The sequence below is a fragment of the Natrix helvetica genome, assembly GCF_964273705.1.
Source record: "Natrix helvetica genome assembly, chromosome: 2".
Taxonomy (NCBI): Eukaryota; Metazoa; Chordata; class Lepidosauria; order Squamata; family Natricidae; genus Natrix; species Natrix helvetica.
In genome coordinates this window covers 271113070-271182833 of record NC_138552.1, presented here as the reverse complement: position 1 = coordinate 271182833, position 69764 = coordinate 271113070, and the positions used below count along the sequence as shown (strand labels likewise).

Below are 69764 nucleotides of genomic sequence, written 5' to 3'. Positions count from 1 at the left end.
GCGATCCCTCTGGGCATACCCAAACTGTAGAGAAAGTGGGTGGAGGGGAAAGAGTGAGGATATCCTCTCACTTTTTAGATCTTATTCCATAAACAGCACAACTCACAGCTTCCTCTCTTCAGTTTTCTTTCAGTCTCTTACACCCCATTAACACTGTTCCTTCCATTTGTAGAGCTGACCTTATCCTGCCCACCTTAATCCTTTCTGCCAAAACCACCTATTTTTAGCTTCCTAAGATTCGCTGCCCTCACTTCAGGTCTTTTGCCGCCTTCTACTACCACTGATGATATCTTTTTGTACAAGGTGTGTTTCCTGTAGCAAATATTTTGCTCAATCTACTCAGGACTAGGACTAGCACATAAAATGCTAATGCTAAAATCAGAAGTAGATTCCACTGGAGAGATGTGTAGAAAACCCATCTCCTTCCCCAGCTGCAGTTCATTTCTGAAAAATATTCATATATAAATTTCAAAAATAATAGCTAAGCAAGAACACTGATATCATGCAAAAGAACTTCCTGCTGGATAGTTCTTTACTGCCCTTAACAGAACTGTCCAAGGCAATTGTGTTGCTTTGATAGTATTAATTATTAAGAGTTACATGTTATCAATGAAGAAATAGATTAAGATGAAAAAAAATCAAAACCTCAACAGCCAAATTCAGAACTCAGATTAATATCATATAGTATTTAGCTACCTCATTGACATCAACAGAGAAGAGACTACAGAGTGGGAGCATGAAATTTGAGAGTTCCTTGTTTATTTCTGTTTGCCTCCCTGTAGCTGTTTCACTAAATTGTAGATTTAATTCTATGTTTGCAGACTGCAGCAAAACATACAGTGCTAAGAGTGACTCACCCCTCACTCATACCCTTTACTAACTGGTAGTTAGGCAACTGCAATGTAGTACTCTATGGGGCTATCTTTGAACATCACCCAAGCTGCAGTAGGTTTTTAGCAGATAAGAACCATTCCTGTAGAATTAACTCCTATTCTTCAGTTACAGCACTTGCTGCTAAGAGGCTTCCAAATTTATCTTCTGGTTTTGACCTTTTAATATCGCCTCCTCCAATATCGTCCCTCTCTCTCATGCTGTTCCAGGAAGTGGATATTAATGGCCCCATTCCTGGTAAGAGTTTTAGTTAATCTAGCCCAGGAGACAACCATTCTCTGAGAGGACTCAATCCTGTGAAACACCTTGGCCCCAGAGGTCCAACAGGGAGCCACTCTTCTTTACCGTTTTTTCATAAGACTAAAAATAGTTTTGTTGAGAGTTTGGAAGTAAACAATTTACTTTTAAAGTCCTCATCATCAATCCCCACCTTTTTCCACCTCCTTACAGCCCAAGCATACAAGGTCTTGCCTACTATATCCATACCAAGTCCCAATGAGCCATTGCAGGAGCTCCTTTGATCTTGACAGATACGATTGTGCCCTTGGATGGTGATAATTTTCCATACTTCATTGCCTCCAGGACAATCCAGCTCCTGGGGCAAAGCACTGGGGATCAACATAAGTTATATCAGCAACAAGTGAAAGGCAGATTCAATAGGGTTCCCCCCCAGTGGTGCAATTCAGCTGGTTCTATCCGGTTTGGGCAAACTGGTAGCAGTGGCGGCGGGAGGCCCCACCCACCTGCCCAGACATCATCATGTCCCATTTTTGACGCTCTGTGCATACGCGGAAGGTCTTGCGCATGTGCGGAGGTGGCGCGTGCGCTCACGTTTGCAAACTGGTAACGAAGGTAAGTTGATTTCACCCCTGGTTCCCCTCCTCTAAATAAAACCTCATAAACCACATCCCAAATGCGTAATGTTGCGAAAATAGGCATAGCCAAGAAAAGCTTTGGATTTCGACTGAAGCCTTATGGAACATTCTCCCCCTAAAGCAGGGGTGTCCAAACTTAAGACTTGTGGACTTCAACTCCCAGAATTCCCCAGCCAGCATGGCTGGCTGGGGAATTCTGGGAGTTGAAGTCCACAAGTCTTTAAAGTTCCCAAGTTTGGACACCCCTGCCCTAAAGAGTCAGTTTTGTTCCTCCTTATTGTCCCTCGAGAGCACTAGTGAGATCTTGAGGGGGCTCTGTTGCTGATCAAATCTCATGTTGCATGTGTGTTTTTATATCTTTTTTTAACAGGTTTTTATACCTTTTCGCTGTATGCTAGCCAGGATTCACTTCTTGTGAGGTGGATGTAAATTTGGTAAATCAACTCAAGTCAGCAGCCTCCACTCATTTTGCATCTGTCATCATGTACAATACTCACAGGGTCTGCAGCTGAGTGAATCCTCGGAAGCGGTCTTCAGGCACACTTTCTAATGGATTATCAGTCAGATCACTACATTAAGAACAAAATAATGAAGAGAATACATTCAAGGCCAATGCTCTGCTTCCTCTGTGAATGATGTTTAGGGTAGTACAGGGGTGTCAAACTCAAGGCCCACAGGCTGGGTCTGGCCTGCGGGGTGCTTAAATCTGGCTTGTGTGGCCCATTTTTGGCCAGCAGAGTGCTGCTGGAGGCCACAAACGAGCTATGGGGGGGCCTCATGGAGCCTTGTGCACGGCCCGCTTTTGGCCGACAGAGTGCTGCAAAAGGCCATGGAGGCCGAAAAAGAGGCGTGGGGGGGATATCCCCCCCCCCCACGGCCCTGTTTTGGCTGACAAAGTGCTGCAGGAAGCCATGGAGGCCAAAAACGGGCCAGAGGGGGCCACATGCAGAGCTCTACTATAAAAAAAGCCTTTCAGTTCTGTGTCTTGTATGGGGAATTATGAACATGATGGTACCAGTAATTCCGTCAGCTGTCACGTTACGCTTGTTTGTGCTTCACTGTGATGACAGACTGTCATGAACTGAAGGGAGGGGAGATGGGGGGAATCAGAGGTGGGTTGCTCCTGTTTCAGCCCAGATTGAGCGAACCGGTAGTCACGGTAGTGGGCATGCACAGAAGGGTCACACGCGCACATGAGCGAACCGATAGTAAAAAAAAATAGAAACCCACCACTGAGGGGAATGCTTTGGGAAATATAAGTACGGTATCTTCACAAGACGATGCCTCAAGGTCACCCAGCTGGAGGAAGGAGGGGGCTGCAAACCAAATCTGTACTTGAAATGACTGTACTTGAAAACATCTTGCCTGAACCAGATTGGTTACACGGGAGGGTGGGGGGAGCAGTGAGACATTTAAGGGAGGGAAGAATAGAACTTAGGGATTTTGGCCTGTGATTTTCAGTTCTGGTTTTGCTTTACTGCAATACACTTGACCTCTAATAAACTATACTTTTCTCAACAAATGGAGCCAAGGGTCATTTCTAATTAGAGGTTTAAACTGCAGCAGGTCCAACAAATTCAACTTACATGACAAAAGCTGTATTCACTTCCTGGAAGCTAGAGCGCAACTGATGCAATGAGCAGTTTCCATAATCCAACCTAAAGATGAAGTGAGAAAGCAGCACTCTTACTTCTAGTGTAAAGGACTGGGTAATGTTATTTTTATATTGGGGAGTAATAAAAAACATATTTCACAATAGCTAATAAGTAAGACTTATCATAAACCTCAGTTATGGAATGTTATACTTCTGCTGGTATAACATTTTTTGAACTGAGGCAGTAATCAATTACACTTCTTGACTGAATTCCCACAACATTTTTGATTCCTTTGGTACATTAATTAAAATGGAACAAAGAAAAATAAAATGCTGAATTCAACAATCCTTACATGCTGCACAAATCCAGATATTGGGTGACATATCAAATTGGTTGCAAAGGTTGGCTGTTGAGCAGGATACGGGGGAAATATATCAATGTTCTTTATACTCCTAGCATAAAGGAGGAAATATTACAATGTTCTGTATGTCTAATGGCAGCTATCCCCCCAGTTTTATCCTTCACCAAACATCTGATCCTATATCCTAAATTTTATCCTATAAATGATGAACAGAACAAAATAACAGTTGGAAAGGACCGTGGAGATCTTCTAGCCCAACACCCTCCCTAGGCAGGAAACCCTACACCAGACAAATGGTTATCTTCTTAAAAACTTCCAGTGTTGGAGCATTCACAACTTCTAGAGGCAAGTTGTTCCACTGATTAATTGTTCTAACTATCAGGAAATTTCTCCTTAGTTCTAGATTGCTTCTCTCCTTGATTAGTTTCCACCCATTGCTTCTTATTCTAACATCAGGTGCTTTGGAGAATAGCTTGACTCCCTCCTCTTTGTGGCAACCTCTGAGATATTGGAATACCGCTATCATGTCTCCCCTAGTCCTTCTTTTCATTAAACTAGACATACCCAGTTCCTGCAACCATTCTTCATATGTTTTAGCCTCCAGTCCCATAATCAATCATCTTAGTTGCTCTTCTCTGCACTCTTTGTAGAGTGATGTTGCAGAAAAAAATATTCCAGGGTGATACTGTACCATAAAATTCATTCATACATTATGTATTGAATAAATCAACTTGGAAAAATGAAGTGATAAATAAAAGGTACACTACTTAACATTTAACTTCAACTCACATTACCCTGTCAGCATAACTAATACTGAGAGAAGGTGCAAATTATCATTCAGGTTATAACAGTACACCAATTTTGTTCTAGTTAATATTTTTCAGATTACTATCCTAGGAATCATGCATAATGAAGTGCCCAGCAATTCAGGAAAAATAAATTTATCATACAAGTTCAATAACCATATATTTAGAACACTCAGTAACCAAAGTATATTTATTTTACAGAAGTATAACATTCACAAGACTCAACTCTCAGTAAACCTTCACATAAAACAATAAAATCCCATCAACCTCACTCCACTATAATCATTTTAAAGTTAAATTAAAACTAGATGCCCATATAAATGTAATGCCAGAACTGTAAAAGGCAAATATATTTAAGGCAGGGTTTTTCTTTTTGCAATGATGTCATATTTTCTCACATTTAAATAATATCTAGCTATGTCACTGTTCTCACTACTGAGAAAGAAAGGAAGGAAGGAAAGATTTTAACAGCAACAATGTTTTTGGAAAGCTCATTTTATACGTTCTCATAAAAAATATCTCTTATTAAAAAATAATAATAATCCTACTTAATCAGATCATGATCTCTTGAGGGCAGTGGAGCATTTAAAATATATGTCTTGACAATGCATCTTGGAATCCAAAACCAGATACAATTATCAGATGCCAAGGCCTGCATTTGGGTTGCCTTATTGGATTGCTTTGTTGCCACAGTTAAGCAAAAGACTTGGCCTCAAGTACTGTATTACAGAACATATTTTGTTAGGCTGCCAGCTTGCGTCAGGCGCTGAATCATTTTCCCCATAAGTGAAAGTGGGAGAAAGCCTGAGCCGTCCGCGCGTTGCAATTCCAGGGTGTAACCTGGAGAACCCCAGGCGGGGAGGAGCCCGGATAAAGGTTAGAAACTGATCACGCCAGCTCGAATCGACTCACCCCAAAACAATCTTCTTGTCCCTCTCTAAGCAGCAGCGGCCCCGCCGAACCGAACCCACCCGGGAACCGCAGAAAACCGCTACTGCGGACTCATTTCTTATGGGCCCAGCACAGCTACCGCAGACCTGCAAGGAGAAGGTAGACGGAAACTATGAAAGGCCCCTCATATCTCTCTCCCCCTCCCAGACAAACCTCCTCCCCCTTTACCTGCTCTAACGTGTCGACCAGGAACCCGGCCGACGAGGGGACTACCAAATAGAGGAACAGCTGGGGAACCCAGAGCCAGCTGGGCGCAGCCATGATGCGTCACATGATCGCAGACTTGCAGTCACGTGAATCTGAATAAAAACAAGTCCGAAAAAACATGTTATTCTCTCCCTTGACTTGGAGAGAATAAAAAAAGAGGCATTGTGCTGCAGCAGTATAGAGAATTAAGAGCTGTCTCCTTTAAGAAACCACCTCCTGGAAAATGTAGGCAGAGACTGCCTTATGGGAAATGTAGTTCCATGACATGTGATCATATATGTAGTTTAACACTGAACTGTAAATTTTGTTATCTTTTTATATTTACACCACGTGATGGGACAGCTTATGGAAAGTCAGAAGTATCTTAACACTGAACTGTAAGTTTTGTTATTAAGAATGCCTGATAATAAACTTGATCTGAATGAGATTCCTAAGCGTGCAGTTGACTGCATGCCCCAAGCAAACCTACAGAACAGGCATAGTAATGATACTGTCTCCATGATCTTTGTTTAAAATCCAAAATCCATAGGTGGAATATTCGTCTTAGGTTATTAGGTTATTTTATTGGAATGTATAAACTTCTGAGTTCTACAATATTTTTAATTGGCTATTTTATTTATGTTTACATTTTTATTTATACATTTGTATTCCCATGGAGAAAATCTACCTGGTGGCTAGGAATCGAAAAGAATTTGATGGCACAAAATAAACTAATGCTGTATATAAAAGCACGTGAGGAAAACGTGCAGAACAGGGCTTCAGGGTTCTTTCCAACCCCTTTTACCAGCAGTAGTCAAGGAAAGCACTGTAGTTTTATTTTCTTCTCTATTGACAAACTTACCTGTTTATGTGTGTGTACAAGAATGAGAGGGGATCATGCATGCACTTTCCTCCATAGAATTAAGAGCCTATGTGGCTCTGAAGATCTAATTGGGGTGACTGCATGTTAGCTGGGAGGTGTTTGGGCTCTCCCTTTGTATAGTATCCATTTGTTGTGTGGGCTGTATATGTGCACCAGGAAGCCAGAATAGGTTGCAATATGCTTTGATCTCAAGAGAAGGGAATGTTGGCTTAGAACTGAGCAATTAGCACCATAGGAAGCCACTATCACAGTGGTTCTCAACCTGTGGGTCGGGACCCCTTTGGAGGTCAAATGACTCTTTCACAGGGGTCGCCTAAGACCATTAGAAAGCACATATTTTTGAAAAAATATGGAAAACCTAAAATAATTTTATGGTTGGGGGTCACCACAACATGAGGAACTGTATTAAAGGGGCGCGGCATTAGGAAGGGTGAGACCCACTGCACTATCAGCTGCCTCTCCTTGATGCCTTAAGCACCACAATGGTGTCTTTTGAGTTTTGACCCTTCCATTGGTTAACTCGAGACCTTGAGATTCGCTCAGTACGTGCTAAAAGTGAAATAAGATTAAAAATTCAGTTTTATTCCAGGCCATGGGGAAACAAACAACTCTGTAATACTCATCTTCCCTTGGTGCCCCAAGCATTTGCTTATTGTGCTTAATGGTCAATAGTCTGCATTGTGTCTACAACCTTATCTTCATTATTGTCTTTGAACTGCAGAACCTAGGTCTTGAACATGTAGGAAGTTAGCACCCACCCCTCTCCTAGAAAAATGGAATATCCTGGGAAATATTGAAGAGGCAGAATATTATATTTCCCTGGATAAGAATTGGAGAAACATGTTTTTAGGCAGGAAACAGACTCACTCTTAATAGCCCCCACCTTTCTCAATGGGATATTAGGGGCCCTGAGCCCCTAATAACAAACATAACAAAGATAGGATTAGCCTTCTACAAAAACACACCACATGGTATCTGGGAACTCAACCAAGCTTGGGACTCAAAAAGACACACAACCTACAAAGTTAGCTAAGACAACACCCCCCATCCCGCCGCTCCTGGGAGTATGTCGACCAATCAGAATACATTTCTTACACAGGAACAGGGAGGTGGGACCAAACAGAGTATTAAAAACCTAGCAAGCCCCTTCTTTTCTCTCTTCTTCACCCAACATCTGGAAGCATGTGGTCCCCTTTTTCTGTTCAGGAGTTCAAGCCACGTGATCCTTTCCACCATTAAACCATCTTTCCAAGCAGCCTCCATGTTTCCAGTGTCTTTTTCCCCACTTGGAGCTGAACCCAGAAGGACATTTCTTCCAACAAACATCAGGCTCATAATTTTTGCTTTCTTGTTTCTTCGCATACCTATTAATTGTAACATATTTTCTGATGACTTGCTTTGAAGAACTTTCATATCCTTTTGAAAAAAATGGGTTGGTTTTAATATTACATAGCCATGGATTTTAGGATTCCCCTTCCTCCACACAGCTGGTTGCTATTTATGAGTCTGAAGGACATTCATGTAATCCCTCTTTAAAACCTTCTGAACATAGACTTCAAGCTCTTGTGTATGTAGAGTTGAGTGTTATACAAAAATTGTTTAGGAAACTTGCATGTCATATTTGAGGCAGGTTAAATGCATGAAGCAAGCCATATATTATTTCCAAGAAAATTGTAACTACGGTATCTCCTTGGAAAATATGTGAATAAAGCATGAATTATAAAATACTAATTAGCCCCAGCACTCACTCATACAATTTGTTAAATCATAATAGATTTTCTTTGGTTTAGACGCAGTAAATTATATAAACTCAGCTTTTCTTACTTGTAAATCAGAGTTAATAGCTTAGCATTTTATGTGAACTTAGCTTTAGATTTATTCAACACATCATGGTTAAATTGAACTTATTCATTGAAGTCAGAATTACATTTTAATGTACAAGGTTAACCAAGCTGTTTTCAGAAATAGATTAGCCGCCTGATCATTTTCCCAAGAATGACCCCCTCTCTTAAAAGCCACTGCATTTTATCACCTTGACCTTGAATGCCTGTATAATAAACTGTTAAAGACACATAATTGCACCAATATACTTTCCAAATTCTCCAGAATCATTCCTTGAAAAAGAGCACACCATGTCCAGACCAAAGGGCATCTGATATCAATTCACCATTTCATCTCAGTGATCACAGCAGATTTATGAATAAAAATGTTAATTGGTGTCTCCTGCTTTTGTTTACTGTGTTAAGCCATCCAGTTGTTCTTGTAACATCTGAGGTCTAAGAAATTGCCACCACTTCTACTTGCAAACTAGATTGAAATTCAGCAGCAAATTTGCCGCAATCAAGCCATTAAGAAAATCTAGAAGTTGACACTGAAAATGAATGAAAACCTCAGTTTTAAAAGATTCAGCAAAGTTGGATTGTAGTTCAAGTTGATGATTTTTACATTCATCTTCAGGATCATGGAGGAAAGAGTGGTTAAATCAGCCACCACTGGATCTGAAAAACACAAAAACAGTTTGACATTTCACAAAGCAATTCAGAGATAGAAATATGTTAAATATATGGAAATATGTTAAAGATAGCTACTTGTCTGAAATGCTTTATTTTTCAATTAATATATTTTATTAACTAATTTAGAGAAAATTATAAATGAAAAAATCTGAAATGATAAAAAATACTTAATCCTATTATGGCTCACTGTGATAGCCTAGTAGTTGATAAGTCTAAGACAATGGCTAGGTTCCCACAACACAGTGAACTATGACCTACCCGACCTCATGCTAGTCTATTATAGACTAAAAATGTCTAACCTCATCACAGTATGTTTCTAAGAACATTCCAACATTGTTCTTAATCAATGTATTTGCACAATCCATCCACTTTGGAATGGCAAATGAAACAAAATGTCAAAATGTTATGACATTTAGGTAGTTACTTACCAAGCACATCTAAATTATATTAAAGTAACCAAAAAATCTTTACAGTCCCCAACACAGGTCACAACTTTTGAGCACCCCTAATGTTTGGAAATTGAAAGTTGAAAAATGTGACACACCCTACATGACATTTAATCAGTTCTGGCAGTACCCATGATCTAAATTCAGTATATTTCCAGTTTAATAGAAATAGCTGGGATAACTAAGAGACCAACCATTTTTGCAAAAGCCAACTCTATGTTACCATTTGAATTTTATGTTGTCCTTCAAAAAATGGATTCAGAACCACCACAGCTGGGGATGAGAAAACAACATCAAGCCCTCTTAGATGAAACTAGCTTTCAATCAGCTTTTGAATTTTTTGTTAACTCCACTTGCTGTTGTCTTCTGTTTCTACTTGGAATTAAGGAAACTACCTTCCTCCATATTTTCCTGGTTGTGACTTCTTATAGACACAATAAGAGTACAGTCCAAGTCCAGATTTTATTTCCAATTTTCTAAGGATGTAAAAGGCCTTAATAAGATTGTGATTCCTTATTAATAGTGAAGTTATACAGTGCTAATGAACTCCTACAAACCATTCTGTTTTTAGGGTCAACAATGTATTGTTGAAATATCTGTATGGACAATTCTGGGGGAGGGGTGGTTTTTTTGGTACTACTTGGAATGAAACAGACTGTATTTTGGGTTAGGAGCTAAATATCTTGTCTTTATAAACGAGTAGGAAAAAAATATCAGTTTCCACAAGCCACTCAGCAGTTAGTTGTAATATCAGCTAAATAGTGTCTATTTAGCTTATATTAGCAAGCTACCCATTCTTTTGTGTATATATGCAGAAAGAAAGTAAAAGTCAAACCTTGAGTTTCACAAGGACCTCTGTTAGAATGTCATGAGCGTGGATACTCTGTATGAAGACCCAAAGCCAACATCATGCCCAGAATAAGAGGCAGGGAATTCATTTTAGAGAATGAAGTTATTAAAAAACTGTCTCCCCAAGGGCAGTCCTTTTCCTCGCAGAATTGAAAAGCAATTATCAATTTTATGTTCCTAGTAACTCCATAGCCTCGCTAAAGAAAGTCCACACATCTTAAAATTGTTAAGTTTGATAAACACTGGTCTAGATAATGAGTGAACCAATTGTATTTAAGTTTCCAGCTGTTTTTGGAAATCTGACATGGTTCAGTAATGTGAATTAGCAAATCTAGATATCTCACTGAGCAATATCTGATTGCTCACTGCTGTAAATGGTCATTAACCTGAACGTTTTATAACTTGAAAGGTGTGGTATAAATATGTCAGCTGAGGTATTTCACTGTACTTGGCTGAGACCGACCCTGCCTCACCCTGAGAACCTGTTGGGCTGAAAGACTTCGTTAAGGTTTGCACAATGTGCTGAATCAGGTTTCTTAAATGGTTACTGTTAAATTTGGTTATGGCTTGGTGTGTTTCGCAAACTCCTCTCATTTGCTTCGTTGGCGTTTCAGCGTATTTTGCTTATGTAAAAATTGTGCTCATTTAGCAAACAGGTTAAGCAATCTGTGTTTGTTTGCGTTTCAGGATACGTTTGTCCATGGTTAACTTAACAGTTTAGGAATTAACACATTCATTGAGTGTACACGGTTCATGCAACTATAAAGCAACAGCGCTGGTTGGGTTTTCGTAACACGCCGGCCTGAACCCTATGAGGCTAATGATCTTCTAATTGGCGTGCCTGCAATAGGAACGCAGCCGATGCCAGATATTAACATGGCGGTAGGCGGCACGAGCGACTTGATGTCATCCTGATGCGCGAAGTGGGCGGTGCTTGTCCTTGGGAATGTCAACCCAGCGGTGAGACCCGGGCAGCAGAGCTGCACGTGGGTACACCGCCGAACTGCGGAGAGATTAGCTGCAGTTAACTCTCATCCATCTGCTGGCCTCGTGGTAAGTAGGAGGAACACCTCCCCGGGCAGAAGCTGCTTTTCTAGTGTTAGAGCAAAAAGCTTTCCGCGCCACTTCCCTGATTAGAGGCAAAGATGCTACACGTGGTTAGGGCTGTTTTTCTTTGATCGTTTCTCACGAGCAGGGAATCTAGGTAACTCCCTCCCCTACCTTTTGCTTCCTGGCGCAGGTAGAGCCGTGGGAAGACACATATAAAATACATTTACTATTAGGCATATTCTGATTAGCTCCGATTGTCTCTGCTACATCTGTAACCTATTTGTCCCTGTAATTGTGTCAACAGGTGTAATTTATTTTGAGATGAGGACAGAAGGAGAATGCTACATTTGCTAAGGTCACAGCCTGCTCCTGAAGTTATTAGAGAGTTTTTGACCAAAGTGCTCTGAACCTCATTCAAGACTTTCTCCTGAAAGTCTTGACATACATTTCTTGCAATATCTCTAAAGTAATTTAATTTTAGAGAAGGATATACAGTAAACCAAGATCATCTAGTGGACTTGTAGGGGAAACGTTAATTGAGATTCAGGTTTCACTAGCCAAGTTTCTTTCAAACTCTAAAGAGGAGAAGCTCTACGATGTTTGTTTTCAATTGTGTGTGACTCTTTGTAACTGGATCAACTTCAGTTTGTTAGAATTGCCTGTTAGTAATTGCTTCTTTTAGTTCTTGTAAGCTCATGTTTGTGCTATCAATAAGATCTAGCTACTTATCTCTGACAATTTATGTTATTTTTCTGAAATGATCATCTCCCCTGATCCCAAACTTCACATTGTGTGTCCAAAATATTTAACCTTTAGTTTCGTTGTTAATGCTTCCAGCAATCAGCCTGGAATTATTGCATCTGATATGAAATCTTGCAAATCTTGAGATATAGCTGAGCCAGATTTTGATTTGGTGACTAGACTTGTAGCCTAATTTTGACAAACAAGAGGGAGCTTTGGTATCCTCCCCAATGAGTTACTATCCCCTTTATATGTGATTTGGAGCTTACAAGATGAGGCTTCCTGGTCAAAGGTCAATTGTGAGAGTGAATCTCTGAGACAGGAGACTCTTATCTAAGTCAGCAAATGAGAGAGTTTTCTCAAGAGGAAGAAAGCCAACATATCTCATGCCCTAATTTGTTGACATGTTCAGTGTAGACGGAAAGTTTTATGCAGAGTGCCCTTGACTGAGAATTTGCAGCTTGACTCCAGTCAAAGTTCTATTTTTGCCCTGTGTTAACTTTAGACTTGGTGAAACTAAACTATGACCTTAATTTGATTAAGTACTTGATGTGTGTCAAGGCAATTAATATAATATTGAAGACTATGTGACATTAAAAAAGGATGTGGTTATTGCTAGCGTAGTGGACTTATAGCGGTGTGACTGGACAGAGGTTTGGCATTATCAACCTAAAATAGTATGTATGGCTGTGAGATTAAAAGTTGGGTTTTCTTGGTTGAAGAGTCTACTGAGAGGGCCGGTCTGGCGCATCTGCCTTGAAATTCTTCCTCAACTGCAGGTAAACAATTTGGCTATGTATCTGGCCACCTGCTGTCTTTGGAAGAAGGCCAGTTCTCCATCTAATAATCTGTAATTTAGTAGAGAGCAAAATGATCTAGGAATTTCTTGAAGGAACTTATTTAGAGTAGCGAGATTGAACTTGTACTTGAGGGGTTGCCACTAGGAAAAGGGGATTGACTTATTCTCCATAGTACCAGAAGGCAGGACAAGAAGTAATGGCTGGAAACTTGTTAAAGAGAGATCCAGCCTAGAAGTAAGGAGAAATTTTATGACAGAACAATTAATCAATGGAATAGCTTGCCTTCCAGAGTAGTGATAGCAATAGCACTTAGACTTATATATCACTTCACCATTTTTTACAGCCCTCTCTAAGGGGTTTACAGAGTCAGCATATTGCCCCCAACAATCTGGGTCCTCATTTTACTTATCTCAGAAGGATGGAAGGCTGGGTCAACTTTGAGCCGGTGAGAATTAAACTGCTGAACTCCTGACAGTCAGCAGAATTAGCCTGCAATACTGCATTCTAACCACTGCACCACTAGGCTCCATCATTGAAGCTTTTCAAAAATATTGGACAACCATTTGACCAGGATGGTATTAAGTCTCATCCTTTGAGCAGGGTTTTGGACTAGAAGATTTCTGATGTCCCTTCCACTCTATGACTGTATTCTTTGTAGGATCCTTCCTTGGTGCTTTCTCCTTGATCCTCAAACCTTCAGTTTTTGGTTGGCAAGCCTTAACAAGCCACTGCCCATTTTGCAATTGCCTTAATCCCACTAACTATGCGTTCAATATCCCTTGCCAGAATTAGCTACTGATCCTGCTTATTTTTCAGACTTGTTCTTCTCTGTTTAGAATACTTTCCTTCATGATATTTTCCCTCCCCAATTTTGTTTGCCGCATCTGATACTTTCATATAAAGAGAAGATAAATCAGTTGTGTAAATTCTTTTTGTCTTCTTAAAAGGTCTTGCTCATTTAAGAGCTTTTGATGATTGCACAAAGTAAAGCCCTTTACAGAATAAATATATTTTTCTGCAGTCTTTCTGACTCTTCATTAATTTCCAAGGGAGCCTATATTTGGCTAAACTTGAATTGCTAGATCACTTGAGGCAATTTGGATTTTTCAAGCTACTAAGCCGTTTCCATTTACTTGGATTTTTCTCTATTACTAGCATATTATGCTTCTATTTTCTTTTTACCACCATTTGTCATTATACATTGTATGCCTGTTGGGTCAGGCCTATCTCAGTTTACTTAACAATTATTAATCATCCCTAGATGAGAATGTACCCAAAGGCCAACATAACAAGATTCCGTAAGCTGTTAACACTTGGTTGATATTCTAAAATGCCAGAAGAACAGGCTACATAAATATTAACTATATTGGTTATGTTTTCCTTCATTTTGTCATTGCTTATGGGGAGGCTTCAGGGTTAGGCAGAGGAGCCACTGTTCGTGGTTTTCCACAAAGGATAGGATGGTATCAGTGGTGGGTTGCAGGCGGTACGCCCTGGTATGGGCATACCAGAGCCTGCCCGGAGCACTGGGTACCTTTCCGGTATGATGCTTCGGAGGGCCCACCCACGCTCCTTACCTGTCTTTAAACCCTTCGGCGATTATGCGTACGCACATGGTGCGTACAGTGCCTGTGCGATGCTCTGCCGAGCAGCTGGAGCATCGCGAAGGCTGACGGAGGCATCGCTGGATGGTAAGATGCATGTGTGCACTGAGCATGTGCGCGCGTGCCATGCGTGTTCATGTGGAGGACGCCGGGCCTTGTTGCAACCATACCGGTTGCAATGGGATCTGGAACCCACCACTGAATGGTATCTATTAGTTCTGCAATCAATTCACTTTAACTCTTAACATTCACACTTGGCAAGATTGTTTTCTAGAGATCAGTGACATGCAGTCAGGGGAGGCAGGGGAGGCGGAGCCTCACCGCTCTCATCATGAAAAAAAAAAAAAAAAACTCCGGGAAGCCCCGAAAGTGGCTGGGAGAGGCGCGCGGCTTGGTTTAGCCTCCCTGGACATCTCAGCAGCAGCCCCAAGGGTGCCAATCTCACCATTTTTTGCATCGGGCGAGCCCGGGATCCTTGCAAGGGGAATGGGACCACGTCTGCAGGCGGCTCCTCAATGCCAGCCTCAGATCAGCGCAGCCGTGGTCCCCTTCATGTTGGCTTAGGAAGGAGGGGAATGGGACCACGTGTGCAGGGGAAGGGGATCACAGCTGTGCTAATCTGAGGCTGTGCGCTGAGGAGCCACCTGCACACGTTGTCCCATTCCCCTTGCAAGGATCCCGGGCTCGCTCGATGCAAAAAATGCCTAGGTAACATCAACAGTGCTAGAAGGGGGGTGGGGGGAAGGAGGAGAAAGGAGAAGTTTCTCTTCTCAGAAATGTCTTCTCAGTGGAGCTGCTGCAGCCTGCCTGCCCCTTTCTGACATTTCTGAGAAGAGAAACTTCTCCGTTTGGGCTGCACCTGTGCAATCAGAGCAACCATGCGGTTTGATGACGTCACCAGCCTCACCAGTCATAAACCTCACCGCACGTCACTGCCAGAGATAGAGATACTGGTAGAACAATAAATGGGCTGGAAAATTCTGTGTGGTGTCCTTACATATACTGCAGTCAGACCACAGCAGCCATTACAGGTAGTCCGTGACTTACAACTGTTGGTTTAGTGACTATTCAAAGTTACAACGGCACTGAAAAAAGTGACTTACGAAGGGTTTTCACCCTGTTGCAGCATTCCCCGTGATCAAAATTTCGATATTTGGCAGCTGGTTCGTATTTATGACGGTTGCTGTGTCCAGGAGTCATGTGATCACCTTCGGACAAGCGAAGTCAGTAGGGAAGTCAGATTCACTTAACAACTGTGTCACTAACTTAACAACTGCAGGGATTCAGTTAACAATTGTGGCAAGAAAGGTCGTAAAATGGTGCAAAGCTCATTTAACAACATATATTTGGGGCTCCATTGTGGTTGTAAGTCAAGGACTACCTGTATTCCGTTCACACCGAGCTCTTGTTTCTCCTGGCCTTTCTCACATTATCTGAGAAGGAAATTTGGGTTGTAGGTGAAGCCCTATATTTCAGGCTCTCCTATCTTTGCTTTACACTTTTACTGCCTCAAAGTCATTTTTTCCTGTCTCTTTTATCAATCTAGTTTCCTTCAGCAGCTGTTGTCGAAGCCTAGAACAGGCCATGCTTCTGTCTCAATAATGTTGCATGTCATTCCTCAGCATCTCAAGGGTTTCTTGCATGGGTTCTACTTGACTGTGTATTTCTTCACTGATGCTGAGGGGATTGCTAATGGCTGAGAGAAAGTTGCCTGTTTTTTTTTTCCTTGGGCCCCAAGAGCAAAAATGACATGTGGAGTTACTTCAGAATAGTTTCTTTTATTGTTCTTCACCTATAGACAGAATTTTGCCAGATTAAAGCAATTCTGCATGACTACAGATATACTTTGGGAAGAGCTAGAGCAGTGATGGCTAACCTTTTTGCCATCGCGTGCCAAAAGCGGGGGGAGAGTGGGGGGGTCATGCATGTGCATGCCCACACCCATACTTTTATGCGCTTTCCCCACTTTTGGCATGCAATGGCATGGTGGAAAGGGTCTGGAGCCTGGGGAGGGCGAAAACGGCCTTCCATCACCCACCCATCCCGAGGCCCATTGGAGGCCAGAAACGGCCTGTTTTCTGATTTCTGGTCAGACCAGAAGGTCCATTTTTCGCTCTCCCCAGGCTACAGAGCCTTCCTAGGAGCCTGGGGAGGGTGAAAAGTCCCTCTCTCCACCACCCCCGAAGGCCAAAAACAGCTTGTTTCCCGACTTCTGATGGGCCCAGAAGGTCTGAAAATCAGCTGAGCTCGCGTGCCCACCGATATGGCTCTGCGTGTCATTTATGGCACGTGTGCCATAGATTCATCATCACCGAGCTAGAGGGAAACTGTTTTAACTCTCTTTCTGCCAACGCTGCCTCTTTGCCCTCTGGAAAGCAGCCCCTCCCTCCTGGGAATCCAGACTATATTCCCTCACAGTTTTTCTGTTGTGATTCTGCTGGAGGCTTTTAAAAAAAAATTCCAGACATTCCTTTTCTTTCATGAGACGGAAATCTCTTCCATATTTAAAAGTTTAATGAACTATCAGGTGAAAGTTGACTGAAGAATAGGCTTTGGAGAATGGCTTCAGAAAATCATCTTCAACTATCTGGATTCACAGAATAATTCAAAAAATGGTTTTTGTGATGGGATTCATAGAAGAAGCCGTATGGAAGAATGTTCATTTTTTCCTGCTTGTTGTAAACACTGAGCCATCTGAAGGCCTTTTCATCTTTCTCCATCAGAGTAATTTCACAGCATTAATTGCCATATCTTCTCTTTTCCAAGGAAAGTATTTTGTGGGCTCCAAATTACAGCACTCTGCTTATCAGTTTTGAAATTGGAATGATGGGTGATGAAATGTTTTGCACGCCTCTGAGGTCAATCCCTCAGTGATAAAAGCTAGAGACAAATTGTCAGAAGGCTTTTCAAACAGGGCAATTACATTTTTGTAATTTTTTACCCATAAGATACATTTTCTTGTGGTTATAAAAAGAGTCCATATTCTTTTGTCATACAGTATGCATATAAAAGGTTTTTGACATCTCTTTCTCTGGAACTTAAACAGATGAAGTGGTAATTGTATGTCACGTCTATACAGACAGAAGATGGAGGCTCCCATAATTTAATACTAATTCATAATGATTGATAGGGACACAGTACCTCAGTAGCTAAGACACTGAGCTTGTCGATCAGAAGGTTCCTTATGTTTTGCCCATACATATATATACGTTGTTATCATTATCCCTCCTTTATTTGACTATATCCTGTATTATATCATTTTTCCCTCTAATAATCAAGACTTAACTGAATCTAACTTAATTCTTTTTTATTAACTTTTATATATAATCCAAAAGGATTTCTAATCTTCCTTTCATGGGTACCATTCAATATTCATATCCAATTATTACTTATCATAACACTACACATTGTATACATTATTATCATTATCAATTATTTATTTAACTATATATTGTTAACACATTTCACTAAGTTTAATTAGTTTTAAATTATACTCTTCCATCTATCAACCTGTATCTTTCCAGTAGCAAAACAGTCTCATATCTTCTGCCATTTGTGGTGTCAGTCCTCTAATCATCTCCTTAATCAACTTTGTATGGACTCCTCTTAGCAACTCTTTGCTTATAAAATCTCTCATGTAATTTTGATGCCCTTCTTCTGTTTCCTTAAACAGCTTATCTTTGATTGTCGGTAGTGTTATCAATGATATTGCTAATAAAATTTCTCTCTTTAAATCCATAAATTCTTTTGTTTTCTCTTCTTCTGTATCTTGCCATCTGGGGTAGATTTCCCCTCCATTTAATTCCTCTTTCAGTATTCCACTCTTTCCCTTTTCAGAGACAAACCAATCACCATAAATATCAGCAATTTTAATTTCTTTATATTCATTTTCCTCTTCGATTTTTAGGATTTTAACTGCCACTTTTTCCATTTGATAAACATCTTCAACTTCTTCATCATATTTTGCTGTTAGATGCACTGTCTTCCAACTTCTTCTCTATCATCTCACGTGTCTCTGATAATTTCTATATTTCTGAGAATATCTTTTGTAGACTTAAAACTTCTTTCTGCTGTTGAAATTGTGCCATTATCTCCAGCTAACAAACATTGCTGCTCTAGCTTAGAAGGTTTTAACAGGATTAAGCATAGATTCACAATAACATTTCATTTTCACCTTTCTCTGGTTAAACATATACTTCAAAGGAACATCTGTGTGCTTTTCTTCTTATCACTCTCTATAAACAAGCAGTGAGACCTTGAAGTGCCAAGCCAGGATAATCAGTGAAAAAAAAAGTGTTTCGTTTCCAATACACAAACCTCCAGCCTCTGAGTAGCAGTGTTATTGTTGCAATGTTGCAATTTTCTTTGTTTCTTTTTGTATCTTTTTTGTATTTCAAGTTTAAAAAAATCCGATTCTTAAATGAGTTAGAAAAACACCCACAGTAATGAAAGAGGAGAGTTTTAGTCCATAGGTTACAAAGAATAGTAAAAGAAAAAAAAAGAAGAAAACTTAATCCATTCGTTTTCAAAGGCTTGCATAAATTCCATCCGTGAAGGTAGCGTTTAAAAAGTAAGATAACCCACTGTCCAAAACCATTCCAAATTTAATTCCGCTGGTTATTTCTTCTGTTCTCCAATTTAAATTAATTTTAAGTTTTTTATAGGCAGTCACTTTTAAAACAGTAAAAATTCCTCACCAGCTGGAAACACTTTCTCTTTCCATATCCTTCTGTTTTGGAGCCGCCCCGACTTCATCAGCCAAATGGCTGGATTTTTTGTCACCGGCTTGAAGAACTTCTCTTGGATCAATCAGGGGCTTTGTGATGTCCCTGAGATCAGCAAGACGTATTCTTCCTGTTCACCGTCTCTGCGGGACCCAGCGGCAAAAGTATCGACTGCGATCTCAGAGCATTGAGATCGCACGTCGTCTCGTCGTGACTTCGGCTCCTCCCCCCCTGCGGAACCTGTTTTAATTGTTTATAATTATTTGGTCTTCTGAATAAAGGATATATAATATAACTTCCTCCATTTCTAGATGACCACAGCCAAGCTCTGCATAAAGGAAGTTAATCTGTCAGTAGTAGAAGTCCTAGTTTATCCTTCATACCAGTAGCTCCTTTTTCTAATGGAGGGGGGAACTCATTGTAAGAAAGAATATTCTGTAATGCAAACTCAAATATGCCTTTCAAAGTGCTATAGTTCAGGGGGAGACTTTCTGTTTCCTTTGTGTGAATGAGGCTTGAGAATTGTGAGTGTGTGTGAGAGAGAGGGAGAAAAAGAAAAAAAGAAAGGAAAAGAAAAGAAGGAAAGAAAAAAAGGAAGGAAGGAAAGAAAAAAGAGAAGGAAGGAAAAGAAAGAAGGAAAGAAAGAAAGGAAAAAAGAGAAAGAAAGAGAGAGAAAGAGAGAAAAACATTATAAGGCAGGGATCCTCAATTTGATAGGTTTATAATCTCAAGATAGTTACCTCACATGTGCAACTGCATGGTACACCAAATATACCAGTTGTCTATTAATTGCTCTGCTGGATCTTTATTTCAGAATCTGGGTTGCTAGTGTCATAGTTGGCTGCCTTTTGAGTGTGTACTGGCATATTTTATTAGGAAAAATGTGTTGAATGTATCTCCTGCTGACTCCCATGACTGCTGTTTTTGGCTTGCCCAGATTGCGTACTTTGCTCTGACGCCTTCACTCCTGGTGTGCAAGTTGTCAACCCCACCCTGCCTCTGCTGTTGGGAGATGGATGGACCTTTGTGCAAAAGGCCAAAAACGTTTTTTTTCCCCTTTAAAGGGTTACGGCTGATTGCCAGCATTTACCCTGCTTGGAAGCCTGCCAACTCTTGCTGGGTCAAGAAAACCTTTCCTTGCTCAGTCCTGGGCCTTGAGACTCTGAGGTGACTGAATGAAGGTCAGAATAAGTGCGTAAGCTGATCTTTTGTTGGAATTTGAAGTGAATGTCTCCTTGGACATTGTATGCTCTGGCATTCTGTTCACTTGCATTTTCTTCTCTTTCCTCCAGATTGGCTATTCTTGATCATGCCAGCCTCAACAGGATCCTGGATGTAAAGTACTTGCTTGGCACTTTGGGGATGGGCTGCTGTCTGCATTTCCAGCGGTGGACAAAACAGAGCCTGGTGCTCTAGCAGAATTCAGCTTAGCCATTCTACCCATGATGGGTGCTTCTACGTTATGAACAAGAGTTCTTAACAAGCTGGACTCTCCAACAGCTAGACTCTCACACGATTTCCACCAGCCGCTACTTTTTCAAAGGTGTCAGCAATTGTACCACACCAACAATGAGGTTTACCGTGGCAGATTACGCTATTTTTGTGCTGCTGCTAGTCTTCTCTGCAGGGATAGGACTCTTCTATGCACTGAGCGGTGGGAAGCAGCGCACTGTCCAAGAATTTCTACTGGCCAATCGTAGCATGACCTTCTTACCTCTGGCTTTTTCATTACTTGCCACTTTCCAGTCAGCTGTGGCCATTCTTGGCGTCCCCGCTGAAATCTATCGCTTTGGGACTCAATACTGGTTCCTTGGTTGCTCCTATTTTCTGGGGCTTCTTATCCCAGCTCATATCTTCATCCCAATCTTCTATCGTCTGCGACTTACCAGTACATACGAGGTAAGTGTTGGGCGTGGATTCTATGGACATAGAATATGATAATTGGCACCAGCATGTTTAATATATTGTATTTTTTAGCTTTACAGAAATAAATAGTATTTTCAGAGTATTGTAAGCTGCCTCAGGGAGAAAAATGTTTGAAAAGGTAACATATCAGTTAAATGCATAAAAATAATACTGTGTTTCCCTGAAAATAAGACAGGACCTTATTTTCTTTTGACCCCTGAAATAAGCGCTTGGCCTTATTTTCAGGGAGGTCTTATTATTTTTGAGGTGCAGGAGGAGGCGAGTGTGGTCACTTCATGGCTGCTGCTGTGTTGCGTGTTGCTGGGCCTGCCACTCTTTTTGTGGTGGCCATTAGCATGACAGAAGGGGCGAGGTGGCTAGGGTCGCGGGAGCAGCCATTAGGTAAGGGCGTGTGGGTTGCATGGGCCGTGTTCCCCCCCTTCCCCCCCCCTCTGGCCTTGTCTCCTCACCTCGTGTTACTTACGCAGCAAACAACCAGAGGATGGTGGGTGCCAGCTGCGCATGTGTTTAAATATTTTTGGGGAGGGCTTATTTTCTGGGGAGGACCTATTTTAGTGCATGCGCTCAAAAGCCCAATTCGGTTTATTATCCAGGGAGGTCTTATTTTCAGGGAAACAGTACCAGCATAGTGGATTAGGGTCATCCATAGCTTTTTTCTGTGTTTTCTCCTAGAGTGAAAGTGTTTAAAGGACAGCCAATGCTTGTGGCTTAGTTGCCAACATTTACTGTTATGAACTCATTAAAACAGAGTAAGGATACATCTGTGGAGGTTTGGACTATAAAATGGAATATGGGGTGCAATTCTGTTGATAGGTACTGTGTACTGCTCACAGTTGCTCATCTTTGCTCTAACTCAAATCCTTTTGCTGGGATAGCATTTAGAAATCCCCTGAAGGACCTGGTAGTGCCATCAGACCTGGGGATCCAATGGATGTGGACAGCCTGCAAGATGGTGGCATTGTCCATACATTGTAGGGTGGCATTTTCTGCAATTTTAGTTTTTTGGTTGATTGTTTTTATTTATATGAGCCTGTTATTTTAACTTGTGAGTTGCCCAACGTCATCTACGTAAGATGGATGGCTATAAAAATTGAAGGAAATGCATAAATAGTAAGCATAACCATGTTTTAGAGGTGGACAAAATATTCTAACACAAAATGTTCTACCCTTACCTTGGCAGAAGAGATTGGATGTCCAAAATGGACTATACTAACCTTTATTTCATAAGGAACATGGTGGCTCAGTGACTAAGACTCTGAGCTTGTTGATCAGAAAGGTCGGCAGTTCAAATCCCTAGTGCCGCGTAACAGAGTGAGCTCCCATTACTTGTCCTAGTTTCTGCCAACATAGCAGTTCGAAAGCATGTAAAAATGCAAGTAGCAAAATAGGGGCCATAATTTATTCTGTTTTATAGCCAAATTACATGTGAAAGCTGCCACGCTATAAAATGGGACTTGATTCTTAAAAATCGTGACAATTTGTTTCTTCCTAGAATTATACCTATAATATATTTGCCATAATTATCAATGAGAATAAGAATATACAAGTTGGTTGCTTTTAAAATGGTTACAATCATTTTGGGACTTTTGTATTAGAATTAGACCATTAGACTTGTGCTTGAGAATCCTGCTCATCTTTATACATGACTCCTGAAATTCATTAAGTGTGAGGCTCTGTTCCCTGAGCCATTATCTTGTATCCAGCTGTGGTTTTTGGCAGGCGGAACTCAGTATTCTTCTTTTTTTTTAAAAAAGTAGATCCTACAAGTTTGAAGATTGCTACCTGGGATGTTACGTTGCCTGATATTACAGAAACACAACTGGGTTCTTTAACCAAGAAAAGCAGCAGTTTTCCTAGGGAATAGCAGGTTCCAGGCTAAATACTGCAGATTCCCTATTTGCAATGGAGTTTTCTTTATCCCTATTGTCAAAGTAGCTCAAAAGGAAAAAGAAAACAAATATGGACAGGTTTGGGGTTTAGTTTATTATTTAAGAACTTCTCTTTGGACCCAATGTTTGCACATTTTTCTGTTTGACCTCTTGATCTGAACAGGCTTGTAGGAAGTTATTTGATTAATTATTTGAAGGTCTATCTGTATGGTTAATAAGAATCAACAATGGCTTGATGACAGATACCGGTAATCAAAAATGTACCTGATAAAATGATGTATTAAACTGCCTCGCACAGTGGGTGACTCTGGACAATGTACAAAAGGGAAAAATGGAAAATTATAGATAGTGTAAAAGCAGCAGTGTAAAAAGCTTTCAGTTCTAGTCTTTTCCTTGCAAACTGTTCTAAGTTGAACACCACTAATTTAATTTTCCCCAAACAGGATATAAATTAATTTGCACATAGCTTTTAAATTGCACAGCTTTTGCACTTTTCCATGTGCTTTGGAGACCATAATAGCAGAAAATGCTTAAAATAATTGAAAACCTGGTTGAAAGCATTGTTTTTAGACTGAAAATAAAATTCAGCCTGGGGAAGGATGGGTTGTATGTCTAAAGATAAACTTACTCCCCTTCCCATCCTCACAAACCAATCCAAATATAGATACCCTTGCAGCTCATCCTATTATTCTATCCCATCTCTCTTTCCCTCTAAGGTAGGGAAAAATCACAAGAAGCAACTGTAATTTGGGTTGGAAGGCAAATGTGGGGCAATAGCAGTTGCACCAAATGGCAACATTTTAGCATGGGCTAGGACACCGATGGCGAACCTTTTTTGGCTCACGTGCCACCAGTGGGAGGAGCGCAGGGGGGTCGTGTGCTGGCGTGCCGCACCCATAATGCAAGGCGCGACCCCCCAGTGCACATGCGCGCACAATGAGTGATCCCCCATTTTTACATGGTTTTTTCGCCCTCCCCAGGCTCCAGAGGCTTTATAGGAGCCTGGGGAGGGCGAAAAGAGCCTACCCCCCCCGGAGGCCCTCCGGAGGCTTCAGGGACCGTCCGGAGGCTTCCCTGAAGCCTTCGGAACGCTTAAAACGACCCTCCGAGCAAACCGGAAGTCCAGAAGTCACTCAGAGGGTCATTTTAAGCGCTCCGAAGGCTTCAGGGAAGCCTCCGGATGGTCCCTGAGGCCTCCGGAGGCCCTCTGGGAGGGCGGGGGAGGCTCTTTTCGCCCTCCCCAGGCTCCTATAAAGCTTCTGGAGCCTGGGGAGGGCGAAAAATGGCTTTTAAAAAGGTGAACTCAGCTGGCCAGCATGCGCATGCGCGCTGGCCAGCTGACAGGGCAGCGCCTTGCGTGCCCTGACAAATGGCTCCGCGTGCCACCTGTGGCATGCGTGCCATAGGTTCGCCATCACTGGGCTAGGAGAAATGTCAGGAGATATAGGTCCCTCTCCCCTGTGAAGTTTAGGCGTTTGACCACTGATGAGCACCTGTGTTTTGGTCCTTGTTTTCCACGGAGCCAAAGTCTTGACCTAGAAAAGTTTATTAGGGTTGCATCTACTTGTCTTTCCACAACCCCACCATTTTCCATGTTCTGTTTGCCCTCCCAGTATCTGGAGCTGCGTTTCAACAAGGTGGTGAGACTATGTGGCACTGCTACCTTCATCTTCCAGATGGTAAGTACAGAAATCATCTACATTGTTTTTCTGGTAATGAGAACAATATTTTCCTCCTTTTTTGATCTAGGTGCTAGATTTCCTGCCTAAGTCTGTGTTTTGGCTCTTTTGCCTTCATCCCCTCATTTCTTATTTCTCTCTTCACTTTGTAAATTCATTTTACAAAGTCATTCAATTCATTACCCTATTCAAATGACACCCCTGCACATTTTGTGAGTCCAGGTATCAAGCTTTATTTCCTAGTGACATTTTTGGCTTCATCAAACTCTTTTTGGAGTACCAAGGCCTCATCCTCTACCAATTGTCCACCATATAGAGGATATGTGGATTCAATTCTGCTTTGCTGTGAAGGTCACTTGGTTTATTTAATTTGTAACCCACCTTCATTATTTTTACAAATAAACAGAGGTGAGTAGCAAATAAAAAGAGCTGTGATGATTAGAATATGGTGTTGCAGGTTAACTCTGCCCACAGCCAGGAGTTTGATCCTGATCGGCTCAAGGTTGAGTCATCCTTCCATCCTTCTGAGGTTGGTAAAATGAAGACCCAGATTGTTGGAGACAGTAGGCTGACTCTGCAGACCGCTCAGAGAGTGCTGTAAAACACTATGAGCTGGTATATAAGTCTAATATTGCTAATATTGCTATTCCTAACTTGTAACCGTAGTGCAGCATATGGTTTTTTAAAATCTCTTTTATGGCATTTGAAGAATGCTCAAAGTATAATTGTTAAGAAATGACAACCATTATCTGACATTTTGAGTAGGTAAACATTGCATCGTAAATCCTACATAGCATAATTTAGCAACTCTTGAAATCTCACTAAAATTCTAGGGCAAGTCACTTTCTCAGTCATGGGAATATAATGCATGGTTCAATAATTGCATGGCTCTTGTGAAAGCAAAAAGTAGGACTTTTTGATGGGAAAGTTGCATTAATGTGCATTACATAATAATATATTTTAATGGTCCCTGAGGTCTGTTTTTCCCTCTCCTGTCTCTAAATCTCAGGGGAAGATACACCTTGACTATTATTTGAATAAAGAACGTATGTAGGTATTGGAAGGAGAAGGCAATAGACATGGGTCTCCTTGTTTGTCTTTCCTTCTACCTTCCTCTGACCTGAGTGTCATAGAGCCAGCTATGGTCCAGTGACATTGGTACTGATTTTGTCCCCGTAGGTGATATACATGGGAGTGGTCCTCTATGCCCCAGCCTTGGCTCTCAATGCAGGTGAGTAAAGTGCCACATTCTTGAGGGTCCAATGAGGAGCATTATGATCCATTTTCACAATGGGAATTTAGAGTAGGAAGTTCCTCTGAGCTATGAATAGGGACAAAGATCTGCTCAAAGAAAGCTAGCACTGGTTGACTCAAAAGCCTGGTTTGGCCTCAATGTGAACAGATGAGGAACATTTCTAGCTTGCTGGGAAGAGGCTTTCAGCAATTAGGCCCTTCTCTGACAGTTCTTTCTTGGTTGCAGTGACCAATTTTGACATCTGGGCTTCAGTGCTGACCATAGGCATAGTCTGTACCATCTATACTGCACTGGTGAGTAATTTCTTGAAGAAAAGGATGGGACAGTTTTCCCCCTTATATCACCCCAACTCCTTGCTATTTGTCCTTGATCCAACTTCTGTGCTGTGAGGATCCAACTTCTGTGCTGTGAGGATTCCAGATTCTCACTATTTTCATCTTGCTCCCCTTATCTTTGTAGGGTGGACTCAAAGCTGTGATCTGGACAGACGTGTTCCAGACATTTGTCATGTTTGCAGGACAGGTGGCTGTGATTGTAGTGGGTACTATTAAGGTTGGCGGCATAGGTCGTGTTTGGAAGCTGGCTTCTGACAAAGGCATGATATCAGGCATTGAGTAAGTGAGGGACGGGTTTTCTTTCCTATCTGCAGATTTGTAACTGAAGATCTCCCTCCCAGCACTCATATGTATGCTTCCCTAGTTGAAAGCAATTGAGTTCATGTGCATACATATGCCTGATGTTCCTATGACCCTTGACTTTTTTTTCTTCAATAGTCTGAATCCTGACCCTTTTGAACGACACACCTTTTGGACTCTGGCTTTTGGGGGCGTATTCATGATGTTGGCTCTCTACGGGGTAAACCAGGCTCAGGTCCAGCGGTATCTAAGCTCCCGTTCAGAGCGCCAGGCTGTGTTGTGAGTGTGACACTTGTGGGCTACTGGGAGGGTTGGGGAATTGCAGTGCTGGGTATCTCAAGAAGCTCTGTAGATGCTTCACTTGGCTGAATATGGAAGCAGGACTTGGAGTGGGAGATGATATATTTAGCTAAGAGAAAGCCGACAGTTGAAAAGTGTAACACTGTCCCTCCTTTTCTTGTTCCCTTTAGGTCCTGCTATGCAGTGTTCCCCTGCCAGCAAATTGTGCTCTGCCTCAGCTGCCTCACTGGCTTAGTCATGTTTGCCTACTACCAAGACCATCAATTGACACAGGAGCAGCTCAACGCTTCATCTGATCAGGTTGACCAAATTCTTACATGTGCACAATTTGGAGCTAGCATGTGGGACAAGGCTTACATTATTCTCTTACTCAAGCCTCCTTTTCTGCACTTGCTGAAGGGTGTCTTCCTTCCATTCCCATATCCACACCTGTGCATGCGGACCTCCAGCCTAATAGGTAAGAGAAAATGTCTTGTTTCACAGAGACTGGCAGAAATCCATGCATGATGAAAAGGGAATGTGTTCACCCTGAAATCTGATGATGGGTAACGGTGATCTCTTCAGGTACTTTGCGATGCCCTCTCTCTTGTGTGCGCTCCTGGAAACATTTTGCTTGCTTGCTTGCTTTGCATCACACAATGCCTGTGGCAGTCCTTTGCACCCATCTGATCCTCTGTCCTTTCATCCTTTTTCTCACCCCACATCCTCCTTTTTGCAGATGGTCCTCTACTTTGTGATGGATGTGCTTCAAGACGTGCCTGGCTTGCCTGGTCTCTTTGTAGCTTGTCTCTTCAGTGGCTCCCTAAGGTAAACCCTCCTTTCCCTTTTGGACCTAGGATCTGGGCTTGATGTAAGAGAGCCTGGCTTACCTAGTCCTCCTATCTTTCTCAATCCTCTCATCTCAACAGCACCATCTCTTCAGCCTTCAATTCACTGGCAACAGTGACCATGGAAGACCTGATTCGCCCATATGTGGCCAACATTCCTGAGAGACGTGCCACACTCTACTCCAAATTGTTAGGTGAGTGATGCCTGTCAAAGTTTGTGGTCAAGTGCAGTCTTAGGGCATCCTCTACCTGCCAGCATTCAATTTGGCTCAACTGTCTCGACATTTTCTCTTCCCAGCTCTGGGCTACGGTCTTCTCTGCCTGGGCATGGCTTATATCTCCTCCATGATGGGTCCAGTGTTACAGGTAAGGAGTGATCATTAGACAGGAAAGCATGTGGAGAAGATATGTGGCATGATGAATTGTCAGCTTTACAAGGTAGACCCAATCAGGAAGACTAGAACTATGCTTTCCTGAGATTAGACTATAGTAACAGATTCGTGCAAGTCTGCCTGTGTTTTCTTCTCTCTCCTTGTTATAATCCAGGAAGTCAGGAGGGACCCGGTCTTTTTTTTAATACTTCCCCCACCCCCCCAACACCTGCTGCTTCTGCTCTTGTTGTTCTAATGGTTTCTGGATGCCTTCTCCAAAGTCATCTCAATGGCTTCAAATCAGTTCATTGCTCTGAAGGTGTTACAGAAATGTGGTTCTTTTCCCATGGGATATGAGATTTTCTGTAGTTTTCTTTTTTTGTGAGTGAAGGAAGCCTTTTGTAAATATTGCTCACAGACTGATAAAGGTCACACAATCGGCCATCTGCAAAATTCTCCATTATCAATATATATATATACTTTATTGTAGTCCGTGACCAATCACACATGACAAAAAGATTAAAAAAACAATATGAAATATAATTTTTTCATAGATACAATGAAAATTGTAAAATTGACAGTGTTTTTCTTTGTGGTAGCTCTAAGGAATTGTAGCTCTTAAAAGGTGTTTAGAAAGTTAAAAGTTCCAACCTAATAATATGAAGCAAATTAAATCCTCAAAACAGGGTGGAATGTCTGTTAACAAATGATAAAATTAACTGACTCAAGAGTAGACAATGCCCCTTTGGAGAGCCAACCTGCTCTTGTAATTTTAAAGGACGTGTTCCTTCTACAGCAACTTGCACTCTATCCCCATAATCTATCTTTTTTAACATAACTCCCATTATAATTGAAAAGACCTGTGTCCTCATTAAATCATAAGGTGTAGAAATACAATTAAAACATCATCTTAATGTACAGTACATATGGATAAATTTGTCCTCCAAATAATAGGATTATTGTAATCCTAATCTCTTCTTCTTCTTAAGAAATCTTGCTAAAGAGAACTGTGGAAACTGTGTTTGGAAAGAATCGCTTTCAGTTTTAGGCATCTGTCAAAGAGTATGATGCCTTTTCTCTGTTGGCTTCCTTCTGTTGTTGGTGATATCCTCTGCAGTGCAGAATCAAACTAAACTCTGGCTTCTTCACCAGGAGGATTTTATTGTAATGCCGTCCCAATCATGATCCCAGAAAGGAGAGAAGCATTTTAGCCCTATCATCTGCTTTTTTTTTAATGTAATATATTCTTCACTGATTTTCCTCTTGGGTGCTGATAGGCAATATCTTGTCAAAGGAACAAGTCACTCTTCCTGGCCCACTTTTTCTTCACAGAACATAATCCTTGCTCCTGCCTCCCATGTTTCTTCTTTTCTATTACCTTCCTTTGCTACTTGTTTTTTTTTTAAATTTCATTCTCTTTTACTTTTAGTCTTGCTCTTCTTTGCCTTCCGCCCCCCTTGGCCCTTTCTGAGTTGACACAAAGGACCTAGGGGCTGAACAACCGGCCATCTACTTGACGCTCTCCATCTTTTTCTCCCTCCTCCTCTGTTACTATTCCCTGAATTGCCCAACCACATCTTTACAATCTACTTTCTTGCAACTTTGGGAAAGAACTACAGCAGCATGAGCTTATTGCCACATAGCAAGTGCTTGCAAAATCTGTGGCAATTAAAGGTATGGAGGACTCTATCCCAAAGATATAGTGCAAGTGTAGCAAATTACATTAACATGTTTTACCAATTACATTACATACCTTTTTTCAGGGCAGTCACCACAAATTCACTACATTTGTGCCCAGTGTGCCAAATTGATATTTTACCTGAAAAATTATAATTCTGCCTTCTCTGTCTATGTGGCTGCCACTGTATAAAGATGATTTCCCAAAATTTGTTAGGTGTTAGCCCTTAACCAGCAGGGCAATGCTTGAGAGTTCTGAAAACTGAAGTTCTACATACCGTGTTTCCCCAAAAATAAGACCCCCGAAATAAGCACTTGGCCTTATTTTGGGGGAGGTCTTATTTTTGAGGTGCAGGAGGCGGCGAGCGTGGTCACCTCATGGCTGCTGCTGTGTTGCAATATTTTCTGGGAGGGCTTATTTTTGCGCATGCACTCAAAAGCCCGATTGGGCTTATTATCCGGGGAGGTCTTATTTTCGGGAAAACAGGGTATTTGGAGGGCATCTAACCTGGGGAAGGTTGCTGTATGGACCATAAATGACATCAAATGCACCAAATGCATCTTAATCAAATAGAGCTCTCCAGGGATATTAGTTGCCAGAATTTTCAGGAGGTAATGAGGGAATTTATCCTTCCTCATGCCCTATCAAAACATGTGCATTGAACAATTTTTCTGGCTCAGCCATTAGAACTGGAGCCTGTGGGCCAGCCTGGATTTGCTTATTTTAACAAAAGTATAGCATTTTTGTACTTCAGATCATATTTACTGAGGATAAACAATAAAGGGAAATGATAGCTGAGTTATCTGTTTTTCATGCAAGTCCCAGATTCAATAAGGAGCATCTGCAGGCAGCACTAGGTAGACCAATTATCTGCAGGCAGTTTTTCCATGAGAAAATCCCTAAATCAGACCCCTCATTTTTCTCCTCTTCTAAGGCTGCCATCAGCATCTTTGGCATGGTGGGAGGACCACTGCTGGGACTATTCTGCCTGGGCATGTTCTTTCCTTGTGCTAACTCTGTGGTAAGTGTTGCTACCCCAGTGGCTGGGCAGATCCTCCTATATCTATGCCCAATGTCAAATTTGGCATTCACACGCACATACATGCACCCTTCACCTGGCAATACATCTGATGGAGGATGGTGGCAAGACAGTCTTCTAATAGTATTGCCAAAGAAAGAGGCTTACAGAAGGGCTGACTTTGATGTGTATTACGCACAACTAGTATACTCAGAGAACCTGCTTGCTACTCAGGAATGAAGTTAGCGTATGATGCAAAGAAAAAAAAGCTGAGTCAGCAATGGGGCAAAAGAAGACCAGTATTCATCTAGCTGGAGTTGGCTTGGACAAAACTGCCCTCTCTTGGTGATCTGTGTCGTCTTTACAGAGGATGTTCTCACCTTCTGTCCCAGCTGCTGGTCACAGAGGCAAGAGCCTAGACCAGCCCTATAAAATAGAGCTTGTCTGGGAACATTCTATTATATTTTGTTTGTTTTCAGCTCCTGAAGGGAGAAAAGAGGATAGAAGGCTAATGTCTCCTGCTATCTGATTTGGTTATCATTGGTGTTTATTTTTAGTTTTTTTTTAAACTGTAAAAAATAAATCAGGACTTGGCCAACCTCCTCAAAGAAACTGGTGAAGATGGCTGCCCCCTATTTAATCAGGGCAATTTTTAGTTCTTTTGATCAGGGGTCTCCAACCTTGGCAACTTTAAGACTTGTGGACTTCAACTCCCAGAGTTCCTCAGCTCAGAGCTGAACTGAGGAACTCTGGGAGTTGAAGTCCACAAGTCTTAAAGTTGCCAAGGTTGGAGACCCCTGCTTTTGATCATCTGCCACAATTTCGTTGGACTTATCTAGGGATTGCAGTAGATTCAACTTGCCATGTTGGGTGAACCCAGCCAGTGTATGTTCAGATCTTTGGGGGAATAAGCCCCTCATACTTTACTCCTTGTTTCTCCACAGGGTGCTGTAGTTGGATTAATTGCTGGGCTGGCCATGGCATTTTGGGTGGGCATTGGGAGCATGGTTATCAACTACCAGTCTGTGTCTCCTGATCCTACTGTTTTAGCAACTGATGGGAATCTGACTACTGCGGTCATGACAACATTGTTGAACTCAACAACAGCTCCAGAAAGGTAAAACAAGAAAGATGTGGTCCAACATCTTCTGGGCTGAAGTAACAGATTGGGAACATGCTGCAAAGTCCATCTTTCATACTCAGAATTCCTGTCAAGCGGGGTTTTCCTGACTCTTAGGTGGTTCACTGCCAAATACCTAGAAGCAAACAAAGTAATAGCCAAAAGCCAACATGGGTTTGTCAAAAACAGATCATGCCAGACTAATCTTATTGCATTATTTGACAAAGTGACAAAATTAGTGGACCAGAGGAATGCCGTCGATATAGTTTACTTGGACTTCAGTAAGGCATTTGATAAGGTAGACCATAACCTACTACTAGATAAAGTAGAAGAATGTGGGTTAGACAGCATCACAGCCAGATGGATTCGTAACTGGCTGACCAACCGCACTCAACGTGTAGTCCTCAATGGAACTGCATCTACATGGAGGGAGGTATGCAGTGGAGTACCCCAAGGCTCTGTTTTGGGCCCAATACTCTTCAACATCTTCATCAATGATTTGGATGAGGGAATAAATGGGGAACTCATCAAATTTGCAGATGACACAAAGCTGGCAGGAATAGCCAACACTCCAGAAGATAGGCTAAAGATACAGAAGGATCTTGACAAACTTGAACATTGGGCACTATCTAATAAAATGAAATTCAATGGTGAAAAGAGTAAGGTTCTACATTTAGGCAACAAAAATGAAATGCACAGGTACAGTATAGGTGGTACCTTGCTCAACAGTAGTAACTGTGAAAGGAATCTTGATGTCCTAGTGGACAAACCATTTAAATATGAGCCAGCAGTGTGCAGCAGCTGCCAAAAAAGCCAACACAGTTCTACGCTGCATCAACAGAGGTATAGAATCACGTGAAATGTTAATACCACTTTATAATGCCTTGGTAAGACCACACTTGGAATACTGCATCCAGGTTTGGTCACTATGATACAAAAAAGATGTTGAGCCTCTAGAAAGAGTGCAGAGAAGAGCAACAAAGATGATTTGGGGACTGGAGACTAAAACATATGAAGAACGGTTGCAGGAACTGGGTATGTCCAGTTTAATAGAAAGAAGGACTAGGGGAGACATGATAGCAGTGTTCCAATATCTCAGGGGTTGCCACAAAGAAAAGGGAGTCAAACTATTTTCCAAGGCACCTGAGGGTAGAACAAGAAGCAATGGGTGGAAACTAATCAAGGAGAGAAGCAACTTAGAACTGAGGAGAAACTTCCTGACAGAACAATTAATCAGTGGAACAGCTTGCCTCCAGAAGTTGTGAATGCCCCAACACTGGAAGTCTTTAAGAAGATGTTGGATAGCTATTTGTCTGAAACAGTATAGGGTTTCCTGCCTAGGCAGGGGGTTGGACTAGAAGACCTCCAAGGTCCCTTCCAATTCTGCTATTGTATTGTAAAATTCTTTATTGTTTTAGTTAAAGTCTATAGAGATTCTCAGTCATCCAGGTCAAGAAGCTTCTTGGATGAGAAGCAAAACATCTTCAAAAGAAAAAGCAAAAAAGTCCAGTTGCCCCCTGAAAAAGCACCTTTGGGATGTCTATATTGTTTTGTGAAGATGGTTGTAATAGAAGAAACCTTGCTGGAGAAGCAAATGTTTAGGGCATGTAGGGAGGAGATTCCTCTCTAAAATGTTACTCAATGTCTTAAGTTTCATCAAAGGTCACAGCCTGAACCTACTTGCCTTTTGATTCTTCTCCAAGAGAAAGTTCTCGCCTTGTCCTGCTTCTTTTCTAGCAAGTACTTCAATTGTTGACTTATTCACAGTTCAGAACATTGTCCAATATTTGTTTAACCGAAATATTGCCTCTTCAAGATATTTAGCTGTCCTGTGCCTATGCAGTATCCATTGCAAGACATGCTCCTCTTGGACTTTCAACAATGCTCTTATTACTCCCCCAAAACGTTTCCATAAGTGAATGCTTGAATTGTTGATAGGTTCAGAATAGCCCTGAACCTAAACATATTTGCACTTTACAAAAAGTAACATATATATTTTTAACTTCTCCAAGCAATGTTTCAATTCTTGGTGGTCTTTTCAAATATTGGGTATTTCTTAATCCATTCTCTAGCTAATTCTTTCTAGTTCTTGCCATCATCTCTTTCTCTTCCTATATTTCTTCCTTTCAAGTCCATTTTTTATCTTTTCAGTGGGTTGTTGTTATTATTATTATTATTATTATTATTTTATAACTGTTAGACTGTCCACTTATGAGCAATAATTAAACACTGATATAAGTAGCTTAGAGGGAACGCCTTGTGAGCAACGTAGTTCCTGGTTTCAAACCCTTCTTAGCTATTTATTTATAAAGCTTTATAGGTAGCATAGAACCAAGATAATAAATTATCAACATGGAATTGCACTTAACAGAATAGCAGAACAGAACAATGTAAAGTTCTTTAGGGGGGATTTGTACAAGTGAAAGTATCATGAATTACAAACATCTTTTATAATTACTATCCACTTATCCTCAGGCTCTAGAGGCCAGGATCAAATGTGGACATCTGGAAGACAATTGCATCGATCAAACTTTATGGAGTAAAGGAAGCTTTTGACTGCTTTTCTTGTAATATATAAATGTTAGCAATGGCAATTTTATAAGCTCATTGTAAGAATTGGAACATGTTATTAAAAGTTGCAGTTGGACCAGATTAAAGAGTCATCTAAACCAACATCTTGTTTTTCACAATAGCCAACTGAGGAAAGTTCAAGGATAAGATGGACCACTGCACTCTCGTTTATTTTCTCTGCAATATCTGGTTTCAAAACATTTCTCAACTTAGAGACTGCATCTATCACTTTAGCTAACAGCCACTGATAGATGTGTTCTTTTTGAGCTTCTTTCTCATTTTTTGTTAAATCTGCGTGACTTTCATTGAGCATGTTGTTTCTGCTCCCCTGCTGCATTTCGAAATCAACCTGCCTTCTTTGAGCTAATTGCTGCTCAAATGTTTTGTTTTGGGACATTAATTCTTGAGGGATAGAAAACCGGGGGCTGCAATGGAACAGAGGGGATGCAGTGATTGCTGTATAACCTAAAAGAAGCTTGTGGAACTGCCTCTTTGGGCTTCTGGCTTTGTTCCACCACTTAGCCTGAGAAGATGTTCGAATGGAATAGCTCTTGACATGTATCTCTTTGAATTCTTTCTAGGCTGACAGGATTGCGGAAGTTTTACAATTTATCATACATGTGGTACAGCGCACACAACTCTACCACAGTTATTGTGGTAGGACTGCTAGTCAGTCTTCTCACTGGTACGTAACATGTTTAAATACATAGGATCTAGAACTATCATCCAGAACATAAACAAGCCCCAAGTATATATGAGTATACGGCTATGTATATACGGTGTACATACATGCATTTTGCATGGAGAGGCCATCAATAATAGGTCTTGCTGGGAAATTGATCTTGGATATTCAAACGTAGCTTGCCATCGTTTTACACAGTATCATTACATCTGCAGAGTGGAGAACTTGAAAAGAGTGAGGAAGTATCTCCTTTTAGTTCCATGTGTAAACTGCCACAGCTGCTTATCAAAATAAAGGATGCAAATGTCAGGAATAAATAAAATGAATAAAATCAGGTTTTGATAGTGGTAAAGATTAGAGTTGAATGTTTGCAGTGCAGTAAGAGATGGCTTAAAAAGCAAGGAAGAAGGGTTTGGTCTTCCAGTCAGTACACCTTGTTATAGGGAAGCTAGTGTCTTCCACCTGGCTGGTCTTCAACTCCCACAAATTCTTATCATTGGTCATGTCACTGAACCTGACAGGAATAGAAATCCAAAACATCAAGGGAAACTAGGCTGCCTAGATCTTGTCTTACAATGTTAGATTGCCTTGGGATAGCATTCTGTTTAGTCCTTACCTAGGAATGTTAGGGTTCTTTGTTTTCCTTGGTAGGAGATGTAAATCTAAGTTCTGCAAAGAGTTGCTCTCCATTCCTGATAACCTTGCTAATGCCACTCCTGGACTCAGCAGGCACAGGAGGAATCTGCCCTACAAAGTTTCTGCTTCCCTTCGCTTCCCTTGCTCACGCCATCTTCTTTCTCTCACAGGCCCAACACGTGGGAAGGATGTAAATCCCAAAACGATTTTTCCAGTGCTGCCACGATTACTTTGCTGTTTGCCTGCAAAGTACCATGAAATGCTCCGTTGTGGAGTACGTAACCCTGCAGAGGTGAGATTTAAGTTTGTTAACCCAGAAGACAAGGAACAGTGGCCATTATGGAGGAGCAAATCTTAGTTCCACATTAAGAGAAACATCCTATCATTTAAGTTGGGGGTCACCAACCTTTCGGACCTCAGGGACCACTGAGTTTATAATTTTCAATCCTGCGGACTACTAATATGATCTGCCTAATGACCGGCTGGGTGGGTGTGGCTAGGTGATCATGTGACTATGTGGGTGTGACCAACTTGATGTCATTCACATCAAGGGGCACCTCACCAGCCTCTACTCACCCCTCGCCTCCCAGGCACTCCTCGCCTGCCCGTCTGGACTCCTTAGGGCCCTATCAGGAAGCAGTTGTTGGAGCTAAGCAGCCACCATGTGAAGTTGGTAAAACAGCTGGCCTCCAGCCTTTGCCCAAATTTCTCCCCCCCCCCTCTGACCCACACAAAAAGACTCCAAAGGGAGAGACTATCTGCAGCAACACAAATGTTCATTGCACGTATCCATCCCAGGGGCCATAGTTTGAGGACCCCTGATTTAGTGCCATATAAAAAATGCAAATAATTTTTCTGCGGACCACCAAAATTTTCTCACTGACTACCAGTGGTCCACGGACCATCAGTTGGTGACCGCTGATTTAAGCACAATTTAGCAGTCAATGCAAGGGAGAGCTTTTCTTTATTGAGAAAGCATTTAAGCAGAGATTGGATGGCCACTAATGGGGATTCTGCAATTTCAGATGTTGACTTGAGCAGAGACTTGATTAAAATTAGGCTCAGGCATTAGAACCAGGCATTTGGTGTATTGATGGAATTCTGAAAACATGCTGTGGGTGCTCCCACAAAATGGCTATCAGTTGGGTTTCCCTACTAGGAAATAAAGTAATTACAAAGCATCAATTTATCAGAATGTGGGCTGTAGAAGTGATGTGCCTGGGATATCATCTCCTTTGAAGTCCTGAATACAATGCAGCGTTTTTCTTCCACATGATCCTGTTAGTGGACTGAAGGTTAAATAAAGCACTCATTGCAGAAAAGCTTTAGCACGGGGGTGTCAAACTCAAGGCCTGGGTGCCGGATCCGGCCTGAGGGGTACTTAGATCTGGTCCGCGTGGCCACTCTGGAAACAGCGAAGGACTGACCTGCGGTGCTACTGCCAGTGATAACGGGCTCCCGTGTTCCATTTTCGACTGCCACGGCCTCCTCCAACCCTCTGCCAGTGAAAACGGAATTTAGGAGGGCTGAGCTTGTCGATCAGAAAGGTCGGCAGTTTGGCAGTTCAAATCCCTAGTATAGGTCTCCTGCGTGAGCAGGGGGTTGGACTAGATGACCTCCAAGGGCCCTCCCAACTCTGTTATTCTTAGTTCTGTTAATTCTGTTAATCTTCCTTGCTGTTGAAATAATATCTATTTCTATTTGCCCTTAATAATCTATAAATTATCACCATTTATATTAACAAAATTCACTGTATTCTTTCAGATTCTTTAACCTTAAAGAGAAAATATTTTTTCATCCATTTTAAAACACTAAGGTTTTCTTTAAAAACATACCCAAAATTAAAACATTCAAATACATCTTTTTAAAAATTTCCTCTTAGCATGCATACGTTAAAGTTCACTTTCAGACCAATTAAATTCCAACTAACTCCAGTTAACTCATTAAATTTAGATCATTCCCTCCCTCCACCCATCCCAGCAAACTCTTCTCTTGAACCCACTAGCAATTCCTATCTTCTCAGAGCCCCCTCCTTTCCAGCAAACCCTTTTCGGATCCCGTGACCTCTTGACTTAGTCCTTAGCCTTGTTTCTTCGTATTTGATCAATTCCTGCAATGTCTCTGTGCCAGGGATTTTTAAAATAGTTTTGTATGAGTTGGAGGGTGGGGTATAATGGTGCAGTGGGAAAGTTATGATACTAGTTTGTTAAAAAGCAGTGTTCCAGAGGATAATTGACCTTTGCTTTCTTGTTTTTTTAAAGGATGCTAGTTGCTCAGAGCCAACCTCTTCGGGAGTGGAGAAAATCAACAATGGTGTGGCAAACGGATTGTCAAAAGGACTGTCTTCCGAAGAAGTTGAAGCGTCTGAAGGGTTTTCTCGGGTAGATGGAACTCATACTTATGTATTGCAGGAGACTACCCTGTGAACTGTATGGAACAAAGAGACTTAGTAGGGAGGCACGGCAGGGATCTGTTCTGATCAAGGTGGGGAATCCCAGAATTCCTGGTACTAAATACATTCCAGCTCCTTGTCATCTTGGCATATCATCTACTGAATCCTGGGTTTTCTATAGGACCTTGGATGGTTGCCTGGCCAGTCAGTCTATCCCTTTTGGACAATATCCTCTCCTGTTTGTGGAATGTTTTTTTCCCCCAAGCATTTTCTCCTGCTCTTTCCATCTCATGTGCATGTGCCAATTTCTCTGAGAGATGGCTAGGTACTTCTTCCCCCCCACTTGGACACTTCATGTCCAATGAGCCATGGATGGGGTTTCCATGGTTTATTGCCCCTACTATTATCCTTAAAGCTTAGATCTCTTTTTTCCACCTGTATTTATACCTTTTGTCAGGTATAAAGTAGGGCTCACCAAAAAAAAAAAAAGCATTTGACCTTATAATAGGATCAAGCTGCTATTGGGATCCCAGTCCCATCCCTCTGTCCCTTGAAATGTCTTGCAGCATCAAGCTACCAAAGGAAGGGCTGGATCTAGCCAACACAGGCTCTCCACAAGTCCAACCAGCAGGGACAGAGGAGAGCCTTCATGGATCCATTCCAAAGTCTAGCACTTATGGGGGTATTTTGGGAGCATAGACATTCAAATGTTCCTGGTGTTTCTTGTCACCAAAAATGTGACTCTTGTCTTTAAGGCTTTGCCTGAAAGCCAGTTTGTTCTGTTTCTGTACTTTGCAGGTTATGTCTGTGAGAAATGTCTATTTTCCTAATAGTTGTCTTTGCTACTCAGCAATTATTTTTGCGGTTAGTAAAAAGGGTTATTGTTTATGTTTGTCGCTTCATATTTGCAGTTTGCAGAGTTTGTCATCTCACTTGCCCACAGCTTTCTCCAACCCTCTTTTTCCATCTCAGACTCGGGGGTGGGGGGGAAGTCACTGTACTTAATAAACACCACAAAGAAGGGCTGCAAGTGAAGTTCTACTATTGCACTCATTTCTATTCTCTGAGCATCACACATATTTTATCTCCTGGTAAGAGATGTCTTTTTGAAGTTCTGGACTGAATTAGTGGCATCCATTGCAATGGGGAGAAGCTTCCTAGGCAGAATTTCTATGAAAAACAGTGCAAAGCAGTGAGAATTCTGAATGGATCCATTTCAAGGAGGAAGGACATTGGAAATGCTGCATTTTCCAGTCACCATGCCTTGCACTGAGACTTCATTCACTGGTGCTACCGTAGATAGCTGAAGAGTTGTCCTTCTGCTCACTTTTTGCATTGCTATGAATGTACCTCAGGACTACTTTATATACTAAATCCTAACAAAACCCAATTGCTGTTTTTATATATAACAAACCCATATTATGATGGCCTAGATAATACACAGCATGTTAAGACAATGGCTAAGTTCCCATGGCTTAGTCTAACTTAGCACACTATAGATACCTAGTCTTTGAATTAGATGGAAAACAGTGAAGATGCTTGGATAAATGTTATCTGTTCCAATGAAATAAAGTCAACAGCTGGTCTTTTGGTTGACTTTTCTATTGCTGTAGGCAATAACTGGACATGAGTAATTGTGGGCTCTAAAGTACTTACAACAGGATGTTCCAGATTTCTGAATCAATACCTAAAGGACCTGAACCTGCTAATGCTTCTTCATTATTAAATGCTGTTCAGAAGTTTAGTTTCAGTGTTTCAGCTTCAGTAGATCCTGGCTGATTTTTTTAAGCTACCTGGAGTCAGGTCAGACCTCTTTAATACAGTGGAAGACAATCAGGAAATATCAGGACTGTAGATTAAACTGAGATGTAAAGAAACATGCCAGAAAAAAGAATCCTATTTATTAACCATCCAACTCCAGCTATATCTCAAGGGTTATCTCGGGGGTTGCCAGAAAGAAGAGGGAGTCGAACCAGTAGGGAAGGTAAGTGAACCCAATCCCTGGTTAGAAGGTATGATTTTTCATATATTAGTTAGGAATAGTCATTTTTTTAAGGACTCTATAAACGTGTTCCGTGAGACTATGGGGAAAATTACATCTCTCTATGAGGGTCTCAGTTGGTGTCCCTTGCAGATCGATCTTTCTTTCTTTCTTTCTTTCTTTCTTTCTTTCTTTCTTTCTTTCTTTCTTTCTTTCTTTCTTTCTTTCTTTCTTTCTTTCTTTCTTTCTTTCTTCTTCTGTCACTAAGAGAAGAAAGAACAGAGATGTTAGCTGACATTCAGAAGCTCCACCATATTTAATCAGGGAATCCAGGATTATTATTTTTTAACAAGCAGGTTTCATTTCACAGCCTGAAAAGGTTTGAAAAACTCATTAATAAAGTATATTCGAGAAGGTACAGTATGGGTGGTACCTTGCTCAATAGTAGTAACTGTGAGAGGGTTCTTGGAATCCTAGTGGACAACCATTTAAATATGAGCCAGCACTGTGCAGCAGTTGTCAAAAAAGCCAACACAGTTCTAGGAACACACTCTAGAAAGAGTGCAGAGAAGAGCAACAAAGATGATTAGGAGACGAGACTAAAACATGAAGAACGGTTGCAGGAACTGCAGTTTAATGAAAAGAAGGACTGGGGAGACATGATAGCAGTGTTCCAATATCTCAGGGGTTGCCACAAAGAAGAGGAAGTCAAGCTATTCTCCAAGGCATCTGAGGGTAGAACAAGAAGCAATGGATGAAAACTAATCAAGGAGAGAAGCAACTTAGAACTGAGGAGAAATTTCCTGACAGAACAATTAATCAGTGGAACAGCTTGCCTCCAGAAATTGTGAATGCCCCAACACTGGAAGTCTTTAAGAAGATATTAGATAGCCATTTGTCTGAAATGGTATAGGGTTTCCTGCCTAGGCAGGGGGTTGGACTGGAAGACCTCCAAGGTCCTTTCCAACTCTGCTATTGTATTGCATTGTATTAAATATGTTGATTTTTTTAAGCTTTTATTATTTGCAGGGGAGAATTTTATGTAAGTCTATTAGTGTGATTTAGATGAAATTAACTTTATTTTATACTACGTAGGAATTGAAATTATTTGAGCTATTTTGAAAGTTTCCAAATCAGAGAAATAAAAAATATTGAAATAACATATATTCTAATTGTAGTATGCATTATAAAGTCTTTCAAAATGTAAAGGCAAAATAATTTTAGTAAAATAAAAACAGACAAATAATATCCTAAACAAATCTAAGGTTGCTGTATATCATACAAAACTGGAGAAATTATTTTCCTGGAACTAAAAACAAGTACATGGATTCAACCTTTGAAGACAATATTTAACTGAAAAGGTTCCATTTCCAATAGCCACCTAGTAATATGGATTTGCATACAGGGGCTTCAATAATTATCAGAGGATGATGAATATTAGAAATATGTGGAAAATATTGTTCATTTAGCAAACATATTTTTTTTTAAATCAACAATTTTAATTGAATCCTGAAATGGACTAAGAACCAATAAAGAAAGAGTTTAATTACGGTGACTGATCTTGCTTTTATATTCTGGAGAAACAAGACAAATCCATTTTCACACACGGGGGGGGGGGGGGGGAGAGCCCAGAAACCATCAAATAAGGCAATCAGCATAGCTTATTGTAATGAAAGTTTTTAATTTGGGGTTTGTTATGCCCCTTTAGAGAATTGAAATTGCTGTGTGAAATAATAATGGGATATAACCATTAGGTATATATAACCCAGTGTTTCTCAACCTTGGCAACTTGAGGATGTCCGGACTTAAACTCCCAGAATTTCTCAGCCAGCTGGGGAATTCTGGGAGTTGATGTCCAGACATCTTCAAGTTGCCAAGATTGAGAAACACTGATATAACCCATTGATAATGCTGAATATACATATGAAAACACATCCACTTGTTGAGTGAGAACAACCACAGATGTTTTCTTACAGCAAATCAGGGCACTTGTATATCTAAAGGGTTTCTATGCATCTGATTCCATCAAAATAAATGTGATTGCCATTCATTTCCCCATCACATTCTTATGACTTATGAACAGCTGGATAGACAAAGCAATCAGATTGCTTGCATTTTGACTCTCCAGTAGATTTTATTCATTCGGATTATACCTATGGGCCATTTGGATGATGACAGCAAAGTGATTCATAGAGGCCAATCATTCGAGGCATGTGAGCTAATGTCCAAGCTACGTGGCCAATCACACTTACCAGATACATGATAGGTATAAACTGTTTAGTACTGTGATGGTGAACCTATGGCACGTGTGCCACAGGTGGCACACGGGGCCCTCTGGGCATGCGAGCCGTCACCCCAGCTCAGCTCCACCGTGCACATGCATGCGCCTCCCACGGGCCAGCTGATTTTTGGGTCTCGGCTGTGCATGCATGGGGGTGGGGGTGCAGCGCACCTCCCCTTGCCCCATTTGTGGTCCCTGGAGGCTTCAGGGAGGCTTGCTAGGCCCAAAACGGACTGCAGGGTGGTTGCGCATGCGCGAGGGGGTGGGGGAGGAGGGGGGTGTTACACGCACATGCATGCTGTGGGTGGGTGTCGTGCGCACATTGCTTTATGGGCGTGGGCATAAATAAATAGTGTACATGTGCACTATTGCATGCACAACACGCATGCTTTTGGCACACAAGGACAAAAAGGTTAGCCATCACTGGTCTAGTTACTTTTACCCCTCATATTCAATAACAAAAGAAATTTCAGAGACTTGATACGGCTGAATCAATTATTACAGAAATGAAAAAGTCATATAGATGGAGATGTAACTACTGCAAAATGCAGGAAGCTAGCCATATACAGTAGATGCTTGATTATTCTTTTTAAATGTTTATATAATAAATTGGTCTATCCTGAGAAGCAATGATTTCTGCTTCCCGACTATCAGCCTTCCTGTGGCTGATACTGACTGAGGAATTTGACCAAGAAACTGGGGAGGCCAAGTAGTTTTTAAGAATAGATCTCTAAAAAAGACTGGACCCTCCATGGGCTATTTCTGCAAAAGATAAACTAATTGTAGGGCAGAAAAAGGATCCCAACAATCCAATACCATCATGTTTTGGGAGGGAGCTGCTTTTGTATTGGGAAGGGACAGATGGCGATGGGCCAAAACCAATTTATTTGGTTTGCCAGTTTGATTTAGTGGTTAAGGCACAGACTACAAAACAGGAGGCCCTGAGTTCAATTTCCGTCTTAGCCATGAAAGCCAGATGGGGGGCAGTCACACTGTCTCACGCCACGCCGCAAGGTTGTTGTGAGGAAATTAGGAAGTGGAATGTTTGCTGCCTTCAGTTATTTGTAAAAAATAATAAAGATGATACAAATAACAGTGTTCTGTATATCTTTAATGTATAGCTATGCTGGCCACACAACCATGGAAAATATCTTGAGACAATGCTGGTTCCTTCGGCCAAAAAATGGTGATGAGCACCACACCCTAGATTTGGAGATGACAGATACTTTTTATCTTTTTAACAAATAAAGATCAAAAATTGGTAATTTCTTCTCAGTTAAATTTGGGAATAAATGAGTATATTTGCTACCATCCCACAATGATAAATCTAGAAACAATTTATTTGCATGGCCCTTTAATTAAATACATTTTCCTTTCCCTTTCTTTTCTGAATCTGGCAAGTGAGAAAAGAGATGGCAAGTTAAGCCTCACATAAAAAACAATATGTTAGATACCAGAATCTGTTACAATGGTTTAAACCAAGGTCCTCTGTTCCGGCGGGAACAGAGATTCAACCTGATTGGTTGAAGGGTCTGACAGCTCCCTATAAAAGGGCTGCTGTCAGACTGAACCTTCGCTGGATTGTACATAGTTGTTTCAGAGTTAATAAAGAGCTGTTGCTGCCTAAGCCTGAGTGCCTTTCCTTTACCCGATCTAACACTGGCGACAAAGGTGGGATTGGAAGACAACTAGGCAAACAAAAAGAACACAACAATCCAGCAAGTAAATCCAGCCCGGAGCTTGGCGCGGCATCAAGCAGCCATCTTTGAGGGACAAATTCAAATGCGCTCAGGGACACAAGATGTCAATGCACGGCCCACCGAGTCCATACAACCCAGTCACCGAGCACTGGGAATCCTACATGCTGAGGTTCGACTGCTTCCTCGAAGCCAACGACCTCATGGGCCTTTCTGAAGGCCGGAAAAAATCAACATTCGTAACAGAAAGAGGGTGAATCCATCAATGAATATATTGCGGCGCTCAGAAAGGCTGCAGCGTACTGCGAGTTTAGAGATCTTGGTGAACTGAACTTGACCACATCATATGCGGTGTTCGAGACATTGGCCTGCAGAGGAGACTACTAGCGAAATCTAATCTGACGCTCCAAATTGCCCTAGACGAAGCCAGGGCCACTGAGTCTGCCGTTAAATCTACAGAAACCCTGCAGCGCCAAAACAGTCCTAAAAGCATGCGGAAGAGCGCAGGCATGCATCGCGAGGGTACAGAGCCCGAAGGCTCGGAGAGTGAAGATGACAGCTACCACATGCGCAGTGACCGCACCAAGGTGGTGCGAAAATTCAAACCATGTTTCCCACCTTGCTCCGGCTGTGGAGGAGACCATCTCAGAACACATTGCCGTTTCCGCGACGCAATCTGCCAATGCTGCAATCGAAAAGGGCACATCGCCAAGGTATGCAAAAGCGATCACCCCGCTACAACCTGGAAGCTCAGAAGCTGACCTAACCGCCAGCAGAGGCCCAACCAAGGGGCATGGCAGCTGCCACCACGGTGAACAGAAGGCGACACCAGAGTCACCTACCACGCCTCCATAGGCCAAGTCCGCACGAAGTGGCCAAAAAAGCTGAAAGTCACAGTCCTCATTGAGGACTCTCCATGTGAAATGGAGATTGACACTGGGTCATCCTTGACCATAATGCCTTGGGCAGCACTCAAGCAGGCTATCCCTAGCCTTAAGAAGCAGCATCTACGGGTTCCTGACATTCACCTTCGCGACTACCAGGGGAACTACCAAAGTCCCCATCGTGGGCCAGGGCACCTTCCGGGTAAAATTCAAGACCTTCTGCAGCCAGCTACCAGTGACAGTAGTCAACGGAGATCTGCAGAGCCTCCTGGGGATTGACTGGTTCGAAGCCCTGGGCCTAGAAGTGACTGGAATCAACGCCATATCAAACGAAAGCACTGAGGAACTCCTTAAGGAGTTTGAGGACATCTTCGGCACCAGTCTAGGTAAGTATGTGGGGACCCCAATATCTTTTAATTTGGACCCCAATGTAGGCCCCATCAGGCTGAAACTCAGGAGAGTACCTTTTGCTCTCCGCCCTAAAATTGATTTGGAACTGGACAAATTGATAGGCCAGGGAATCCTAGAGCCGGTAGATCACGCACGCTGGGAGACCCCTATTGTGACACCTGTCAAGTCTGACGGGTCTGTCCGCATCTGCGCGGACTACAAGTGCACGATAAACAAAGCTTTGCAACAAAGCACTTATCCTGTACCCATTGTACAGCATTTACTACATTCATTAGGCCCCGGAAAAGTTTTCGCAGAATTAGACATGGTGCAGGCATACCAGCAGTTGTCTGTACATGGCGGAGGCCCAAACCATTGTGACTCACGGGGGTGCATTCAAATGTAACTGCCTTTAATTCGAAGTTAGTATCGCCCCTGGACTGTTCCAAAGCGTCATGGAACGGCTTTTGCAGGGAATTCCAGGAGTCGTCCCCTATTTTGATAACATCTTGGTATCGGCTGCAAATAAGGCGTAATTATTTAAAAGATTGAGATCAGTTCTGGCCAGAATCAGAGACAAAGGCCTCCACCTCAAAAAGGAAAAATGCCAAATTAACATGCCAAGGGTTGCATTCCTAGGGTACCTCATCGACGGCTCTGGGATTCACCCGACCGACAAAAAAATTAAGGCAATCCAGGATGCTCCTTCACCTCGCAATCAGACTGAGTTGCAGGAGTTCCGTCGGCTCCTTAACTTCTACAGTTTCTTTCTCAAGCAGAAAGCTACAGTTGCTGAACCTTTACTTTGGCTTCTCGCAAAGAATGCAAAGTGGTCCTGGGGCAAAGCCGAAGCAGCCGCATTTGCCACGGTAAAGAGACTGCTGTCAGCGGACACGTTTTTGGTCCAATACAGCCAGACCCTGCCACTTGTTCTAACGTGCAACTCTTTCCTGCTTGGCGTCGGAGCCGTCCTCAGCCACTGCATGCCAATGGAACTGAGGCGCCCATCGCCTATTACTCATAAACCTTGTCTACCGCCAAACGGAACTACAGCCAACTGGACCGTGAGGCTCTGGCTGCAGTCGCCAGCGTTAAAAGGTTCCACGAGTACAGCTACGGCCGTGACTTTGAACTCATCATGGACCACAAACCACTACTGGGCTTGCTGGCTGGGGACCGGCCTACTCCTGCTTCTTTGTCGCCCCAAATGACCAGATGGACAATCTTCCTCGGGGCCTACAGTTATCGCCTTGTCCATTGACCTGGCTCTACATTGGGGCTTGGTGACACCTTGAGTCGATGCCCACTGCCTGAACTGCTTGCAGACCCTACCCCCGAGACGCCAGTCCTCCTCATTGACTGCCTAGAGACTGGTCCTGTCTCGTCTAGTGACGTTGCCCGCCACTCTGCAAAAGACTCTACACTCAAACAGGTTTTGAACTGGGTGTGGAGGGGGTGGCCCAAGAGGCCTGTCGGGTCTGAATTTAAAATGTTTTAATGCAAACATGATGAACTGTCTGTAATAAGTTGTTGCTTACTGTGGGGGGACTGGGTCATTGTTCCATCTAAACTGCGCATTGCAGTATTAGAGGCTTTGCACGTAGGGCATCCGGGAATTGTCAGGATGAAGTCTTTGGCCAGGAGTTACGTGTGGTGGCCTAACATGGACAGGGAGATAGAAGAATGGGTGGCTACCTGCACACTGTGCCAGGAGTCCAGACCAGCTCCCCCAGAGGCGTCCACTAAGGAGTGGGAGCGACCTCAAGCACCATGGTCTAGGGTGCACATAGAGTTCACTGGCCCAGTTCACGGCCAGACTTTCATGGTAGTTGTGGACGCCTACTTGAAATGGCTAGAAGTAGTCCTCATGACCTCTGCCACGGCAGAAGCAGAGACTTTTCTCCACCCACGGCCTGCCCGATGTCTTGGTCTCTGACAACGGCCCCCAATTTACGGCTATGCATTTCGAGACCTATTTAGCAGCGCAGGGAATCAACATGCCCTGGTCACTCATTCCATCCGGCCTCTAATGGTCAGGCAGAGAGAATGTCAGACTGAACCTTCGCTGGATTGTATATAGTTGTTTCAGAGTTAATAAAGAGCTGTTGCTGCCTAAGCCTGAGTGTGTCTTTCCTTTACCCGATCTAACACAATATGTCTCATTTAGTTTGAGTCCATTCTCAACCATGGAAACTAACTAGGTCACTTTAGATCATTCATTAATTTTTAGTTCGATCTGACAAAATGGTTGTGAAAAAGACAACTCTGCTATGGATCCCACCTTGAGCTCTGAGAAGAAAGTCAGAATATAAATCAAATGTACACGTTTTTAAAAATGGTCCTCTTAGTCCAACTGTACTTGAGGCCCTAGTGATACCTTGGAAGTTATTGGTGATTGTTAGATTGGATAATGGATAGGCACACATAGGCTTAACGGTAACAACAGCTCTTTATTAAGTATAACAAGTGAAAACAATCCAGCGAAGGTTGAGTCTGACAGCAGCCCTTTTATAGGGAGCTGTCAGACCCTTCAACCAATAGGATTAAACCTCTGTTCCCGGAACAGAGGACCTTGGGGGAAACCACTGTAGTTAGAGCAAGTATCTAACAGTGATCCTGACTCAAATAGGGTTTTGGAGCTGGGAAGTGAAGGTGTTTTTGGGCTCTTAGGATGGTATTATCTCCTTGGCTCCTTCCATCTCTTGGGTTGTGATTTAAATGGATTAAAAAAATTACAATAGCTACATCATTCTAAGGTAACAGTAACAGATTTGGAAGGGATCTTCGAGGTCATCTAGTCCAACCCCCTGCTCACGCAGATCTATACTAAGGATTCGAACCACTGAACTGTCGACCATTCTGATCGACTGTCTTAGCCACTGAGCCACCTAGTCAGGTCCAAAAACAAGAAATCGCGAAGTATATAGTCTTCAGAAAGAGGACTAAGGAAAGATTACATAGAAATGCTGCGGAATATGTTCCAAGATTCATTATATAAACCTACGGCCATACAAAAGGAAACATGTTTCTAATTCCACTCATGGGAACTTTTCCTACTACAGTGAGGAATTTACAAAATGCATGATGCGCACGCGCAAAAATTAGCACGGCGTTAATTCCAGCAATCGTCGCTTTAAGACGTCGGAAGCCTCTCCTTAAGGAAGAAAATGGAGCACAGCTCATTAACATGCTTCCGCCTCTTAAACATTGCGTGTTTTGCCCGGCTTCCGCCCGAACTACAGACGCCAAGCGGCGGCGACGTGGATGTTTCTTTTGCCTCTTAACGCAACCGAAGGCTTTCTCGCCAGCCCGTCCTTCTTGTGCCGACGTGTGCTGAGAATTGTGCGCCTGCGCCACGTCAAGGAGGTCGGTCTGCGCATGCCTAGTCGAGATCAAAGCGCTGTTGTACCGTGAGCTAAGCTGAGAGAGGAGGGGAGCCGAGGAAAGAACAGCTTAGTGCGGAATTGGCATGAGTTGACCTTTGACCCCGCTGACCCCCGGCTTCGTTCATCCAGCCATGCCCCGTCGTCGGCCGCCCGAGCTCTACCGGGCTCCGTTCCCGCTCTATGCCCTCCGCATACACCGTGAAGCTGGACTGGCGCTGATCGCGGGGGGAGGCGGCGCCGCCAAGACGGGGATCACGAATGGCTTGGTATGGAGACTACGGGAGTAGGGCACAGCCCTCCTCCTGCCCTCGGATTCGCCTTCTGTGCGTTGGCCGGGAGCTCCCCTCCTACCCCTACAGAGCAGCGCCCCCATCACCCGGTTAGGGGAATGGGGAGGGGTGGTGGTGTTTGCTGCAACTGTCAGAACAAGGTTTGTGCAGCATTGGACGAAGCTGCTTTTTGAAGTGCACAGTGTAAACAGTGCATGAAGAAAATCATGAACCCAGGAAAGTGAAGCTTGCCTCCTTGGTCTGGAGTACAGGGAGCATTAGATAGACTCCAAAGGAAAACATGAAAAGGACCACTCCCCTTGGTGGTCTATGCAGGAACTTTAATGTCCTTGCAGTGCCTATGCAGAAACTATGGTTGTCCTTTCAGGCAAGCACAAAACCATGCTTGAAGAAGGGGGGGGAGTTGTGCCCTCTGTGTACCCACTCTTTGGTACAATGATAAGGAAGGACAAATCTTGTCATCCCTGGCAAGATTTGCCCTTGGGTAGGTAAGGAAGAAGGACGTTTTGCAGGGGTAGTTGTGCATCATCGTTCCTTTCCCTATTTTGTTCCCCAAGCATTTCTTGCAGCTGGACTGGAGAGATGGCAAGTTATCTGCATCGCTGCTACATGCCCATGACACAGAGACCCGGGCCACCATGACTATGGCGCTGGCAGGAAATTTTATTGCTGCAGGGCAGGATGCTACTTGCCACATCCTGAGTTTCCAGCTCTTTAAATCTGGGCAGAAAACAGGTGGCAGCAGCGGCGATAGTGCTAAAACAGGTGAGAACCTAACATTTATTTAGCTACAGAACTGAATTCCTAATATATTAAGGCTCAGAACAATAGCTGTCTAAAAACTAGTGGAAAAATGGAAACAGCAATACTTACAAATCTTGCTGATGCTGAAAACAGACAAGATATGCAGAAGAGAGAGGAAAGTTGGGAGCCGCTGGTCAAGAGAGGTTTGTGGAATATTTCCTTATGTGCCATTATGCCTTTAGGTGCTGGTGACAAGGATCTACGAAGACGCAAGGCCCCTGTCCCCAGTGAAAAAAGCAATGGCAATACACACAGGGAGATGACAGAGGTGGCAGTGGAAACTTTGCACTGTGTCCAAACAGACACCAGCCCAGATACTCTACAGAAAGCTGTGTGCTTCAGTGATGATCATACCCTTATGGCTACTGGTGGCGTGGATGGTTTCCTGCGAGTCTGGGAGGTACACCTGTATGGGGAAATGAAGAAATGGCCTGTTGTGTGTTGGAGAGCAAGGTTTTGGTCTGGAGCTACAGTAGTGGAGAGAGGGAGAGGAAGACTTGGGTTGCAAAGCACTTCTTTCGTACATTAGGAGTGTGGACATGGAGGTGATGGTAAATCTCTTCTCTCTTACAGTTTCCCAGCATGAAAAAAACTCTTGAATTCCAGGCACACAATGGTGAGATAGAGGATATAGCACTGGGTCCTGATAACAAGGTGAGAAGATTGGGATTTATTTGTTTCTGCTGCTTATTAAAGGAAGTGATCTAAGGTCCCAATGGAGAAGGCAACGTTGCACAATCTTCCCAGATTATATTCCAGCAGGATGAGAGAACAAGAGGAGAGAAGGGTTTGGGAAGAGCAAGTGATAGAGCAGAATTGAAGATGGCCCAAGGAGACAGGGATAGAAATAGTTTCTGGAGAGGTAGTGTAGTGGTAGACATTATCAGGATTTAGATAATTTGCACAAATAACAGTTTTAAAGAATCCATTTCTTTTTAAAGGTATTTAATAAAAACTAATTTATTTCTTTGCTATCCTGAATTTTCCCCCCATTTTGCCATTACCTTCAAGTCTGAAAGGATTTCTAAATCCTAAGGGCTTTAGTAGTGGTAGTGGAATAATAGGATAATTAGTAAAAAGATTGCCATAAGAGGGTAGCATGTGGCAGTCCTCCCCCTACATCCAAAGGGGGCAAAACCCCTCAGAAAATCTTCTTTCTCCAGTTTGCCCAAAGACACCCAGCCAGCTTTCATGCTGATGTGAATCTAGGCAATTATAGATTATTCAGTTAGCCGTGCTCAAACAAATAATGGTAAGTGTTATAGATGAATAGCTTTTGCTCAAAAGAGTAATGTGAAAGAGAGTGTGAAGGAATTATGTATCATTCTTCATCTAGGTAAGTGGAATAGCCTTGGAGTAGAGGACCATTGAATTATGTAGCCGCCTCTAACAGTCCACAGCATTTTCTGCTACCTTCTGGTGTAAGGAAAGACTAATAGAGAAAAGAGACAGAATAAAAGGCATAGAAAGCAAGAAAATGCAATATTTCCATATTGGAGCATGTGTTCCATTGCACAGAACTGCTTCTGAAATCAAAAGAAATAGCTTTTTAAAAGCAGGGATTGTCAGACCTACCACAAACTCCTTGCTGCTGTGTATGAAATGTGCATACCATTGAAAACTGGGAAGATACTTTAAATCCAACAGGGACCAGTCCAGTATCAGATTTCTGGTTGCTGCTAGCTTTGATAGTTCCCAGGAAAGATAAAAGGAAGGAAAATGTTCAGAGACAAATAAATACGTGAGAACAGAGAGCATCCATTAAAGATTTATAAGACAGAGAACAGTTTGACTATAATGCTCACTCATATGCAAAAAGGTTGATGAAGCACAGTGGAATAGTTGAAACTCTTTTATCTTTGTCTGGGTAAAGACTGGTTGGCATTGTTTTTATGGGCAAGAGATAGTAATGGTGGTTGGGGACCATGGCTGCTCATATTACATCTCTCCAGGTGGTGACAGTGGGACGGGACTTCCAGTGTTGTGTGTGGCAACGAGATCAGATGGTGACAGGTCTGCGTTGGAATGAAAATCTTCCAGGCATTCCAGACAAGACCTACCGCTACCAGTCTTGCAAGTAAGGGGAATACATAGACAGTTGGTCTGGACCATACACGTGTAGTTTCTATTTGGATGTTTCTTCCTTCTTCCACAGGTTTGGTGCAGTTGAAGACCAAGGCAAGGCATTGCGGCTGTACACTGTGCAAATCCCATACAAGCGTGAACGACGTCCGCTTCCTTGCTACATCACCAAGTGGGATGGACATAGTTTCTTGCCCCTGCTCACTCGTCCCTGTGGCAATGAGGTTGTCTCATGCCTCTCTGTAAGGTGAGAACTTTGTTGTATGCTTGATTTTCCTATGTTCCACCCTCACAGAAGAGAAACCCTGGTTCTGTTTTGCATAACACTCTTAACTGACTAAACTGCAACTTTTCTGCATTTGCACTAAATTTAACCATATAGACTGGATTTGCACAACATGCTAGCTATAGCACTCTTGAGCCACTTGTGGTTCATTGTGTCTTATGAACTTGGCCTATACGTTGTAAAATGGTGGTGTTAGATGTGTTCCTGAATCTGAAGCTGAAGCTCCATAATAGCAAACTGTAGCCTCTCAGATCCATTTCTCCTCAAATAGCCAGTAGAATTAATGGGAAGAGACTTTGCAAACATCTTGAACAAAAGAGTTAGTTTAGGTGTTTCAAGGCTGGAGCTGGAAATGCTAGTCTTCTAAAACACAATGTTCTATGTATTGGTGTACATGAATGTTATGGGGAATGCACATGTCTCTCTTTCTATGCTTTCAGTGAGACAGGCACATTCCTGGGTTTGGGCACTGTCACAGGCTCGGTTGCCATCTTCGTCGCCTTTTCTTTGCAGGTATGAGTTTACCCCCCCCCCCCCCAGATTGTGTATACATAACACTCAGCTAGCTGGGCCAACCCCAGCACACACAAATCCTGGTCAAGGCGCAAGCCATTGTTGGAGTGAGGGGCGAGGATGTTGATACAGCATTTCAAACTCATGGTTGGCGTAGGGCTGGTATGCGTACAGTTGCAAGATCTTGCAGCAGGCTCTGTAGGGAAAGGAGAGGATTACTTTGACTCCTGAGAGTCCCTGGCAGGTTGCCTCCAATTCTGTGTTTCTTTCTACTTCTCCAGAGGCTGTATTACGTGCGGGAAGCGCATGGCATAGTGGTCACTGCTGTGGCCTTCCTGCCTGAGACTCCAGAACTGCTCAAGAGCAACGAGGCAGCCCTCCTAAGTGTGGCAGTTGACAGCCGCTGCCGCCTGCACCAGATTGCCTGCCGGCGTATGTTCAAAGCTGGGATGGTGGATTTAAATGTGGGATGGGAGTCCTGTCCTGCCAATATGGGGTCTCCTACAAAGTCTTGGTTGATTCAGTGCTCTTTCTCTTCCCAGGGAGTTTCCCCGTCTGGCTGCTGCTGCTGTTCTGTGTTGGGCTGATTGTGGGCACAGTCCTGTTACTACAGTTGGCCTTCCCAGGGTTCCTCTAATCTTTCTTCATGGTGAGGTTCCTGGAAAGCTTGGATCTTCTCTGCCCTTCCTGTAAGGGACACATCTTCTCCTTTCTAACCTCAGAGACTGGAGAGGGGACCCAGAAGCCAGGGCAATGGTTGCCCTAGTGAAGTGCGTGGTCAGGTGGACTTGGCCAAACTGGAGGCTGGACCTCACATTGATCAGGTTTTGGCCTTGAGCAAATTCTTGTCTTAAGCCCATCACACTGAATGGGGATGAAGGAACTATACTCCTCCATTTTTGACTGATCTGTGAGAAACATTCCAGCATTATTTGCTCTGAGCAAAGATTTCCCGTTTAAGCTCAGGGCTTAAACCTTGTATTATTAAACACAATGATGGAGCTGAACATTTCCTTCCTGCCTGCCTTGTTGGTTACTTCTCCATTTCCTTTTGGCTTGGGCAGAACTGGAGGTCATAAAAGTAGAGGGGTTCTTTGGGGCCAGAAATGGAGGTGGCTGCAGCTGCTCCATGAAGACTCACCAAGAGGCTCATTTGGAATAGCTCTGTGGTATCAAGTCTAACAGGAATAAAGCTATTTTCTTATTTTTCTGCCGCAGATATGTAAGATAAGGGTGGGGTGGAGAAGATTATGGATTTGGGGATTCCCTTCCCTCTTGAGCAAGGCTTCAAGAACATCTAAGCTTGACCCCGAGATACATAGAGCAAAGATGCTTGCGTTTGTGTTCATAGACATGCATAGTTTACAGTTTGCTTATGTCATAGCTGTTCTCATGGAAAAACTAAAGATTTTCAGCCAAACATCTGGCTTCAAGCATTCTCTAGTATAGATTTTTCCATGAAGTGTAAATGTATTCTCCCTCTTTCATTCGGTTGATTTCTTATTTTGGGACTTGAAAATTGGTCAACAATATCATACTTGGTCAATTATTTTAAATTCCCAGTGTTTATTAGGTCAACACTTTTTTGTAGACGTGAAAAACATGACTGCTGATACAGTACGCTGGCATTTGCCAGTCAAAAAAATTGAAAATGGTCCCAGTCTGAAAAGAATGTTAGGATAGGTGGTTCTGCCTCCTGCCATTTTTATCAGGGAAGCAAGAGAGGGAATGAATCTTCCTTGGTAGTCCAGGTATAATGTCTCAGTTGAGTGAGCCAGTAACTGAGAAGATGAAATGAGCGGAAACTTGAAGTTTCTTGTCCCTAATTGTAGAGAAAGTCTTGGGTCTACCGTGTTTCCCTAAAAATAAGACAGGGTCTTATTTTCTTTTGACCCCCGAAATAAGCACTTGGCCTTATTTTGGGGGAGGTCTTATTATTTTTGAGGTGCAGGAGGTGGAGAGCGTGGTCAACTCATGGCTGCTGCTGTGTTGCAATATATTTGGGGAGGACTTATTTTCGAGAGAGGCCTCTTTTTTGGCACATGCACTCAAAAGCCCAATTGGGCTTATTATCCAGGGAGGTCTTATTTTCAGGGAAACAGGGTAGTAGTGCATTTTGTAGCCTTTGAGGGTCAGCCATAGTTGGTCTGTTGCTACATGACCTTCATATATGTTATTTTTATGTTAGTAGCAATCTTTTTTGGCAGTCTTTTTAACATGTTTAACTAGATGATGACTGCATTAGATACCATGTGAACATTTTCAGGGGATTTGTGTGTGTGTGTGTGTGTGTGCTCAAGTTATTTGTCTAGATAATGGTTCAGTATAGGGCAAAATCAGAAGATTGCTTATTTCAGTTTTGGGATAAGCATGTTATACAACTACAACACTGCATTCAAGAATGGCCCTTTGACTGCCATGTCCTTGGTTGATTCATTCTTCCATAAAAAATACATTTCTGCATCAAAAGTTTTATGGTGGGGAAAATAGGACTATTGGGAGAATCTGGACTTGACAAGATCACAGAGTCTTTCAGACCATTTGAAAAGTTTCACCACTCAGTGCCCTAGTTTACACATTACACCATACAGCTTCTCTGGTTTTTCTTAGTTTGAGACCAGATATTTGTAGCTTGGTAAATCACAATTCAGCAACATATTATCTAGAACCGTGATGGTGAACCTATGGCATGTGTGCTGGAAGTGGCACGCAAAGCCATCTCTGGGCATGCGAGCCGTCGCCCGTTGTTCTTCTGGGTTCCGGCACACTGGCCAGCTGGTCTTCACGCACACTTCCCGCGGGTGTGAAGACTAGCTGGTCAGTGCGCCGGAAACCGGAAAAGCAGGTGGCTGGTGCACATGCATGTGCCAGAAACCAGAAGATCAGCTTCTTGGCATGCACAGGTGCATCGGGCGGCTGCTCTTCCAGTTTCTGGCAGGCGCACCGGCAACCTGGTCTACATGCGTGCATGCATGCCAAAAAATGGAAAACCAGGTGGCCGAAGTGCATGCACAGGCCAGAAACCGGAAGTTCACCTTCCTGGTGTGTGCATGCGCACTCGGTGCCAAAAAGGTTCGCCAGCACTGATCAAGGACAATGTGAACTCTGTCTGCAATTAAGTCTACATTTGCCCTGATACACAGCTTGGATTTGTATGATAATGGTAGCTTGAAATTTATTTCTTTTTTTTAAATTCAGAAGCTACTGAGAGAACATAACATTACGCAGTCAAGTAATCTACCAGGGCTTTGTCTACTAACAGATGATTTCCAGAGTTTTAGGTGACAGATCTTTCTTTCGCCCAATATTTAATGGTTGAATCTATGTAGATATCTGTGTTGTAACCATTCTTGCTTGCAGCCATATTACCGGATTGGGAGGAACTTGAGCAATAAGTATGTATTGTGACATAGCACTATTTTTCTGTTCTTCCCCTTCCTGAGTCCCCAACATGCTAGCTGAAAGTAGGGACAGCAGTAACTTCTCTTATTTTTTTTCTAAATGACCAGCTTTTATGACTTCATTCTGTTGTGTCACCTTTTCAATTGTATAATAATGCAATAGCCCAGTTTTTCATCTTATTGGGAAAAAATATGTGCTTTTACTAGATGTGAACTGATCTGGTCTAGATAACAAAAGTTATTGTAGAAGTCGGCAGCAAGTAAATATTGGCTGGTCTTGGACAGATTCAGTCGGGACACGGATGAGATCCCTCCAGGAAATTGATGCAGCTAGACGAGGAAATTGGAAAATCACACCAGAAGAGGGCAGTGGCAAACTAGTCCCATTGTGCTGCAGGATTCAAGCGTGACCAAGAGAACTTTATTTTTTACCAAAACCAAAATAATGGCCCCTCTCCTAGGGTGTCTTCTCTTGGGAAAGATTGAACCAGGTTTCATTCAATGGAAGTACTGTAGCTGATTTTTCAGAGGAGGAAAATGGCCACACACGATTAACTCTTCCCCAAGGCAGAAACAGAAAGAGTTCTAGAAGATAGAATTAAAGTATTTAACAAGTTACCTTCCCAACTGCAGCAAATCCTGATTGGGAGAAAGACCGAAAATGGAGAAGGGAACTGTAGGATGAAGTGTCTGGTAATAGTATAGTTCACAGAGTCACAACCCACTCTTTTACATGTGGTTTGCCTAAATTTTTAGCCAAATATTTTCATAGAGCACACAAAACTGTTCTCTACAAGAGAATCCAGGATGGAGGAATTAAAACCACAGGGAACAGCTGGTTCCATATATGGAATAGCCATAGGCCCAAATGCTAGGAAAACCAATCCTGTATTCTGCTGATCATCATTACAGCATCTTTTATATGTGGTTGCTATTCATAGCAGGAGAATCTGACTAGGAGTCCTTTGGGAAAGGAAATGGGTACCCTAAGAGAACAGAAAGGATGTTGTGCATGGTGGTGCAATTAGTTTTGCCTCAGAGGGGTCATTTCATCTCTCTAAGGGAGGTCATATTCACCCTTCCGTGTGGTGGATGTTTGATTCTTGATCATGTGCTGATCATCTTTGTATTTAAGTTCTGTTCAGGCTGTTGGCTTCCCATGGCTACTGTTACAGCTGCCAGCTCCTCCTGATGTTTGAAAACAGCATCCATAAACTGATTAAAGACACGGTCCATGTAACCCTGATGGCGAGGTAGGAGTCCTTCTAGGAAGCCAATATGACCACCTCGTGCAGTCACTAAGAGGGCGAGGGTAGGCACGTGCTGTGCTGTCTCTGTGGGGAAAGCTGGAAGAAGACGGAACAAATCAGAGCAGGCTCCCTAGTGATCGTTCTCTACCCCAGAAAAAGTATAGGACTCACCATGTTGAGGAGAGAAGGGATCATCTGAAGCATTCAGGCACAACACTGGCACTCGTAGGTGACACACCTTCTGGGAAGGACTGGCTTCCTGGTAATACTCCTGGCATGACTTGTAACCAAAGACCACAGATGTATAGCGCTCATCAAATTCACGGATGTTGCGAGCCTGGGAGAGCAAACCCAGCGGTGGGGAAGAAGAGAGATAAAGCACATAAGGGTCAAGGCATGGAGCAGAGCTTGGGCCTAGAAAAGGTTGGGAGGGTGGAGTGATGGTACCTTCAGCACATGGTCTACATCCAATCTCCCTTCAATGACCTTTCTATGCCTAGAAGGAAAAGGAGAGACTAAGATTTTCTGGAAGGTAATTGTGATACCTGCCTGAGTTGGCAGATCTGGGGCTCACCTATCTAAGTTTTCAATCTTGAGCTAGGCAAGGTCCCATTATAACATACACTCACCGTTTGACCAAGTTGCACAGGTTGGTTGTAAGGTACTGGTTGAAGAGGAATTGGTTGAGGGGCCGCTCAAGGGAATGGGTCGTCTCAAACGAGTCCCAGGTCACTGAGCAAGTCATGGCAGCCACCAGCCCAGCTTCCTGTCCCTTTTGCCCCAGATAGTTGAGCACCAGGACCCTGTCAAAAGAGAATCTGAGTGGCTTTGGGCTGGGTTGGGATATAGTTTCTTCCTTCCCATCCCTTTATGGTTAAATCAAAAGACAGCTGGGAGCTGAAAAAAATGCCTACCTGAAGCTTTGCATTATTCCATTCAGGAGTCATATAATAAATGCTACACTTTTAAAAAGAAATTCCCATCCTGGAATTTATTAAAAGAACATGTTTTGCTAGATCAAAGTTCAAGATAGCCTTCAAGTGACAGAAAACTCTTCATCAATGAAAGATTCAAGCTAAAAACTTTCTACTGTTCTTCCCTGGACAGTTTCAAATATCATCCTCTGGAATAGACCTCTTTCCAGCAGAGGATGTGAGAGAAATGAAATCCCTAAGAGATTATTTGGATTGAGCTACTTTTAGAGCAGCTATCTATACTAAATTCCCACCTGACAGCTTCCCTTAATCTGATGCCCTTCAAAAGTTTCCATTCTCTACAGGCTTCCCAACCAGCTTGGCTGCAAGTACACAATCACACCTCTTTTGACTTCCTGGCTATTCATTTAAAAAGCATTTGAGTCTTAGCACCTTACTGTTGCAAAAACAAGCATTATGAAAAGATTCAACTGGATCTATTTCTAATGGGGGGGGGAAAACAAGACAGATTTAAAATATTTAAGCGGCCTAGAAATAAGTTATGTGATGGCATCTTCAGAAATATATTTGGTTGCTTTTTCAAAATGTTATAGGCCTCGGGGCCTTTTGTGTAAGCAAGTTAGAGTCAGTGGTAAAGTAGATCTGCAACACCAAAGTTGGGCTCTGTCCAAGCAAGTTGCATCTGTGGTTTTCATCTCTAACTAAAAAATCTATCTATATACCCTGTTTCCCTGAAAACAAGACCTCCTCGGATAATAAGCCCAATCAGACTTTTGAGCGCAAGCAGTACAATAAGCCCTCCCCCCAAAAATAAACCTCCCCGAAAATATTGCAACACAGCCGCAGCCATGATGTAACCACGCTCACTGCCTCCTGCACCTCCAAAATAATAAGACCTCCCTGAAAATAAGGCCAAGCTTTTATTTCGGGAGTCAAAAGAAAACAAGACCCTGTCTTATTTTCGGGGAAACACGGTATACTGAAATGCTGCCCAGATGCCTCCTTAAATAGTTAACTAAGAGTAAATGCTTCTCTGAATATGGAAAACTTTTTACCCTAAGAGGCAACTATTCCTTAAGAAGATAGTAGAAATTTGCAATATCAGAGGCAAGTTCCTATTTTGCATTACTATGTTCTAGAAAAAGTGTGTTTGGTGCTGCTGACTCACATCCCTTGCCAACATGACTGAGCAAACAAGACATCCGGGGCTGCCTTTCATCTAGATTTATCAATTAGGGACAAAGTCTTATCTCAAATGCCTTGCTTTAGCTCTGTAATTGGTTCCAAAATGAAAGAACAGGATGAAACTGATTTGCTCTGTGAGGCTGTTTTCAGGAGCTGTTTCATTGGCTCTCAATAGCCCCTTGGACTTTGAGATAAACAATCAGACACTCCTTGAGCAACTGGGAAGGAAAAAACAGCCTCCATGGAGATTTTCATCTCTAGTTTTCCACACAGAGTATCTACATAAGGAGTAGGCAGTCTTTGACCTACATGCAGTCAATACTCTCATCTGTAGCCCACAAAACATTTGCTTTTATTTATTTTTTTCTGTGGGAGGGCTAAGGGTTGAAATGAGTGCCACAAGCATTTATATCTGCTTTATTCTTCAAAAGCTCTTGAATCACAATAACATTAGCCTGATCTTTAGAAAGATTAAAATGCCTCTGGTTTAGAACTGATTTTGCTCCCCATGCAGGAAAAAATCCCCCAAAGTGATCATTCCTGCTCCATTGTCATTAAATTATCAGACATAAAGGTTGCACATCTGTCCTATAACTGCAGTCTGGCTTCTAGATGACATGGGGTTAGGAAAGGCCATTGAAAAAGCTAACAAAAAAATCAGCTTGTTGGGCTCAATGAGCAGGAACATAGGGTGTGAATGTACTGATGCAAGGGAAAATAAGATTTACATTTTCATTGGGAACATTATTGCAATAAATGACTCTGCTTTACAGCTTTTTTTAAAAAAACGGACTTTGTTCTGCATTTCTTCTTACCTAAATAAAGTGCTTACAGCTGTTTATAAAGAATGATGAAATCAGGAAATAAACAGTGCTGCTGAAGTCATTCTCTTGTCCACACCTCACAATTTGTGATGCACTTTGTTCTATATGGCTTTTCATCTAAAAAGGGAGCTTACAGCAATTTACAAAGCTGATGAAATCCAGGGAATAGAGTGTTGTTGAAGTCATACATTTGCACACACCTTGCAAACGATCAAGGACTTATGCAAATTATGGGGTGAGAGCAAAAATCAAACAGCATTGTCCCAGATAAAAAAGTAAAGCTACCATCAGCAGGTTGGGGGGAAATGTATATCTGTAGGGAAAGTCATTTAGTAGAGGTTGGTGCCTTATATGAGCCTTCAGCTATGTTGAAGCAGAATCAAAGCTTTTGTCCTATAATCATTTTAAAGTTATAGGCTTTTGGCTCTGTTGAAAGGGGGGTTGGTTGGGAAGTTTAAAAGCACCCAATAGGTGTAACAAGTCTTTATGCACACATGGTGCCCCTTATTTTAGCAAACTGCAGGAACGCAGGCTACTGAAAATTGTGGTACTGAATATATTGGTGATACAATCTAGGAATGTTTAGGTGCATGAAATAGGTGAAACAAATCACACAGAATCTGAAGATTGTTCACCTTAATGTCTGTAAGTATGTGTGTCTGTGTGTGTATCTTAGGCGACGCAGATGCGGCTGGAAAATGTGTCATTGGTGAGATATAAATTGAAATAAACTGGTATGTTTGGGAAGAAGAACATGATGATGGTGATGATAGAGAGATCATCATATTTAGAACAATATCTTTAAACGAATCTTGGATAATGTGAAATACAGAGCCAGACTGCCTCTTCCTGGTATGCTCCTTCAGAGTCAGAAAATTATGCTTCCTCATTTTCCTTTCCTTTGCTCAACCTAAATCTCACCCGCCAAGAGAAATGCCAACAGCCATCAGTGGTGCACAAGGGAATCGGCGCTTGATGTGGCTCACTACCAGTTCCAAGTCCTCAATATTGGTGGCACAGAAAGCCCGGTGCGTCTGAAAATAAGAGGGACATGGATGGGAGAAAAGCAGTCCTGAACAGCAGCAAACTGCTGCCTCTTCTAAAAGAGATGCTTCTACGTGCGTATGGATTACCTGTAACAGACAAGCCCTTATTTCCCATGTAATTAAAAGGATTTGTACCTATCTCAGTTGCCAACCTGTACACACAAACAATTTTGTGCTACACTGCAATATTTCTTACCAGCAGCTCTTCTCCTCTGCACCCTCGATTATTAAACACAACAGCCCTGGAAGGGATAATGATAAATTTCCATAAGAAGACATCATTTTCATTTTGATACAACCCCATGATTACCACTCAAACAGAACTGAACTCCCAAATGAATGTGACACTTGATCTAAAGTGAAACAAATCCAGTTCTCCAAATTTCAAAATATCGGGTGTGGGTTTGTTTTTTGTGATTCTCACCTGTAGCCGTGGCTCTGAGTGCTGCGTACCAAATGCCGAATGTATGTCTCTTGGCTGTTGCCTGTCAAGCCTGGCAAAAACAGGACAATGGGGCAATTTTCTGGCTCAGGATGGGTCCCATCATCAGGATCAGCCCAATCCAAGAACAGCTGTCCTCCATCTGCAGTTTGCAGCAATTCACTGAATGAGATGTAAAAAGATGAGGCAAAATGTGGACAGAATGGCACTTAGTTTCATCTCCACTACCCTCAACCCAACAATAGCCAGAAGTAGCAATGGCTTCCCTCCTTCATAGTGGACCCACCTGTGGTAGGAGACAAATGGGCAGGATTTAATAAAGACACGGACAATGGTCTGAAGTCGACCCTCAAAACACCATGGTGTAGGATAGAATGTCTCCTTCACGATGGGACAATACTTCTCCAAGAAGGACTGGAAAGGCTGACAAGCCACCAGTAGTGGGCGCTGCAAAGGAACGAGTGGAATTACAGAGAGTGAACTTGAAAAACAAATCAAACTCAAGATGTCCTCTACTTGTGGAGAAGGTGAATCACCCTGAGGCAACAAGGCAGGAAAGCATTTGCAAATTAAAGTCTCCCACACACACAAAAACTTTTCTCAGTACCCCGAGAAGCTAATAAAAGAGTGTTTTTAATTATAAGATAAAACAGAGCTTCAAAAAGTACAGTAGAAATCAATCATATTTATCAAAAGACTGAAATGCCTTTTGCTGCATGAAGAAAGACACTCTAGCTTCAAAAAACACTGGGGGAGGGATGAATAAAGCAGTTAAAATAAGAGATAAGAATACATTTTTCTTCCTCCCTCAGAATGCTAGGACCAGAAGCCATCTAATGAGTCTGAGTGGGAAAAGATTTAGAACATTTTAAAAAAAGGAAGCACTTCTTCACCCGGATGTGGTGATGACAACTAATGGATGGTTTTCAAGGACAACTGAGTGAATTCATGGAGGGAAGCCTGAAGATTCCTTGGACTGGAAGACTTAGTGTTATCTCAGGGGTGGGGAGTTGCCTGCCCTAACCAGTAGCTGCAAATGAATGATGGCTGAGAGAGGTAGATCTGCCTCTTTGGCTTGTGAGTATCTTAGAGGCAACTGGTTGGTCACTGTAAAAAATAAATTACTGGATGAAAATGAACATTGGCCTGATCCATTAGGTTTGTTCTTACGTAATACATGTTTATGTGGGCAGGCAGGCTGGCACATCAAGATTACACTCAAAATAGTCACCTGTGGAATTATTTTTGAAGGTCATTCTGCCAGGTTTCTGGGAGGGAGAAATTGGAGAGAAGATGATCCCTCTGAAGGATATGCCCTAATTTTGCAACCCTAGAACCAAAGCAATGAAGGCGCAGCCCAGATTATGCATAGTTCAGAATTTGTAATAGGATCCAAGGATCTGTTTCTGAGCAGGCAACTCGTCTGTCCTTATACGATAAATAACTACTGTTTCTTAAAATTCAGCCTGTAATGCAAGGTTCAACTGAATGTAAAACACTGAACTCTGCATGGATATCTTCTGGATATCAGAAACCAGGGGACTGTGAGTTTTAGTTCTACCATAAGCATGAGTGATTTGGGGCCAGTCACTCTTTCTCAGCAAAACTCACCTCGAAGGGGGGTGGTTACAGGGAAAAATAGAAGGGAGAAACATACATATTATGTATATTTGCCACCTGAAATAGTTTATAAAAATAATAATGTTGAGAGAATAACTCAAGCCTAGCAAGATGGAGGAGTGGCTGTGGATATTTAGACACTCCAGAGACAAACTTCTTCCATCTTTAGTTCTGGATGGGGTTTCACTATCCCAGACAGACTTGCTACACAATCTTGGACTTTTGGCTCCTGGTCAGAAAGCAGGTGGCAACTGTGGCAAGGAAGGTTTTTTTCACACCTTTTGGTGGTATGCCAATTACACCTGTATCTAGACTAGGAGGCCCTGCTCACAGTAACCCATGCCCTTGTAACCTCTCGTTTAGACTACTGTAACATGCTCTACATAGGGCTGCCCCTGAAGAGCATTTGGAAATTCCAACTAGTACAGAATGTGACTGTGCGGGTAGTAAATGGTGCCAGATATATCACACATTTAACATCACTTCTGTGTGAGCTCCGTTGGTTAGTGCTGGGTTTCCAGGTGCAATTCAAGATGCTGGATGTCACCTTTAAAGCCCTACATGACCTAGGACTGGGTTACCTGAGGGATTGCCTTTTTCCAAAGTCTCTACCCATCCAACCCAATCTAACAGAATGGGCATCCTGCAGATTCTGTCAGCCAAAGAATGGTGCTGATCTAGAAGACAGGCTTTTTCTGCAGTGGCCCCTGCTATATGGATGGTCCTTCCTTCAGAGATTAGAACGGTCACAATCCTGTTAGCCTTTCATAAGGCTCTAAAAACCTGGCTATGTTCCAGAGCGTGAAATGCTGAATGTGTTCAGGATTCTGTTTCCTGGCTGCCTTGCTAACTGGCCCAGTATCTTAGTTACGTACTATATATATTTATTTTTGATGTTTCTATTGTTTTTATAGTTTTTTTGGTGTCTTAATAATATGTTTTCAATTGTACACCTGGGCAGCTATAGAAATTGAATCAATAAATTTAAAATTTTGTTTTTGTGAAATGTAGCCTTTCTAGTGGAGGCTATCTAGAATATCTTGGCTTTTGATGGAGCACTGATCCAGCGGTCCAGGCCAACATGTTCCCTACAACCAGTGTGATGTTAAGGTTAAGGTGCTGGACTAGAAATTGGAAGACAGAGAGTTCTATAGCAGGGGTGTCCAAACTTGGGAACTTTAAGACTTGTGGAGTTCAACTCCCAGAATTCCCCAGCCAGCCATGCTGGCTGGGGAATTCTGGGAGTTGAAGTCCACAAGTCTTAAAGTTCCCAAGTTTGGACACCCCTGTTCTATAGTCTTCCCTTTAGCCTTGAGACTGTCTGGGTGACCTTGGGCCAGGCACTCTCTTTCAGATCCACCTACCACACAGCATGGTTGTTAAGGGGAAAACAGGAGGGACATTATGTATGCTGCCTTCAGTTGTACAAAGTAAAAGCAGAATATAAATTTAAACGAACTATTTATATAGTGAGTTAACCAAGCTGCAAAGGCATCTGGATGGGGCGAACCGGTAGTAACGGCTACGGGAGGCTCCGCCTACCCGCCTGGATGCTTCTGTGCATGAGCAAAAGCATTGCGCGCCCGCTTGAGTGCACCCGAACCAGTAGTAAAAAATGGGCAACCCACCACTGATCTGCACAGTAATTCTTGACAGCCAAAGCAAGCACATCTCAACCCACGGGAAGGGCGTAATTGCAAACAGACTAAATACCTGGAGAGCTTTTGGCTAGAGGTATGATAAAAATCAACCCAAAACCAGTTTGTATATCCATGAATGAGAAGATGCATATTCTATAGAAAAAAGAAAACAACACAAAGGCAATTGTATTATGGCCAGAACATGCCAACACTCAACAACTAAAATGAAGGTGGAAAAAACAAGAGTGGGTGGGAGAAAGAAAGAAAGGTGAGGAGCTTCTGTTCCTAATTATTCCTGTAGCAAGAGTAGAAAAAGACACGTATAAGTGCAGAATGCTTCAATTGAGTGGCTTTCTGGCAATCCTCCATAAGGGCACCCCTGTTAGTAAGGCAGTAGAAGGCAGAAAGGATGGAAACCGGGGTCAGAGAAAGAACCTTGCTTTGGGGGCTAACAGAAAGAGAGAAAAGTCCTGGGTTCCGTTTTGGAGTTTGGTGGGAACCCTCTGATAAACTTCAGGGAAATCAAGTCATTTTTATTTTCCATCGCCCCGAGGAAAGAAAGACTCAGAAGCCGCTCCGCTCGTTGCCTGGGAACTTTTCCTGCCCCCCCTAACCCGCCCCTTCAGCGTGCCCAAAGAAACTGCAGTACCGGTGCTTAAAGCTGACCTTGGGGACGCGCGCCCAATAGTACAGGAGCCAACCGGTGCTGCAGCCCAGCAATAGCGACAGTCCCAGCATCGTCTTCTTGACTTCGTCCTCCCTCGTCGGCGGAATCAGGCTCAGCCGCCGGACAGGCAAAGGCAGCACCGCTTACAGCAAACAAGGCGAATACAAAAGTCAAACACAGCCCTCAAAGGCAGGCCCCGCCCCCTTTGTGACGAGCGGCCGCCTTTGCTCCAATAGCCGCTGCGGCCATCTTTGTGATGGGCATGCCCGTTCACCCCACCCGGCACCGGGCGAAATAAAAGGCTGGAAGTCAGATCTCCCGTGGCAGACAGAGATCAGGTGTTTGCTGAACGGAACGTCCTTGGACTTCTGCCGCCTTTCGTGCTATTTCAGTTTTTCTGGGGAGGGAAGGGAAAAATCCGCGGCGATCTTTCCTAAACGCTTCCTTGTAACGGGCTAACTTACTTTATTGAATCTACAACATCCCCTACCATCCCGATCGTGTCCGCTCCGGTCTTGCTTTGCATGAAAACGAGTCTAGGAGACGGGACCAAATTTCCTGAGAATGGTCAGTTGGTGGGGGGTGAATCGAGAGAATGAATAGAGAGACTAATGAGGGGGAAAAAACCCCTCTAAGCTAAGGCAATAAGGAGAGAAGGAACAGAGGAGAAATAAAACATTAGGTTACTGGAAAAACGATTGTTAAGAAAGCATTAAAGTGACCAGACTGTCCACACCAAGCTAATCCAGACATCAGGGAAAATAGAAGAGGGGGGCTTTTATTGTATGATTTCACTTCCAAGAAAATAAACAGAACCTCTGAAGATTCTGAACATCTTTGTCATGTTTGCCAGGTGAAGCTTCGACTTCCACACTAACATATGAGTAGAAGAAGATTAAACCTTCGTTTTCTTTATTATTAAATTTATTGATTATAATTAAAGCAATGTAATTGCACCCATTTCATCCAACACAGCTATCCTCTACAGGAAGAATAGACTGACACTGGTGTTAAGGACATCATAGTGAAGTCTGTTGAAGCACGAGGCTAGGGATTGCATTTGCACATCTTAATTTTGGTTACATAAAACTAAATTAAGCTTGGGGGTGTAGTATTTATGCAAACCCCCCTCCTAAATAGATTAGATTAAGTGGCTGTGGGTATGAAACCACTGCTAAGTTCAAATATTACATTAACTTTGATATTAAAGACTTTGAAGGAGGAGATCCCTATTAGTCGGTGGTGATCAAACATCAGAATTTTGGTAGCATCAGATAAAGGAATGAAATAATTCCATTTATTTGATGTTCTGCTGATGTACCTGATGAAGTGAGCTGCAACTCAGGAAAGTGTATGCCATTTAATAAAGTTTGTTAGTTGGAAAAGTTCTTACCAAACTTCTTCTGATTTAGGTGTTACTAAATTAACCCATTTTATGGAGCCACGTACAGTATGTGGAATAGTAAACTAAATGTGTTGGGTTCGCAAAGCTTGCAGTCATGTACGTACAAAAATTAATTAAGGTTTAAACTAATCAAGCGTGGTATCTTATGAAAATGCACCTAATTAAGCAAGCTGGGCAAACTCAGCCACGAGAATGACATACTTCAAGCTCCTTAGCCAAGACAGATTCAGAATTCTGCCTCTTAACTGTTACTCACACACTGGCTGGGTTCAGCCAAAATGTGAGGTTTTTTGTTTCTAACTTGGTGGATTGGTGTATTGAAGCAAACAGTTATTGTAGTTTATAAACCCAAATAAATGTGGGTTATTCAGTTCACCACAATCAAATAAATAGCTTAATTTGAACGTGATTGTCAACAATTTCCAGAACCATACAGCAATAAAAAACACCCTAGTGGAACATTGAAGCTTTGATAGCTATATTGTGAGAGAAGTGTCAGCCAATTCTGTAAGTTCAGTGAAAAATTCTGCCTTAATCATCTACCATAAAGCAGTTTTTTCCTTTCTAACGTTTCTAAACAGATATTTTTTAAATTAATCAGCCAGAAAATAATTAATTGCCTTGGATAATTGCATTTCACATTGGATTTCATTCACATTGGGAATGAAACCCAATCTTGGAATTTATTCAGCAAATCATTTTGTCATGAAGCTTCCTAAATGTAGATACCGTGTTCTCCTGAAAATAAGACCCAGTCTTATTTTCCTTTGGGCCACCAAATAAGCACTTGGGCTTATTTTCGGGGATGTCTTATTTTGGAGGTAGAGGTGCCCCACCCACCCACTTACCTAGTCTCACTGGTGGAGCCCCTTGCAGAATGCCACGAGGCTCGTCTCGCCGGTGGATCCGCTTGCAGCAGAACTCTGCGAAGCTTGCTGTGAGGCTCGTCTTGCCGGTGGAACCACTCGCAAAATGCAGTGTGTGTTCTGACATAAACACCTGCCCCAGTGAGATGAGCCTGGCAGCATTCTGCCGCAAACAGCTCCCTTGGCGAGTTCGAGCCTTGCAGCGTTTTGCCGCGAGCAGCTCCACTGGCACAATGAGCCGTGTGGTGTTCTGCCACGAGTGGCTCCCCTGGTGAGATGAGCCTCCCGGCTTTCTGCCGCAAGAAGCTTCACCAGCGCGACAACGTAAGCGGGTGCGGGATGCATGGGGCACCTCCACCCCCCCCACCCTAGCTTGATTTTTACACCTGCGCCTCGCCCCACCTCGTACAGCCAGAAGGTAGGCGGGGCTCAGGGATGTGCGGTCAGGGGAGGCAGGGGGGGCAGAGCCTCACCGCTCTCATCATGAAATTTAAAAAAAAAAGGAAAAAGGGAAAAGGCGCCGAGGAGCCTTCTGCACACATGGTCCGGGAATGGGACCACGTGTGCAGGAGGCTCCTCTAGCCTCAGCCTCCCTCCTGCACATGTAGTCCCATTCCCCGCCTTCCTGAGTCAACATGAAGGGGACCGCGGAGCGTGAGCCGCGGTCCAGTGGAGCGCGCTCCGTGGTCCCCTTCATGTTGACTCAGGAGTCAGGAAGGAGGGGAATGGGACCACGTGTGCAGGAGGCTGAGGCACCTTCAGCCTCCTGAACACGTGGTCCCATTCCCCACCTTCCTGAGTCAACATGAAGGGGACCGTGGCTCGCGCTGATGACATCACCAGTCTCACCAGCCATAAACCTCACCGCACGTCACTGGCGGGGCTTAACGAGGCCTTATTTTGGGGGTGGAGCTTATTTTAGGCGCAGACGTGAAAATCATGCTAGGTTTTGTTTTCTGGGTTGGTTGTATTTTCGGGGAAACACGGTAGCTAATGTTTCACCATCTGCCAAAATATGCTTATTTATTACTGATTATGTGCCATCGAATCATTTTATTGCCCACTTTATATAGATTCATTTAGATTTAAATGACTGAACAGGATTTCTTTTCAACAAAATAAAATAAATGAGAATAGAATTGGAAAATGCCACTACATATGTTTTACTATTCGAGCATAGCTGTAAAAATTAAAACTCCAATCGTTATTTAAATTTAAAATATTTTAATATTCTGTTATTTATATCTGGCCAACTGTGTTTCTAGGAGTAAAGAATTAATGAATACTACCACACTATCACTAGATGGCAGCATGTCATAAACATAGGGTCATCTTATTGGATGAGATGGCCTTTTAACAGAAGAAAGAAATCTCAGAGTTATAGGCTAATTGGGAAGGGAGGGAAAAGCAATGACGAACCACTTTATAGTATTGCCAAGAAAACCTTGTAGATGGTCCATGAAATCACCAGGAATTATTTGAAGTAGGCAGATATTCTTTTATTGAATCTGAACTGCCAGATAGCTGTTGGCTTGCTCAATTGTTGCAAATAAGAGGACCTCTGGGAAGGGGCAACAGGGTGATGGTCATAGTTTTATAAGGGACAAAGCATGAGTAACATGCTCTCTTCTTACA

At 42.6% G+C, this 69764-nt stretch overlaps 4 protein-coding genes across 11 annotated transcripts in view; 2 read left to right on the top strand and 2 right to left on the bottom strand.

Moving 5' to 3' along the window:
* The window catches only part of ATRAID (all-trans retinoic acid induced differentiation factor), an 8072-nt gene extending 1503 nt beyond the window's left edge, over positions 1-6569 (bottom strand). Inside the window, exons 1-7 of one of the 2 annotated variants that reach the window (XM_081943976.1) lie at positions 6528-6569; positions 5648-5778; positions 5441-5565; positions 3353-3424; positions 2264-2335; positions 1378-1499; positions 1-24 (exon numbers count right to left, since the gene is read on the bottom strand). The exon at positions 1-24 is cut by the window's left edge and continues 77 nt beyond it. In XM_081943976.1, the coding sequence (XP_081800102.1) occupies positions 1-24; positions 1378-1499; positions 2264-2335; positions 3353-3424; positions 5441-5565; positions 5648-5740 (508 nt within the window). In that variant the 5' untranslated portion in view covers positions 5741-5778; positions 6528-6569. Of the gene's footprint in view, positions 25-1377; positions 1500-2263; positions 2336-3352; positions 3425-5440; positions 5566-5647; positions 5827-6527 lie in introns of those variants that run through there. The other variant, XM_081943975.1, reaches the window with a different exon arrangement.
* Positions 6570-10771: 4202 nt separating this feature from the next.
* On the top strand, positions 10772-39144 carry SLC5A6 (solute carrier family 5 member 6). 5 transcript variants are annotated; one of them, XM_081943971.1, is made up of 17 exons: positions 11233-11409; positions 20340-20456; positions 20568-21174; positions 24704-24769; positions 25949-26000; positions 26250-26317; positions 26484-26638; positions 26798-26938; positions 27130-27259; positions 27678-27766; positions 27868-27980; positions 28085-28152; positions 30770-30856; positions 31798-31970; positions 35126-35229; positions 36033-36154; positions 38124-39144. In XM_081943971.1, the coding sequence occupies exons 3-17, from the start codon at positions 20845-20847 to the stop codon at positions 38286-38288; spliced, it is 1863 nt and encodes a 620-aa protein (XP_081800097.1). In that variant the 5' UTR covers positions 11233-11409; positions 20340-20456; positions 20568-20844; the 3' UTR covers positions 38289-39144. The 5 variants fall into 5 exon arrangements, with proteins under 5 accessions (XP_081800096.1, XP_081800100.1, XP_081800097.1 ...); XM_081943972.1 differs by having other exon boundaries at positions 20340-20466; XM_081943970.1 differs by lacking the exons at positions 11233-11409; positions 20340-20456 and adding an exon at positions 10772-10864.
* A 9641-nt stretch (positions 39145-48785) lies between these two features.
* On the top strand, positions 48786-53860 carry PREB (prolactin regulatory element binding). 2 transcript variants are annotated; one of them, XM_081940359.1, is made up of 9 exons: positions 48789-49139; positions 49721-49928; positions 50150-50367; positions 50541-50621; positions 51920-52044; positions 52123-52296; positions 52776-52848; positions 53130-53280; positions 53391-53860. In XM_081940359.1, the coding sequence occupies exons 1-9, from the start codon at positions 49005-49007 to the stop codon at positions 53483-53485; spliced, it is 1260 nt and encodes a 419-aa protein (XP_081796485.1). In that variant the 5' UTR covers positions 48789-49004; the 3' UTR covers positions 53486-53860. The 2 variants fall into 2 exon arrangements, with proteins under 2 accessions (XP_081796484.1, XP_081796485.1); XM_081940358.1 differs by having other exon boundaries at positions 48786-49139; positions 53130-53860.
* A 2566-nt stretch (positions 53861-56426) lies between these two features.
* On the bottom strand, positions 56427-66048 carry ABHD1 (abhydrolase domain containing 1). 2 transcript variants are annotated; one of them, XM_081940361.1, is made up of 10 exons: positions 65858-66048; positions 62218-62378; positions 61914-62093; positions 61686-61731; positions 61365-61477; positions 58129-58302; positions 57947-57995; positions 57671-57836; positions 57327-57595; positions 56427-56834 (listed from the first exon to the last, which is right to left on the bottom strand). In XM_081940361.1, exons 1-9 carry the CDS (start codon positions 65927-65929, stop codon positions 57357-57359), a joined length of 1200 nt encoding a protein of 399 aa, XP_081796487.1. In that variant the 5' UTR covers positions 65930-66048; the 3' UTR covers positions 56427-56834; positions 57327-57356. The 2 variants fall into 2 exon arrangements, with proteins under 2 accessions (XP_081796487.1, XP_081796486.1); XM_081940360.1 differs by having other exon boundaries at positions 56427-57595.
* Positions 66049-69764: the final 3716 nt, after the last annotated feature.

Bases quoted from the DNA above. Each gene is read 5' to 3' on its own strand.
- PREB (XM_081940358.1), top strand. From the start codon at position 49,005: ATGCCCCGTCGTCGGCCGCCCGAGCTCTACCGGGCTCCGTTCCCGCTC. The intron at 52,045-52,122 runs GTAAGGGGAATA...CTTCTTCCACAG, and splicing joins TACCGCTACCAGTCTTGCAA to GTTTGGTGCAGTTGAAGACC. The intron at 52,849-53,129 runs GTATGAGTTTAC...CTACTTCTCCAG, and splicing joins TCGTCGCCTTTTCTTTGCAG to AGGCTGTATTACGTGCGGGA.
- SLC5A6 (XM_081943970.1), top strand. From the start codon at position 20,845: ATGAGGTTTACCGTGGCAGATTACGCTATTTTTGTGCTGCTGCTAGTC. The intron at 26,001-26,249 runs GTGAGTAAAGTG...TCTTGGTTGCAG, and splicing joins AGCCTTGGCTCTCAATGCAG to TGACCAATTTTGACATCTGG. The intron at 27,260-27,677 runs GTTGACCAAATT...TCCTTTTTGCAG, and splicing joins TCAACGCTTCATCTGATCAG to ATGGTCCTCTACTTTGTGAT.
- ABHD1 (XM_081940360.1), bottom strand. From the start codon at position 65,929: ATGCTGGGACTGTCGCTATTGCTGGGCTGCAGCACCGGTTGGCTCCTG. The intron at 62,379-65,857 runs GTCAGCTTTAAG...GTTCCTTTGCAG, and splicing joins ATTGGGCGCGCGTCCCCAAG to CGCCCACTACTGGTGGCTTG. The intron at 58,303-61,364 runs GTGAGATTTAGG...CTCTTTTGACAG, and splicing joins GTTGGCATTTCTCTTGGCGG to GGTCCTGGTGCTCAACTATC.